This window comes from Chenopodium album, chromosome 6 (assembly GCF_948465745.1).
Source record: "Chenopodium album chromosome 6, dcCheAlbu1.1, whole genome shotgun sequence".
NCBI lineage: Eukaryota > Viridiplantae > Streptophyta > Magnoliopsida > Caryophyllales > Amaranthaceae > Chenopodium > Chenopodium album.
The window spans coordinates 6,308,473-6,366,639 of NC_137839.1; the positions used below are offsets into that span (position 1 = coordinate 6,308,473).

Here is a 58,167-nt window from a genome sequence, read left to right on the forward strand (position 1 = left end):
AACCATTGTGTTTACTCTTATACTTTTACCCAATCTCAACCCCACAATTTCTCTCTTTCTCTCTCTAATTTAAATCAACCCCACCAAGGACAAATATTAAAAGCAAAAAGTAGATTATTTTAATCTATAACCCAATGTTGATAACCAGGTTATTTGTTGTAACCTGATTACTACAATTTTTCCACAAAATTTTCTCTCTCCTCATTTTTTAATTATTTTTTCACTTTCTCTCTCATGATAACCAAGTAATGTGGTTATCCACTGGGTGCGTTTTAGCATAACTCGAAAGGAGTAACAAATTGACGGAAATTAGAAATATAAAAGATCTATCATGACTTTTAATTGGTAAGGAGAAGGGTCCTAATGGGCCATAACTTGAAACCAAATAAAAAATAATAAAAAAAAAGACCTGAGATTGACTAGTGGTGGAAAGTAGGGCCAACCATGGGTACTGTTGGGTTCAGCAAATAGTCCGGTCGTCTCAAACATGACGAAACGAATCCCATTCTTACTTTGATTTCGAAAGCATCACTTTCTCTCTCTACAACACTTTCTCTCTCTAGTCTCTACAACCTCAATTTTGGATGAGCACATTTCTCAGATTTTATACTCAGTCATGGGCGATTATTCTCTAACTGCTGATGATTTTTCCCCAGAAATTGAGTCGGGGATCACTTTAATTCCCCCTATTCCGAAGGCAGACCCCAGGATTATAGCTCGAAAGTATGCTCCTACTCTTTTTATAATTCTACTCGTACTTGCTTTAAGTTTTCATCAAATACTTCATTTGATTTTTATTTTTTATTTTTATTTTGATGTTCTGATTTTATTATGATCGTCATTGTCATACCATTTATTTATTTGTTTGTTAACGTTGGATTTTGATAAAGGGTTTGCTTAGTGTGTAAGATTATTGTAGATATCTGTCATTTTCAATTATAATTGTTTCAGTTTATTGGGATACCTTGCATTTCTGGGTATGATGCTGTCAAATTGTTGAAGTGATGTCATCATACTTTTTTTTTTTTTTGGCAGGTATCAGTTAGAATTGGCAAGAAAAGCTTTGGATGAAAATGTGATTGTGGTTTTAGAGACTGGTTGTGGGAAGACCCTTATTGCTATTCTATTAATGTGTGATATGGCTGACCTTATAAGAAAGCCTCAAAACAATGTCTGTATTTTCTTGGCTCCTACTGTCGTATTAGTTCATCAGGTTTTTCCATTTTCCATTCTCTGTCTCTTCCTGTCGACTTGGATTCTACTAACTCCGTTACATATTATTTGCAACGATTTGACATAAAATAGAGAGGTAGAGAGGAAAAATGTCTAATTGTTGCAAATAATATGTAATGGAGGTAGTAAGATTTTTTTTTTTTAATGTATTGTTTTGTGATTACGTGTCATGTGCTTCTTCTTGCAGCAAGCTAGGGTTATTCAACACTTCACTGATTTCAAGGTTGGAACCTACTGTGGTGATGATGCCAAACATTTGAAGACTCATATCGGCTGGGAAAGAGAGCTCGAGCAATATGAGGTTTCCCTTTATCATTTAAGTCTGTAGTGTTTGTTTGTTAGATTAACTTTTTGATACAATGTGGCCTTTTAAAAGTGAAAGATTATGTTGAATTACTATACAGTTACACTGATGGTTGAAGTTGAGGATGTGGCGTCTGAATTATATTCAATATATAGAGTTTAAAATGGTTTGAGAAATCAAAATGGGCGTGGTTTGGTCTGATAACAGCAAACCTTCTGATAAAAGATTATTCATGTTTAGCCAAGCCATTAGACAGGACACCCTGGAATCAGCTTGGCTAAGGTGTTGACTTAACATTTACCTTTGTCAATGAAGAATTTCTGTGAACTGTCTGATAGATAATGGATTCCTTGCACTTCTACTGCATTATTTGTATTGACTCCATAAAGACTACTATACAAGTGATCTCTTATTGGGTGCAGGTTCTTTAATTGTATTGACTCCATAAAGACTACTATAAAAGTTATCTCTTATTGGGTGCAGGTTCTTGTTATGACTCCACAAGTTTTGCTACGTAATCTATGCCATTGCTTCATCAGGATGGAGTCAGTTGCTCTCTTAATATTTGATGAGTGTCATTACGCGCAACTTGAGAGTAATCATCCCTACGCAGAGATTATGAAGGTAAAGGTCTAGTCTATGTTTATTTTATGCCATTTTTGAAGGTATAGAGATTTTGACATCTTTGCATACACAAATTGTAGGTCTTTTACGATACGAAGGTTAATAAAGTTCCGCGCATTTTTGGCATGACTGCATCTCCTATATGTGGGAAAGGTAATTGAGTTTCATGTATTTGTTCTTTCTTCTCTCTTCTACCGTCGTCCATTTCTGCGGAATATAACTTCTAATTTTCCTTCGTTTAATATTTATATTTAACAAGTTAGTATCTTTAAGAGTTACCAAAAAATGGTCTATACTTGCTGGATTATTGCGACTTTGCAGGATTTAAAGATTGTGTTAGGTCATTTGAATGTGCTATTTGTTTAGAATTTTAATTATATTTTTTAATTGCAATAACGCTGCTAATTATGATTGACATCAACAATGCCTTTACATGTACACACTGTCTTCAGACAAGGTGGTGTTAGTGACAGATTCTTCTCTTGTTCTCCATGCTGGACTCTTACTATTAAATTGTACTTCCTTCTGACCAGATATTCTACATTAGGAACAAAATAAGTTAATGTGCTTGCTTTCAGGATATTTTGTTCGTTGTAGACGTTTAGTGTTATATGAAAGTAAATGCTTGCCAGTTGTCATTTATTTTTGGCCATTTTAATCAAACCTTTTGATTTTCCATTTCAGGGGCCTCTATCAATAGTCTTCAAGCTTTACTTCATGCTAAGGTGGGTGTTAGACTGTTTAGAACTTGCAAGCATATGCATATATAATGCATCATGCGACAATTATAGAATCTATTATCTACTTATAAATAAACTAACCATAACACATTGATTTGATTCTTCAGCAGTGTTGATGTACAACTTGTGTTTCACTTGGTAGATACACACCCATGCTTGTTTGGTGTGCATTCTAGCACACTATATTATATGCATGTGTACATATACCTCACATACAAGGATGTATTTATCTATGTGTGTGCATGCATGTATTAATTTGTGTAATGTGTTTTGTGTGTTAGTATGCATCTTTCATTGGGCTCCATAAACATCATTTCTTCCTTGTGTCAGGTTTATACTGTTAATGACAAGAGAGAACTGGAAACAGTTGTTGTATCTCCTGTGGTTGAAGTGTATCACTATAGCTCAAGCGAAATAATGTCGAGCGCTCAAAAGAAGTGTTTGGATAAACTGGAGGAGGTTAAACGTCAGGTATCATTGTATTGCACACCATCTTTATACTGTTTTTTGATTTAGCTTTTAGTATTAAAATGTTAGTTGTTATGGGCCTTATGGTTTGCAAGTAGTGTACATCTATGCTTTCCAGGACTGGAGATGATCTGGCTAGAGTACAGAACACCAAGAAACTTCTGCAAAAACTTCATAACAACATGGTGTTTTCATTAACCAGCCTCGGTCTTTGGGGAGCATTGCAAGTAAGTCTCATATTTCTTGCGGTAAAGCATTACAATGGAAATCCAGGTTCTTTTCAATAAGTAATAGATGTTTTGCTATGCAATTTGTGGTAGTATGAAGGCATGATATAAATAGTACATATACCAACATTAAGCTCATGATATAAATAGTACATATACCAACACTAAGCTCATGTATAATCTTTGCTCTATTTTCAAACATATATAATAATGCAAGCGTTATATACATCTAAACTCCAAACTAAATTATCCATGTGGGACTCCCTAATTTGCAAAATAAAATGATCCAAGTAACATAAACATTACAAGCCCATTTTATTTTGTCAGTGTGGGAAACAAACAAATAAGTATAATGTTGACATCATCAAAAGTACACCTACATTATAAATCAACACAAACTTCTCTAATCTTTCTATGTGGGATTGCTCCTACATATGTTGTTAGAAGACTACCTTGTGAAATATTACAACAAATATTTCGTTGGTTGCTTGTTAATATTAATCAGTATCACCTATTGAATACACACAACAACAACAACAACAACAACAAACGCACACATGCACACACACAACAAACGCGCGCGCGCACGCACACACGTACACAAGATGGTTGCCTTAATGAGGTGAACTCGTGACCTTCATGTACTATTTATGTCAATGTTATTAAAATCATAAGAAATCACACTTGTTTTTTATTGTACTTTGGAAAAAAAAAATAGTGATTTTATTTCAGATGTGATATTCTTCATATATGCATATTTCTGGTTGTTTCTTCAGGCATGTCACATCCTTCTGAATGGTGGTGTCTGGGAGAGAGATGAGCTGATAGATGCAAAAGGAAACTCCAGTGATGACTTATTACAAAATGAGTATCTTGCTCAGACTGCATGTCTTCTAGACGCAGAGTGTATGGGAGGTATGAAGCATTGTGCAGCATATTAGCGTTGTTAATACTAACGACTTTGCTCTAAACTTACTAATTTAATGTCTTGTTTAAGGCTTAATATCTCTAACAAGAAAATTTCTGTTTGTGCTACCATTTCTTACATGTTCAGCATTATAATTGGCGAGCATTTTATACTTAAATATCTTAATTTAGCAGAAGCCACTGAAGGAACGGCTGACATGTTTTGTAACAAGCTTCTAAGGGAGCCATTTTTCTCGCAAAAGGTTTTGCGTCTTGTTGGAATCTTGTCAAATTTCAGGTTCGTATTTGAGCACTTAGGCTTGGGATTGTGCTGGACATTGATGCTAAGTTGTGGTTGTTTGAAATTGAATTTTATTCTCCGTCCTTTTTTTTTTTCATGCTCTAGAATCTTTCAAGAGATCTTTCATTTATGGGATAAATAGCTGACTATATCCCATAACAAATCACTTAAGAAAATTTGTGGATATTGATATTGTTCAGTTGTTCTAGCCACATGCACCACCGGATCGTGATGAAAGAATTTTGTCGTTTTTTCTTCTCCTTCGCCCTTTCAATGCCCACTAATTGAAATCCTCTACAGCCCCCCCCCCCCCCCCCAAAAAAAAAAAAAAAAAAAAAAAAAAAAAAAACAACTCAAGACTACCCCATCACCCATACACATCAAAAGTCTTCCAAATACGATTTCCACCAATTACAACAAGAAAGAGGTGAATACATATTGTGTTGGGCCTGCTGGCCTAGGCTATTATTGTCATTTTTATTTTATTTTCTGTCATTTCAAAATTTCCAACACCTATAAAATCCCCCCTCACTTTTTCCGTCCTCAAACCTACAAATACCTAATATACCTTGCTAAATTATCCAGTTCTGATGAGCCATTGTAATTTGTCGTAATTGTTAGATCCGCTGACAGTTTATCTGTTTATGAGACTCACTGAAATAAGTGGCCTGGATAAGTTCAGTGAAAATGACATTTTATGTTGCCTATTCTTGGGTTTTGATTTGGAGTTTGTTGCAGACATTTAGAGCTTTTGGAAAGAGAAAATTATCGCATTAAATTGCTTGGATCAAAGCTAATATAGAAAGCTTTGATTGTTGTTATCATTGTCACAGCTTACAGATTTAGTAATACCTATTATGAGTGGGAATTATTAAAATTAAAGTTGTCTGGGTTTTTTTTTTTTATTTATTTCGTTGGTGACTAAGTGGAGATTCATAGTTTGTATGCTTCCAGTTAGCTGGTCTCTCTATTACTTTAGATTCATTTGTGTACATCTACACCTTCCAATCCCCTTTGTATGTCAGAGTCCACATTTCATGACTGTTGTTTTCATGTTTTCTTGTGTTGCTCAAAGCTAAGCTGGTTTGCTTTCCTTTTCAGGTCAAGGCCTGATATGAAATGTATAATATTTGTGAATAGGATTATCATTGCCAGATCTTTGGCATATATCCTTGGACAAATTAAGATCTTATCTGCTTGGAAGTGTGATTACTTGGTTGGAGTCCACTCAAAGCGTATGTCCAGAAAAACCATGTATAATATTTTAGAAGAATTTCGGTCTGGAAAGGTAATTTCTTGCTGTGATACTTTGTATTCATCTGTTTCCCAAGATAAACTTGAATCTAGCTCTTTTGTGTTGGAGAGCATTTATGTTTCCTGGGAGAATCTTAGCAAGTTTTTGATGTTGACTTTAATTATTTCCCTCTCGTGTCTGCCTTTAATCTTTGTGCTTGTGCATGTGTGCGTGTGTGTGCACATGTGTGCGTGCTTGCAACGTTGTGTAGATTATGCATGGTACGGAATCAAGATATTGTTTTGTAAGCAATTAGCACATTGCTATTGTATCACTTTTGGATGACTTGAACATTATGATTAGAATGATTGGAATTGCACTGCATTACCAACAGAACCCATCTCCTGTTGTTTAAATGAATGTAGGTGTACTGATCAAATATTTTTTCAAAACTTGTTGCAGAACCCATCTTCTTCCTTTTGGACACTTATAACTAATAGTTGTATCTATATCCTTTATCTTTATAGAAGAAATGAAATTTACTCCTTGCTTATTGGTGATGTCCAAACTCTGGTTAATAATGTGATTTGGCAGCTGAATCTGTTGGTTGCTACTAAAGTTGGTGAAGAAGGACTTGATATACAGACATGCTGTCTTGTAATACGGTTTGATCTTCCTGAAACTCTGGCAAGCTTTATACAATCCAGAGGTCGTGCACGAATGCCTCAATCAGAATATATTTTTTTGGTCGACAGGTTGTTTCCTGAGCTTACAAGTGCTATGATATAGTATGATTTTGTGTGTTCTTATGTAAGATCGAATACATTTTTATATCATTGCAGTGAAAGCGAGAGAGAAATAAATCTGATGGACAGTTTTAGGAAAGATGAGAATCTCATGAACATGAATATTAGAGACAGAAAACCCAACGGAGTTATTGCCAATAACAAAGAAGAGATATATTCAGTGGATTCAACTGGTGCTACCATTAGTACTCAAACTGGCGTTTCATTGCTCTACCATTATTGCTCTAAATTGCCACATGATGAGTATGTGCTTTCTATGTTTCTAATGACTTTTCCAGTTTTAGTCAATGAAGTAACTGATATATCACATATTTAACTCTGTGCAGATACTTTTCCCCTATGCCAGATTTCTATAATGTTGATGATACGGAAGGAATCATATGCCACATTATTCTTCCTTCTAACGCTCCTATTAATCACATAGTGAGTGCACCTCAATCTTCAAAAGAAGCAGCTAAGAAAGATGCTTGTCTAAGGGCATGTGAAGAATTGCATCAAGTTGGTGCCTTAACTGAGTATCTGTTGCCAGAACAAGATGATGTGAGGGAAAGCCATGATGTTTCTGATTCTGAGAGCACTGAAGGTATAATATTGTCATTTATCAACTGTGATTGCTTCCATGCCTATTGAATATGAATTTGGTAGTGTTTGATTGATTATTTGCAGATGAGGATTCACCTTATGAGCTACAGGAGATGGTAATTCCTGCTGCATTGAAGGAGCCTTGGTCTGATCAGGACAACCTTGTTTGTCTGTACTCCTACTTTATAAGGTTTAAACCTAAACCACACGATAGAAAGTATAAAGACTTCGGACTTTTTATAAAATCACCTCTGCCTCTTGAGGCTGAGCAAATGAAGATTGATCTTCATCTTGCCCATGGTAGATCTGTGTTGACTGATCTGATTCCCTTTGGAGTTGCAGAATTTAGCAAAGAAGAGGTACTTATATCATCATCACATTTCATGGCAGTTTAAAATATCAATTTTTGTTTCTTATGTGAGATTGCTGGAATACTTCATCTTCCCTTTTTTTTTTTTTTTTTTTTTTTTTGAACCCAGATGCTGCAGGCTCTGAATTTTCAGGAAATGTGCCTGAAGATCATCCTTGATAGGTCTGAATTCATGTGTGGTCATGTTCCCCTTGAGAAAAATAAAGTTAATGAATCGAGTTCATCCGTCTTCTATCTGTTGCTCCCTGTCATTTCTCGACAATATGACAGCTCAATATCTGTGGATTGGATGACCATTAGGAGGTGTTTGTCATCGCCAATATTCGCGACTCCCGATCAATTATCGGATACCTGTATTTCTCTGGATAGTCATTTGCAGCTTGCTGATGGGCCTGCCAGTGTGAATGATATCCTAAATAGCTTAATATATGTTGACCACAGAAAGTCATTCTTCTTTGTTTCTAAAATTCTTCCTGACAAGAATGGCCATAGTCTTGTCAACAGTTCTACAAGCCATGTAGATCACCTGAGTGAAAAGTATGTATTAACCTTCTTTGTCTCATTTGATATAATTCACCATTAAGTTTTATGTTGTTTCTGAAAAAAATGCTATTTCTTCTTGGTTTTCCCATTAGCTATCCAGCTGTTTCTTGATTGATAAAACAATGAGTTATGTAGATGGGAGAAACTCTTTTGCTATAACAATGCTTTTTAAGAAACTATAGTCCTTATTTTGAGTTGCAGTAACCACATGCTGTTTTAAGTCATATGAAGCAACATATTTTTTTTATCCTCCATCTTGTGATTTTGGTCAAATGTGTTTTCATCTTTTTTCCACCCTCCAAAATTTCTAGTAGGAAGGAAAGTATATCTTGCTATGGAAGAAAATAGTGAAGAATATAAGAATGAATTGGAATCCTGAAATATCAGAGATTAAGAGGTACTAGATATACTCCTTCCATTCCTTAGAAAGTGTCTTTAAGGCTATGCACACGGACAGTTATCATGTTGGTATCAAAACTGTCACATAATAATTTAGTTCTTGTTTTGTGATTCTTTAATGATCAGTTATAGCACATTGGTGTTGAGTGATAGATAAAATTGTGTTGGAAAAGTTAGGAAAATGGAACCGTGTAGAAAGTGCTAATGGGCTTATAACCAATGGGCCTGCTAAAGAAAAATGAGAAGTTTGTCACTCAATCTAAAGAATTTCCCTTTTTTTTTTAGTAATTATCTTTGGAACTTCTTTCCTTTTGTATGGACTTTGGCCATGCCGTATAATGGATTTGTTTCTGGATCTCAAATTTTGTAAGGCCTTTTTCTTAGTACTGATTCATGCATTTTCTGTACCAGGTTTGAAATCAATCTAACTCACCCTGGACAACCTCTACTACAAGCTAAACAGCTTTTTTGCCTACACAATTTGTTGCATGACCGCTCAACGGGGAATTCAGGTACTGCCTCTTGCCCTCTTTTGCTTACACATATTTCACATGTTTTTTTTTTAAAAAAAAAATTTGTTTTGGAAAATATTATTGCTATGAATTCTCTTCAATATTAGAAATAAGAAAGATTATGAGAATGAATTATAGAATATTAGGGCAGAATTCATTAATTGGAATCTAGAGGGTTTAGGCTAAGTCGGAGTAAGACTGAATATTTGGTTTGCCGCTTTAGTATACAGAGGGGGACAAGCAATGATGGAGTGAATTTGGATGGAAAGGATTTGACCATGAGTGAGTGTTTTAAACATCTTGGGTTAATCATCCAGAAGAATGGCGACAATGACGTGGCCCATAGGATTAAGTGAGGGTGGCTTAAAGGGAGAGTGACCATAGGAGTGTTATGTGAACAAAACATTCCTTTACAATTTAGGGGAAATTCTATAGGACTGCCTTAAGACCAGTGTTGCTTTATGGTACATTGGTACATAATATTTGGCTTTTAAGAAGGATTACATAAAAAACATAGAGGTTATGAAAATGCGCTTGTTAAGATGGATGTGCGGGAACACTCTAAGTGATAGAATCAGAATTGATGTTATTCGCAAGAAAGTGGGTGTTGTAGGCATTGTAGACAAACTAAGAGAAATTCGCCCGCATTGGTTCGGGCATATGAGATATAGACCTCATGGTGCACCGAAGCGAAAAGTGGAAGAGTGGGATCATGGAGAGTTAAAACGAGGTAGAGGGAGATCGAAAATGACTTGGTTAGGAGTTATGAAGGATATGAAGCAAATGGATTTGCATGAGGATGAGGTTTTGATCCAAAAGGATGGAGGAGGAAATTTTTTGTGGATGACTATGCTGAATAATCACTTTTGGTTCATGTAACCGTTTCCGCTCATGGGATTAAGGATTTGATTGATTGATTGAGGGCAAAATTTGTAGATGATTACATTGATTACAACAATTTAATGACAATTGCTTCGACATAACAGATGCTCTCCTTTTAGTTTTTCTCACTTAATTTTTGAATGCCCCCCTTGTACGGCTTTCCTTTTTACTCTTCCTCTACCCTTCAACTCTAACAAAATGACTATTCAAGGCCCTCGCTACCCTTGTGATCAACTTTCTGCATCAATTACCTCCTTGCCCTTCCTACTCTTTGTAACATGTGTTGGCATGGGAAGGGGATTCACCTTAATTCTTTGCAGTTCTCTTATTGAAATTGTGCATTTTTGTTTGACTGCTGAATAGGAAATTGTCATGGAAGAAGTAGCATATCATTATCCATAATGAGATCTAAAGATTCCAAATTGTTATTCATTCTAAAGCACAAAAATTGCTTAGCAACAATTTCTTCATGGACCTTAGTTGCATCGCAATATGCTCAACAATTTATTAGAAGCAATAGTTTAGATTGTATAATGTATCATGTAAAAATCCAATCATTTTTCTCAAAACCCTCAACCCCTTTCCCAACATTATTAAGGGTGTTGGGTGGGTTCCTGTATAAGATCCTAAACTTTTTTTTTTTTTTTTTTTTTTTTTTTTTTGCAAAGGTAGTTTTAAATAAAATGCATTATTGAGAGAAATCTAGCACGCTTGATGAAGATTTAAGATTTACCCCCCCCCCCCCCCAAAAAAAAAAAAGAAAAAAAGAAAAGAAATTTGTGATTATATCTATTTTTTTTAGAATAAAAAAATATGGGATTCAAATTTAGTGGGAAAAAATTGGTCAAGAAGAATGTGGCTAGGATTGTAGGATAGCTGATGGCAGTCCCAACCACAAAGCAATCTATCATCATTTCTTTGTATTTTAGTCAATCCAAGATTGAAATACTTTAGTTGTAAGTTGTATCGTGTGCGTGTGTGTGCGTGCGTGCGTGTGCGTGTGCATGTGTGCGTGCGTATGTGTGTGTTTTTTATAAAATCCCTCATTTTTTTTATTAGCTTTTGAAACTTAATATTTTCATTAATATGTATAAAAAAACATAATCATGTGAGAAATTGTTACATACATCTCAATTTGTAGTTTTATAAAATCAAGTTTTTATATTTTTTGTTTATACATAATTGGAGATATTGATAGTCAAAGCTAAGTTTTGAAGACCGTGTAAAGTCAAAACGAGAACACCAAAAAGAGACAGAGGGAGTAGTTTTTGAATAAAAATACATTATTGAGAGGAAAATTAACACGCTTGATGAAGATTTGAGATGTTGCCCCCCCAATAATGTGATTATACCTATTTATTTTTACAAATTTGTAATGCAAATTTAGCTCCCTATTCTGTGTTCTCTACATTAGAAATTTAGGTAGAGATAAAGACAAATGTAATATGAAGCTCATATATGTTAAAATTTACTTTTGCTCTCTTTGCTTGGGGTTTGTGGCTATTGATTGCTGTAATTGAAATCCCTGTTGAAATTGTGAAACTTTTTCCATGGCCAAACTGAAGGAGTTTAATTTTAAATCCAGCAAGTTATTTCATGTTTCACTGTCACTATGATACAGAGTTACTCAATTAGGGCTGTTTACTTCAGTTTATAGCTTACTGAGATTATAACTTCTCCTTGGTCATTATCAGAGTCACATGAACTAGACGAGTACTTCTTCGAATTGCCTCCTGAGCTATGTGAACTAAAGATAATTGGCTTCTCTAAGGACATTGGGAGTTCATTGTCTCTGTTGCCATCTGTCATGCATCGCCTGGAAAGCTTTCTTGTAGCACTTGAATTGAAAGATATGTTGTCAAAGTCATTTCCCGAGGGAGTGGTGGTTACTGCTGAACGTGTAAGGCCACTTTTATGGATGGATTATGAAGTTTCAATTCTATGATTTTGTTTAATTAAATGACTGCTTTTCTCAACTTGAAGATGAGATGCATTTTGGTATAAACTTAGACATGGTGACGTTATGCTTTACTTCCCAGGTTTTTGAAGCATTGACTACAGAAAGATGCCATGAGGGCTTTTCTCTTGAGAGGCTTGAAGTTCTTGGTGATTCTTTTCTCAAGTTTGCAGTGGGGAGACACCTATTTCTTAAGCATGAAGCTTTTGACGAAGGGCAGTTGACTAGGAGGCGTTCAAATTTAGTGAACAATTCAAATTTATGCAAGTTGGCTATTAAGAACAAATTACAGGTTAATAGCTGGATTCTTGGATTTCTGTTTTCCTGAATTATTGATAAATTTGGGTTTCTTTTAATATTATGATTTAAAGAGTTTCATGTATTTGTTTAGGGAGCTCTCTTGTATACTCTCTTTGATTGCCATGCTTTTTTTATAGCCCTTTATGAAAACTAATCAAACACTCCATTTCTTAGCCTTGGAGTAGTTGATGTTGGTTGAATTACATGCATGAAATTTAATGAAACACTCTATCACTCACCCTTTGTGTAGATCATGTTGATTGAACCATGTGTATCTCTTGTGTCTTATCTTTGTGACTATTTTCTTAAATTTTTTTTGTTCATATATCGTTGTCTAAGTTCTGCGTATATAAGCACCGAAACTTGTGCATAAAGTTCTTACATTCATTTCTTTCTAGTTTGATTCTAGTTATCTACAACAATTAAAAAGCTATGAAAGTTTTATAAATACCTTTTTTTTTCTTCTGCTTGCTATTGCATTTTTATCCTTCTTTTCAAAAGATATTAAACAATTGCAAAGCTAGTTTTCAAAAGATATTAAACAATTGCAAAGCTAGCATGTGAAACGCTTACACTGCTTTACTAGCTGCTGTTCATGGATTCACACTTTAATTTGGTCTTGGTGTGCTTAAGCTTCAGAGAAATAAATGTTCTATGCCAAATTTTGTGCTTGTCAAGTTGACTTATGAGGAAGAGAGGAAAATACACTTAAGAATGGAGGGAGGAATTGAGCTGAGAGAATGGGTAGGTAAATAGAGATTCTTAAAAGTCAGAAGATGCTAATTTTAATTTTTCTGATCCATTCCTCCCTGAAGAGAAACAAGTTTTTGCTGAAAATTCATATTTCTACAAGGGATTTTTTCCAGATAAAATTGATGTGTGAATCCTTGTGAAACATGTAAATCAATCACCTATTTTAGAATAATGCCTAAATATAACCCTTGTGTGGGTCATTTCTCCTGTTAATTTCTAGGGCTAATCCCTCCAATTCATTTGACCCTTTATGTCTGTTATTGAGTTGCATACCATCTCTATGATATTATTATACATCAATACATGACCAGCTTGTCCCCTAATGCTCACTTTCCTATTTCATGTCATACCTGAAATGTTTCTTAAATATTTGTTTTTGTAGCTTCCAGTGTGAAGTTAATGGATTCATATTTGTTTGATTTGGCTATGCATGGTGCTCAATTACTGCAACCACCCCAAATAATTTCTGTCCTTTTTCTGTTATTATGTTCATGGAAGCATTTCTCCCTTACTGTTTAACTTGCAAGATCATTGTTATATCTGATGGACAACAGTCCATAAATTGATGTTTAAGATGATAGATGGATCCTCTTTATATTCTTTCCATTAGAAGAATTCTTTGTTTTGTTGCTGAGTCTGCCATTTAAATAAAATTGATATCTGAATTTGTTTATCAGTCATAAAAATGAATATCTAACTATATTGCAGTACTTCCATACTTTAGGGATTCATACGTGATCAAGAATTCGATCCTAGCCAGTTTTATGCTTTAGGTCGGACTTGCTCTGTCATATGTACCAAGCAGACGGAAAGTTCAATTCATTGCGTCTCTGAAGATAGAATTCTGGTAGATAATCGTCAAGTTAGATGCAGTAAGAATCATCAATGGTTAACCAAGAAAACAATTGCAGATGTAGTTGAGGCATTAATTGGAGCCTACATAGTTGACAGTGGCTTTAAATCGGCAATTGCGTTTCTCGGATGGTTTGGTATACATATTGAATTTGAAATTTCTCAAGTATGTCATGCTTGGACGGCAAGCTCCAGGTTTATGTCACTTGCAGACCGTATTAGTATTTCTGAAATTGAAAGTGTTTTGGGTCATCATTTTGTTCACAGAGGCTTAGGTCTGCAAGCATTTGTACATCCATCATATAATAAGCATGGAGGAGGTTGTTACCAGGTAACTGGACTGAAATGCTGCGAAATTTTGAATATATGATTTTTTATTTATGAATATTCTCGTTTGCATAACTTATTGGGTATTTATTTCTGATGGCTAACAGAGATTGGAGTTTCTTGGTGATGCTGTGCTGGATTATTTGATCACATCCTATTTGTACTCTGTGTTCCCTGACCTAAAACCTGGCCAGTTGACTGATTTGAGAGCATCCCTTGTGAATAATGACTCATTTGCCAAAGCAGCAGCTAATGCATTGTACAAATTCATTCTATGTGAGAATAGCAACCTGAGTAATGCTATTAATAAATATTTGGACTTTATCAGAAAGCCAGCTTCAGAAAGAAATGTACTTGAGGAACCATCATGCCCAAAGGTCATTGCTCAAACCCTTTCCTCTTAGATATTATGATTTTTAAGCTTTATAGATACAAAGTTTTTTTATTATTAGTTTTATTTTTTTTAAAAAAAAAATAAATCATGCATCATTGTCTAATATTCTAAGTACGCTTTACTACCTTTAATGCCCTTTTCTTCATCCTACAGGCTCTGGGAGACTTGGTTGAGTCTTGTTTTGGGGCTGTTCTTCTTGATTCAGGGTTTGACTTAGATCATGTGTGGAAGTTGATGCACTCGTTTATGAATCCTATCATGAAATATGCTAATCTGCACTTTATTCCTACTCGAGAGCTGAAGGAGCTATGCCAGTATCATGGCTTGAATTTAGAATATGTTATTTCAAAAAGAAATAGAAGTTTCATGGTTGAGGCAATAGTGAAAGGAAAAAGTTTTCATGTCGCTGAATCTGCAATGTATCGCAATACTAAAGGAGCTAAGAGAATGGCTGCACGGAAAGCTATTGAAAAACTGAAGGTGACAATCTTCTTATATGGGTGATTCCACCTTTTCTACGATGCAGATTTGCTGGCCATTATTCCTGTAATAATAAAATTAAAAAAAATTACAAATTAAAAATTACAAAAAAAAAAAAAAAAAAAAAAAATAATTTCTGACTTGGCTGTTGTTATTGTTAGTTGATGTATTCCGTTCTAATATTAGCACAACCCCTATGCTGTCTCCAGAATCTGGAACATGATGAATTCATTACCGGTGCCATTAAAAAATTATCTTATTGAAAGCTTATATTACTCTGTACTTATGATGACACTGCTTAGAAGAATATCTATGGTTTGGGCCTCCCATCCTTGTAAACTCCTCTTTTGCTTGTTTATGTTCCTGAAGGAATATTCTTCTGAAAATGTCTGAACTCGTCAAAGTTCCAATGGTTATTATCTGAGTATAAATGAATCTGTATTTACTCTGCTTTCGTCTACTGTTGAGTAACAAGCTGACATTTCCATATCTGCAGGCTCAGGGTTGTCGTCTGAAGACATCATTGGAGGAGGTCCTAAAAACGCTGCGCAAAATGGAACCCAGGCTGGTTGGATATGATGAGATGCCGCTGTCGCTAGTGTCTTCCAGCGATCTGCCCAATGTTGGAAATTTGTGCTTGGAGGATCATTCTCATACTTCTGTGAATCCAGAACTCACTTTCAGAAACTTGTCTTTGAATGATTGTCCTATCCTCAATGACAGTGCAAGTCCAGAGCCCAATGTATACGAAATGCCAACAATTGTCTCTAGTTCCCAGAAAAAATCCACCATAGCACCCGTTTCTTCGTACAAGAGACGGCAGCATAGTCAAGACACTGGGGGTGAAAATTGTAGCATTGACTCAGATGTGCATGGTACTGTTAAGCTGCATTAATGAATTTTCAGTATTGCTATATGCGCTGTAAAAAAAGCTGAACCTTAGATGTGTGCAAATTTCAGGTAGCCTGGGAAAAGCAACTGCAAAATCGCGATTGAATGAGATTTGCGTTAGAAACTGCTGGAAACCCCCTCTTTATGAGTGCTGTAAAGAGGAAGGACCAAGCCATTTGAAATTGTAAGTTGTATTTACCACATGTGCACCCCACTCCCTCTTTCCAAAGAAACCTCAGATGTCTTCATGCTTTGTTTTCCTGTACAATGTAAAGATGGTGTGAGATCTCGGCTTTTGCTCTAGTACTCCGTAGTAAAGTGCTTTGCATCTGACGAGTCTCCCCTTGTTTCCTTCCTATCTGGGAAGGGCGTGAAATTGATGCTCTATTCTGTAGTTATTGAAGTTGTTTCTGAAGCTTTCTTGTGTTGCTTTATTTGGTTAAATAATTTGATTTTATTTGCAAAAAAAAAAAAAAAAAAAATGCTTAAATTTTGCAGTCTTTGAAAACCACTTGTGTCATTACCTCAATTATTTGTATCTAAGCTATTTTGTCCCCAAAACCTTGCATGCATGGCTTGGCTACAGAGTGTAACTCAGTTACATGACATTGTCTAGTTGAGGTTTGAGGCTCTATTATTGCTTTTAGAGAAGAAACCCTTCAAAATAAAAACTGGTTTTCATTTCTGATGATGTGAAGATAGTTAAAGAAAGGTGTTTTTGTGGTTAGTTTCCTGTTTTCCTGAATCTGCCATTATGCAGGTTCACTTTCAAGGTAATGGTGGTAATCGAGGAAGCAGAAGATGTGATATTGGAGTGCTTTGGCCAACCTCAAGCAAAAAAGAAAGCTGCTGCAGAAGAAGCAGCAGAAGGTGCGCTTTGGTTGTTGAAGAAGGAAGGTTACATCAGATAAGAGCCACAAATCATGACTTCATGTGTAATTGTGTATATACTATATACTACTACGTAATATTATAATGTGACACAAGGAGGGAATGAGGACCTATGAAGATTATGATAGTAGGCCTTAAGTCCGTTGGGCCTTAGAGTAGGCTATAGGAGGCCCAAATTTGACTAGTAAATAAATAAAATGTATTAATTGTGGTAGGTAGTAGTTTTTGGAAGGGGCAAAAGGCAGTTAACTAATTTTTTGGACTGTTATTACAAAACTAAGCTGCTTATGTATCTAAAGACCTTTAAGCCTGAAGATATGGGCCAATTTTGTATGTAAATTAGTCAATTTTAAGGCATTTGCCTCCTTCCGTCTGTTTTATTGGATGGTGTATATATTTGAGCAAAAAGAATGCATATTCACTAGTCATTTATTTTGACTTTAAAGGATGCATCTCTCCCATATTTTCCCAAATGTGGAGAATAGTTCTTTCAAGAATAGATTGTGTTTTCCTTTTAAAAGAAAGGTTTGCTATATATTCCTTCAATTCATAATAAATAATTTTTCTTGTGAGAAAATACAGGAAAATTATTTTTAATATAGGTTTTAATTTGAAAATTATTTTTTCTAAAGGTTTTTTTTCCGCTAAAACAAACAAACCCTAAATAGGATTATATTAAAAAAATAATAATAATAATAACATAGGGAGAAGAACATAAAAGCACGGTTGAATATAAAAAGTGAGTTATAACATAAGTTGTAGAGAGTATGCGGTAAGTTGTAGCACGTATTTAGGGCCTGTTTTGATTGACTGAACTAAGAAGTGAACTGAACTGAATTGATTGGAGCTGAATTGAACTGAAAATAAGTTGAAGAGAACAAACCCTTAATTTGATTATGGTTGTTATGTGAATTTGGAGTTAGGGTAGTAAAAGGTATTGGATCCTTGGTTTGGGTCCTGAAAGAAGAACCTCGGTTGGGCTAAATTAGGGTGTTGGGAGTTGGATACGGTGAGCGGGGAGAGTTTTCCCGCCAAAAAAGCCCGCCAAAAAGAGCAAAACCCCTTTTATACTCATTCATTCATTCATCTATTCTCATTTCCTTTGAAACCAATCAGTTCCGCCACCATTTCACTGAATCGTTAGAGAGAGAAAGAAGAGAGAGAGAGAATGTCAGGGTGGGATGAAGGAGCAGTGTATTACAGCGACCAGGCGCAGTTCCCCTCCGGTCGTGTCGGCGACAACAGCTCCGACAGTCGACACTCTGTTCTCCTTAAATTCAAGGAGTTCATCAGAAGCTTCGAGACCAAATCTAATGTCTTCCCTTATCGTCAGAGCCTCGTCCAAAATCCTACTTCACTCATCGTTAACCTTGAGCACCTCGACTCCTTTGATCCCGATCTACCCTCTCTCCTCCGTTCTGCTCCCGCCGACTACCTCCCTCTGGTTAGTTACTTACTTTTCTTCCTTCATTGTTCATTCATAATTACATTAATTAATTACATGTATGTTTCATAATTACATTACAATTTTTTATTCAATTTCATTCAGTTTGAGACGGCGGCGTCGGAGGTGCTGGCCAGTTTGAAGTCCAAAGTGGCCGGTGAGACCGGAGAAATGGAGGAGCCTTTCACCGAGGATGTTCAGATTCTCCTTACATCCAATGAGGATTCCATATCTATACGCTCTCTTGGTGTATGTTTGAATCTTTTCTAGGGTTTTGCCTTTTAATTTCAATTTCAATTTGGATTTCATTTAATTGATTAATCGACCATACAGGCTCAATACATTTCCAAAATGGTTAAGATATCAGGGATTACCATAGCAGCTTCTAGAACTAAAGCTAAGGCTACGTATGTCACTTTGCTTTGTAAAAACTGTAAAAATGTCAAGCTCGTTCCTTGCCGTCCTGGTCTTGGCGGCGCTATCATTCCCAGATCTTGTGACCATATTCCTCAGGTCCTTTTTTTTTTTCTTTTCTTTTTGTGGTTGATATCATCATCACCGGTAGCAACATTTTAACGATGTTTTTATTACGCAAAAATACAATACAGCCTGGTGAAGAACCTTGCCCTCTTGATCCTTGGCTTGTGGTTCCGGATAGAAGTAGATATGTTGATCAGCAGACCCTTAAACTCCAAGAGAATCCTGAGGTGAATGTTTCTCATTTTGTTTCATCAACATCTACCACATTCATGGATTCTTGTTCATTTAAATTAATATATAAATATTATTGTTAGGACGTTCCAACTGGAGAGCTGCCTAGAAACATGCTTCTTTCCGTCGATAGACATCTTGTTCAAACTATTGTTCCTGGCTCTAGACTCACTGTCATTGGAATTTACAGCATCTTTCAAGCTGCCAATGCATCTACCGCGTATTTACCCTTTACCTTACCCATTATATTACCATTGCAATCGCATACTTATCACTGTTGTTTCTCATTCGTTGTTGCTTCTTGTACAGTCATAAGGGAGCAGTTGCTATTAGACAACCTTACATCAGAGTTGTAGGGATAGAGGAAGCCAATGAGGCCAGCAACACTCGAGGTCAAGCTGCTTTCACAGCTGATGAGGTGTGTTTCTCTTTTATGTTAACACACCTTCTTTATCTATTCTTTATATGTTCAGGAGTCATGTTTCATATATGCTTTCGTCGCAGATTGAAGAATTCAAAAGGTTTGCTGCTCAGCCTAAAACATATGAAACTATATGCTCTAAGATTGCTCCTTCTATCTTTGGCCATGTTGATGTCAAGAAGGCCGTGGCTAGTCTTTTGTTTGGTGGATCACGCAAGGTACAATCTCTTGTCTTGCTAATCATCTTGTGATTTCCCTTTAATTCATAGAAATATATGTGATTTACTTTTTTTTTTGTGGATGCAGTCTTTGCCGGATGGTGTGAAGCTTAGAGGTGACATTAATGTGCTGCTATTGGGGGATCCTTCTACCGCCAAATCACAGGTAGTTTTCTCTGCACATTTCATGTTCCTTAGCAGTCTAATGTTTAATTCTCAACCCTATATTCTTATTGTTTCTTTTAAATCAATAGGAAACTCACTGGCTAGTATAGCAGCTACATGACAGCCCATTTTACCTTAACTCAATAAACTTTTAACATAATCACTTTTTCTCAATGAAGTTTCTCAAGTTTGTCGAGAAGACAGCACCTGTAGCTGTTTATACGTCGGGTAAAGGATCTTCGGCTGCTGGACTTACAGCTTCTGTGATTCGAGATAGTGGTTCAGTAAGTTCTCAACTTCTTTAGTCATAAATGTTTTCATTTTTTTTCCTGTCATATCTAAGACCTAACTGGCATTCCACTGAAATACTTGGCTCATTTTTCTCAGTTTCATCTCTTAATTCCGATCAATCTTGTTTATGTGCAGCGTGAGTTTTATCTGGAAGGTGGTGCCATGGTATTGGCTGATGGAGGTGTTGTCTGCATTGATGAGTTTGACAAGATGCGAGCAGAGGACAGGTTAAGTGGAGTTTAGTTGGTTTAATTATTTTTTGAAACGACCACAGATTGGTGTAATAATTCGTTTTGCATATATTTCATAATTGCTGATTTGCAATCTTGCTCGTACAGGGTTGCTATTCATGAAGCTATGGAGCAGCAGACGATCTCCATTGCTAAAGCAGGTATAACAACTGTTCTTAATTCGAGAACCTCTGTGCTTGCAGCTGCCAATCCTCCATCAGGGCGTTATGATGATCTTAAGGTTTGTAGCTTCTGTTATCTTTTCTGTAAGTATGTTCATCAGTTTTTTTTTTTTTTTTTTGGTTTATGCTCCATACAACAATGTTTGTTTTAGCAGTAAATGCTAATAGCAAGAATCCCCCTTTCTTCCAGACTGCGCAGGATAACATTGATCTGCAGACAACTATTCTTTCTAGGTTTGACCTGATCTTCATTGTCAAAGATATCAGGATGTATAGCCAAGATAAGGTATACATACTGCATAAGCTAAAGAACTTTTCAGCATTTTTTCACTATGTTATGAGTATAATAAGTGCTCAATTTTCATTCTCTGTGTTTGGTTTAGAACCTGGTTAGTTGGATTCATATGCACCAAGATGTATATGATGCTTTCTTTCCCATTTGTTCTTCACAAAATAAGCACCCTATTGGTTTTTTTTATTATTCATGTATTTTGTTTCAGGAAATTGCTAAACATATCACAAATCTACATGCAACTGCTGGTTCGACTAGGGAGGAATCTAAAGTTTCAAAAGAGGAGAATTGGTTAAAGAGGTATTTGTGTATATTAACAGGACCATACACTTCCTTGGTGCTACATTTGTGAATGCTACATTGGTATTAATTGCATGTGCTTCACTGTATACAGATACATACACTATTGTAGATCTAATTGCCACCCCCGTCTGTCAGAATCAGCTGCAAAGAAGTTACAAACTGAATATGTTAGCATCCGACAGGTATTGAAGCTTCCAAAACCACTTGCCTATTTGTATTGTTGAGAAGTTAGGAATAATTTCAGTCGATATTTTTTGATTGTTAAAGTGGGATAATAGGTATTTGAAAGATAAGGTGTCATATACTCTTAGAATCTGATGGTTATGAATTTATGATAGATTTTGGTTGTATGTCTAATGATTCATATTCTGGCTCTCGTGTAGGATATGAGACAAAAAGCAAATGAAAGTGGTGAGGCATCTGCAATACCGATTACTGTGAGGCAACTTGAGGCTATAGTTAGATTAAGCGAAGCCCTTGCAAAGATGAGATTGTAAGTGCTTATATTTAGCTCTAATACTTGGACTTTGTTATGGTTTGCGTGCAAAGTTTTTGTACGTTTGAAAGCTGCTTGAGACTGGTGATCTGCTAGTCACCACTCTGAGCTAGCTGTAAATCATTATAACTTGTGGGATGGGAGGGTGGATTGTTGCAAGGCAGCAACTGAGGGAAGTCTATGTTTATGGCTTTTCCTTCCAAATGAAAACATTTATGCCTAGTGTGGCAACACTATTCTTTCTATGTCATCATGGTGTTGGCTTACTAAATGTTTGTATACCCTGGTTACAGGTCTGATGTTGCCACGGATGAGCATGTAAAGGAGGCAATACGGCTGTTCAATGTTGCCACCATGGACGCAGCTAGTTCTGGAATTAATCAGCAAGTAAATCTTACTGCTGAAATGGCAAATGAGATTAAGGTCTGTCTTGAAGAATTCTTGTATTTTGATCAGGTTATCTTTTAGTTTTATTTTTGTCAAGCCTTTTTTTTTTTTTTTTTTTTTGGTGAACAGCAAGCAGAAGTACAGATAAAGAGAAGAATTGGCATTGGTAGCCACATCTCAGAAAGACGTTTAATTGATGACTTGAGCAGGATGGGGTTGAATGAATCCATTGTAAGTGCAAAGGATGATATTCCAAATTATATTCTATTTTGCTTTCTGCAATCGTATAAAACATGAAAATTTGGCTGGTACATTCTCAGTAAAAAAAAATAAAGCTGTCCTAATAGATGGTGATAACAGATTCTGTATACAACAACATGTGTATTATAAAAAAAATCCTATCCTGAACAGGGGTTGATGAATTCAAGTATAAATTTGTTTGATCTCCTTTAGATTTAGAATGTTATGAGTGACTTATGAATCATGTGTGTGTTTCCACATGTAGCGACATTAACATATTATTGACTTTGCAGGTGAGAAGAGCTCTACTGATAATGCACCAAAGGGATGAAGTTGAGTACAAGAGAGAAAGACGTGTGATTGTTCGTAAAGCTTGAGGGGTCTATGGCCTATGGAATCATTCCTGATTGCCAATTTGTTAAGTCAGTGTCATCTCCAAACTCATCTGGGCCTTGCAAATTGTATATTTCCATCAGATCAATGAGATGTTCTTTGGGACAAAATACTTGGTGGTCTTGGACTCAGTTATGGACTTATGGGTGACTAGCAACCAATTTGCATGATATAAGCAATTATGTAACTTAGAAGTTAGGATTTTATTTGTGTTTATCTATGATTGTTCATGGTTGGCAGTTAACAGCTTACTTCTCTTACCATGTAGCAGTAGTCTCTGTTTCTTCCTAAGTTTCAATTACATAATGAGTATAGTTAATAGTATACCTGTAAGTCTGCAACTACACAGTCCAACAAGCTGAGCAGCTCAACTAAAGCTTTATCTCTCTGTAAGGCAATTTTAGGCACTGAAATGACATAGGGGCTCCAAAAGCCAATTATTATAGTCTTTGGATATACGACTTGGTACTCCTATAGTCCTATGGATTATATAATCACATCTGTCTAACAAAAGGTAACATGTTGTCGAAAATGTTATTGAGATTTGATTATATACTCTGTAATTAGTAAAAAGCAGGAGGGCTAATTTGTATGAAGTTCATTGGACTAATAGGAGTATAATAATGAATGAAGGTTGTAAATATAATGAGGGGCATTTGGTTTACATAATTAAGGTATAAGGTATGGTTAGAATGGTTTAAACCCATACTTTATGTTTGTTTTATGATTTTAAGAGTTTCAAATCCATACCTCAAATCCCCAAGGTATGGGGTTTAGAAACCTTGGGGGGAGGTGAGTTTGGCTCATTCCCATACTTTTAGCCTTTAGGTATCAAATAAAAGAAAAAAAATTGTATTCTATAAGCATACTAAACATATGGTATTAAGAATCAAGTTTCAAACCCATACCACTATGGTTTCATTCATGATTTCAACCCCATATCAATTTGCGAACCAAACGCCCCCTAAAGGAATTGAAACACTCTGTATGTAATATAACAAGACAAGGATAAGATGAAAAAACTGTAAATTATTCTTTTTTTCTTAGTATTTTTATTTTATTTTTTTGTGGCTGGCCACACTTGTATGAGAATCGAGTATTCTTAATCAAGTATTCTCTATTATATTGACCGAGTAACCCTACAACACTAATGAAATAATCCCTATAAATCTATAACGCTAATAAAGTAACGCATATAAAAAACTTTTTTTAAAAACAAAAAACACATATTTAAATGCAAATTATTACAGAGCAACTAAAATGTCATTTGATAAATATGATTTCTATATGAAGGTTATAAAACGGGGGCTGCTCTTTTTCTTGTAGTCATAGTTCGTATTAGTAATACTCGGATAACAGGTAAGCATTGGTGTGGATAGACTAGTATGATCCTAAAGACCAGTGGCTTAATAAAGTAAAGAAGAGGAGCAGAGGAAGTGGGAGATGATAAAAACTCCAATTCAGCAATGCATCTCTGAGTCTCGGCGACCAACTCATCCAAATACTAGTCATCTCAGGTCTCTTGGAATCTAATTTATCCAATTAATATTTTTACGTTGAGCTTTGTATTTTAATTTATTGATTAATTGGAGAATTTGTTTGTAAATTGTAATAGGTGCGCTGTTCTTGGTGCCGGCTTTGCTGGGTTGTCAGTGGCGTGGCATTTGCTATTCGTAATTCATCTCTCTTTGTCTTTCCAATTAACTAATCAATTAATTAAATTAGGGTTTTGGTTATTGGGGATTGATTAATGAATTGATTTTGAATGTTGTATTAACTAAACAATTGGCAGCACAGCCCCAAAGAATTGAAAGTGAAAGTTGACATTTTTGATGATGTTGGCATTGCTGGCGGCGCTTCTGGAGTTGCTGGAGGCCTCGTTCACCCCTATTCTCCTAAAGGTAATCAGCTACAATTATTGTCGAAGTATATAATAATACTAATAATATTCATTCTCATATTTCTCATCATCTACCAGTCAAGCCTCTTTGGAGGGCTGATGAATGCTGGACAGAGTTTTTGAATCTTCTTAATGTTGCTGAAGCCGCCGCAGCTGCAGCTTCTACCGATGACTTCATTGTCAGGAGAACGTCTGTCTTTTTTCCTTTCACTCTTTATTTACAACTTTATGAATATGCTTACTATCACTTACATTACAACTCTCAAATCTTATGCTATAAGTTTTACTTGCTACCACTTAGGGCCTGTTCTCATTTACTGAAGTAGGGTGAAGTGAACTGGATATTTTATTAGAGAAGGAAATTAGGAACAGAAGTGAACTGAACTGAAAATAAGTTCAAGAGAACATGCCCTTTCATTACATCTCTCGACTCGAATCTAATGCTATAAGTTTTACTTACTACTACTTACATTACAACTCTCAAATCTAATGCTATAAGTTTTCCTGACTACCACTTACATTACAACTCTCGAATATCTAATGCTATAAGTTTTACTTCAGGGGCATATTGAGGCCACCTGTTAATCACAAGATATTGGATGTCATGCACCAGGTTATACTTCATTTTCACGACCATAATCCGTCTCATCTCCTCACGTTATAACTCTGGCTTCTTATTTGCAGAATGCTCTCAATAGTCTACCAACTTGTCCAATACAGACCCTTGATGGAACTTCTGCAAGGGACCTTATACCAAACTTATGTACCCCTTTAAACACAGCCTTCTTTATGCCTCTAGCTGTCAATCTTAATCCCCACAACTATCTTAAGGTGTGCTACTGCTAATCATCTTATTACTTTTTCCCTGTGTTGAATTTTTTTCATTTCATTATGTTCTTTGTGCCAGGCACTTTTTCTCGCAACTCAACATTTGGTCAACAAGATCTCGTCAACAGGCTTCCCTACCAAGGAAATTACTTTGCATAACAAACTTGTAGCTTCACTAAGTCAACTGGGAGGTTATTTCTTATACTATCTTTACACAAGTGATGGAGTGCTTTCTCCTCACCTGACTGGATGCTGTTTGTTTATCCAGATGAATATGATTCGGTCATAGTTTGTCTCGGTGCTAGAGTTGACATGCTGCCTGAGCTATCTGGAAAGCTTCCTTTAAGGACATGCAGAGGCATTGTTGCACACCTTCAGTCGCATGATTCCTTGTGGTAAGAGTTTAACAAGTTTCAATTTCAAGTATTCTTTGACAGTAGGATACTCATTGTATTGCGATTGATTAAAAAAAAAAAGTGACTTATAAACTGTTAGTAGTGTTGTAGGCCATGTTTTACCTCTTAATCTATGAGTTTATGGAGGGATAGGAGATGGAAATGATGCTATCCATGATGAGGAGCCTCATAATAATCCAATAGAGGATGAAAAAGAGAATATACCACTTGAAGATAAACCATTGAATATGAACCTTTTGAATAGAATGAAGAAATGTTAAAGGAAGCACAGCTACAAAACCAAAGTGAAATTGAAGAATAGACTGATTATGAAGTCATCAATCTGCCTCAAAGAAAAAATGCAGCAACAAAGAACCCAGTGATGTTCCTATATGGAGACTTCTTACAGTTGTATGATTTGGTGGAGTAAAAGACTAATGGAGACCTTCGCTATCCTATCAATTAATTACATTTTTTGTTTTGTAATTTTAGCACTAGTCAAGTGGGATTGTGGGAATATAATAACATTGGATGGTAGGAGGTGCCCTTGAGTGAATGTTTTATATACCTTAGGTCGATAGACTTTGTTAAATATAGTATGCATAACTACGTTTAAATACCAATTACTGATGGAGGAACTAAACATTTCAAACTGGATTTTCAAGCAGAAAATTTAATATTGTATCTTTTTTTTTTTTCCTGCTAGGATAAAATTCTGTGACTGATCTTTGTTTGTTAGAGTATGAGGTCCTTATGTAGATCAAATAAAAAAGACAAAAAGAAACTTGAGAAAAAGAGGGAAGAACAAAGGTATTTTTCTGTAAAGCATGACCAAGCAAAAGAGATTATCTCACGACGAAACAAGCTATAGTAGAGTGGCTGATCTCATTTTATCCCTTTAGTGCTGTACAACAAGAACAGCAACAACAAAGCCACCCAAAATGATCCCTTTTAGTGTTGTAGAGAATTGAAAATTCTAATTTGTATGATTTCAATTAATAATGATGGATTAGAAACTGTGGATACCAGTAATTTACAAGGGGAATCGGGTAGAAAGCTGTAGTCATTTTGAGGAAATACATGTTGATCAGGCTGATTTACAGCTTGTGCAAATTAGGGGTCAATTTCGTCTTTTTCAGTCATATTAGTAAGGGTAGTCTTGTCAGCTTGTGCAAACATTGATAGTCAATGTCGCTACCTTCCGTCATGAGGAATCATTCAGAGAATGTCATCACTTTCCCTAATTCGAAACCCTTATCTGAAACCCAAACCCAGAAACCACTTCTTCCTCCACGGCACCACCGCCTATGGATGTTCAAAATGCCGCCTTGAATGAAAGGCTTTCCCTAAGAGGTTGATATGACCCTAATTTACACTCTTTTCTAGTAGGGTATCTTTTGTTTCTCCGCGAAGCGGCCATTGTTGATGAAGAAGAGGAGGACTACGGGACGAAGAGGAAGACGACAGGACGAAGAGGAAGGCTTTTGTGGGTTTGATCGGCGGAAGGCGGAAGGATAGTGGTGGCTGTGATGGGTTTTGGATGGTGGTCGATGTGATGGTGGTGGACCAGATGGTGGCTATGGTGGTGCTGCCGGTGGAAGATTATTTGAGAAGATTAATTCTCTATTTCAATTCTAAGAGCTGGTGGAAGATTGGAGAAGATGAACAATTTTCTATTTTAGCTTTTAGGAATTCAAAATACACGTTAGTATACTAACGTCCTTAAAAATCTCCGTCACATTACAACAATCTAAAATTAATTTGCCTGGCAAGGGGGGCCCACAAAAACAACTGATTGACAATATTTCGTTGATCAGGCTGATTGCCTGGGGCGCCCTCAGTCATTTTTTCAATTATGAATACAAAGATGATCTAGATAAAATTTATATTGGAAATTTAAAGGTTTTCCCTTGTCCTTGAAGCATCCCACACTTTTTTTTCCAAATAAAGTGTCTAAATTCATCTATTTCAAAATATTGCTAAATTTTTCAGTTTGTTGTTGAAGTTGTAACAGGATTACGCATGTGGACACGTGCGTATCAAATGTTCATCTCCTTTTTTTTCATCATTTCCAAAGTGATGCCTTATCTCTCTTTTTCTTTGGTGGGACGGGGGGTTATGAAGTTATGGTTATGCTTTATTCTGTAATGCAGTGAAGAATATTGTGAAGATAGTCCTTCGATCCTGTCAGATGCTTGGCTTGCTGTTCAGGGGCCTAAAAGGCTACTTTTAGGGTCAACATGGGATTGGGAATCAAGAAATTTCTCTTCTATTGTCTCCTCCGAGGAAGCCTCTGGTACTCTGCAACAACTTTTACCTAAGGCAAGTATGGTTTATCCGCAAATAACCAAGTGGACTTTAACAGGAGCACAGGCAGGTGTCAGGGCAATGCCACCTTTAACTCCGCAAGGATCATTTCCACTTTTAGGTTCCATAGATGATCTTGTAGGGGGAGATTGTTCTTCTAAGTATTGGTTGATTGGAGGTCTTGGTGCCAGAGGATTACTTTACCATGGCTGGCTTGGAAAGTTGACTGCACAAGCTGTGCTTTCCTCTGGTGAAGGTGTGTTACCTCCTGAACTAACCTCATGGAAGAAGATGAAAAGCAAGTGACTTCAGTTTATTTAGTCATTGATGAATACTCATGTAGCTGTCATAAACCTGCCTTTCAATTTTAATTTAATTGTTAAGTAAAGTTATACATGGAATTTCTTGTTATGTCTAGTGTTAATTTAGTTCCACAACTTGATCCTCCATTCATGTATTTGCTTTGTAATGAAATTGTGCTTAGACAGTATTTTTTTGTAAATAATGATATTCGAAGAAAATTTTCATCTGACTTGCTCATTCTTTATTTATTTTTCATTCTCTCCACTTTCCCTAAATTTTCTGGAGTATTACAAGGAATGGGATGTCTCTTGTTTATTGCTTAAAATTATAATTGTCTTAATAGTGTACTATTGTCATTTCTCTGCGTTAAAATGAGGTCGTGTTGTACAATAAGCTTTTGATGCAGGATGCTTTTAACCCTTGTTCTATGGAAGAATTTTATGTTCCCATTGTGCATCCAAGTATTTTGTCCATCAAAACTAGACTCCTGGTATGAAGTGTACTGAGATATAATTACCGATGACTGAGGGAATTTTTTTTGTTACAATCTCAAACTGGGGCATACAACATTTACAAAATATTCCGGCAAAAAGCCTTCAAGTACTTCATTGTTAGTGAACTGTTAAAATCAAGCTGAGGGCCAGTGCCACCACTAAGGAGAGACATAAACTGGTGGTGCTCCTCCCACTTTCACTCTTCTTCTGATCTGCAGGTGCAGGAGCTGCTGGGTTTTCCTCCTTAGAAACTGGTGGAAGAGGTGGGTCTACGATGCTGGCTACCTCAAGAGCCGGAGCTGGTGCTCCTGATGGAGGAAGTGCTTGTGGTGCAGCTATTTCAAGCAAAGCCCCTGGTTCCACTGGACTTATCGGGTATTCTAGGTTTGTATTTCTTGGATCTGAGCATGGGCTTCCTTCAAGTTTTGCAAGATAAATGTATAAATCTTCTGAAGTGGTGGTAATAAAATTTTGGGACTTTTTAAATTAGGAACTGACAAAATTAGGGAAAGAGGGACAGGAGTTAGAAGACTTACTCAAATAAGCATTGGCTGTAGCCGGGTAGTCAGTCACTACTGCATCAACTTTGAGGGCCTCGATAAGGGTGGCTAGCTCTACCAAAGGATCGGCAAAAAAGTCAAATGCCAAGGTGGTGTACTCATTGTATAGAGGGGAGACATATACAGAGATATTTGCTGCATGCATTTCCTCGACGACTTTGGTGAAGTTACTAAGGAAAAAGGCTATGCTTTTGAAAATGCTGGGCCTCCGGACATCAACAGCATCTGCGTATTTCTTGATTTCATCCACCGATGGCTTTGGGGCATCACCTATTATGTCCATGATATCATAGACTCTTTGGTATGATGGGAAATCCTTAAACTTTGCCAGCACCGAGGTATCATCTGATTGGATCATAACTTGCTGGGTCGATTGCTTGTCAAATGTGGCGTTGCTCAAGGCAGTGGTGACAGCACCTACTATGTCTAGACCTTTCTTTGAGGCTAGGTAGGGTGCATTCTGGTTTCAAACAGCAAAAACATTGATGAATACAGTTCAGAGACTACTTGTCAATATTTTTCTCTCAGAAATTTAACAATAGTTGAAATTAAGATGCGCCAGTAAGATTTTGTCTCACCTGTATGTTGATTAGAACTCCAGTAACTGCTTTAGCCTTGGCAAAGTCAAGAAACTCAGCTAGGGTTAAGAATTTGCCCTTGTTCTTATTTGCTGGATTTCTTGGCAAGCCTCCCATATCTTGTGACAGTGGGCTCGTCAGTTGTGCTGAAATGATAACAATATTCCTTTATTCAGTGCTAGTGTTTATTCAAACATATTCCAGACAGAAAAAAAAAAAAAAAAAAAAAAAAAAAAAAAAAAAAAAAAAAAAAAAAACTGTATTTTAGAATTTGGAAAGTACAATGAGAAGTTTACGTTTTAAGCTTTGGATCTCGCTCCAAGTGAGATCAAATGAAAATATTCCTTTCATGGGTTGGATTTCAGGGATGTTGGAGGATCGAGACATGAAGGTACTGATGGCAGTGGTATCGCCCAAAAGGTCAGCTGAATTGAGGCAGAATGCTACACCATCCTTCGACATTTGGACTGAACAGTCAATTATATCAGCCCCATCCATGACCGCCTTCTCATATGCAAGATCAGTGCATCCTGCATAGTCTCCGCTAGCACCATTGTGACTTATTATTAGAGAGTGCCCTGAAAAAACAGAAACCAAAATCCAACTTAAAATCCTGCCTCCACTTGGTACAGCTTCAAAAGAGAGAGGAACCAACTATGGGATTCTCACCTTTCTTAGGCTTGCTAGCATTTTTGTTGTGTGCTAAGCACGCTGCAAAGGAATAACAACTTTAGAGGAGAGCAACAAGAATAGAACTATAAGCTCAATTTTCAGTATAAATCAAATCAAGTACTGGTAACATGTCAGATATCACATACCAATTGCTTCAGATGCTGTAGGAGCGAAGTCTGTGAGCACACCATCAACGGAAAACTGACCGTTATCAATAAACTGCAAGTACTCAGCTGTTGGGTCATAGCTGTAATTATAACTGCCAGGGGAATCATTGGCGAACCCAGAAGCATATACTTCAAGGCCTTGTTTGTGAGCATCAGTCACAAGAGTAGAAGGTGGCATAAGATACATTTCCTTGTTAACTGGCCATATATATGTTTTGGGGACCAGAATGCCAGAAGCAAATGGCTTTATAGCCGCGAGGTTTTTCACTATCTCACCATATGCCTGGTTGGTTGTAGGCTCAATTGCTTCAGGTTCTAGAAACCTCAAAACAAGTTTGGTCCGGACTTTGTCCACTTTAGCTCCTATACTTTTCAAGAAGCCAATTTCAGGAGAAGATATGTAATTGATTCCTGCAAATCTCAAATCCTGAAGGTATAATGCTGGGCTGATTTTGTGCTGGTTGTAGAACAGGTCATACTGCCAAAACAAGGCATAAAATATAGTCAATTCACTTGATGCATTCTCAGTTTCTCACTATTTTGCTTTCTTTTCTTTGGTTCTTTCAATCAGATGGAACAATTGATCCACAATAAATGTGATAGTGCTTTTTGCGCTAACCTGAACATTTAGCCAGACTCTTGGAGGTGGTTTGCTAATAGAGGTCACATCTTCGACTAGGAGTAGTTCTTGACCATCAAAAGCATTGGGTCTAGTCAGTACATTCTGGACAGCTGCAAGATACAAAGAAAGAAACAATATGGTTTGTGGAGTCAACTGAGATACTTTGCAGCAAAAAAAACACTCCAAAAATCAGAATCAACAGAGAAAAATAAACAAGTATCATGTGAATGACTTACAGGTTAAATTAGGTAAAAGCTGATCTGCAAAATAATCAATAGCAAACCATCCACGAATATCTTTTCCGTTAACATTGTATGTTTTTTGGCCTTTCGGGAAGAGGTTGGCTATATTGGTAGAATTGTCAAGATTTAACACTGTTTGGCAGAAGCCTACGCCATCCTTGGTAAGTTGCAGATCACAATAGTAAATGGAATCAGGTAAGCTCACTTGTGACACAAAGTCATATGCATATCGACTCGAATCAGGAAACAATCCTGAAAACCCTCCCCTTGCTATCACAGCAGGCTGTTTACCTACACCCCATACATAATATTAGAATAGAATTATTCATTCTGCCTGCATTTTTATAGATGACAAACATTCAAAGACATATATACCAGTTATTGTCAACCATGTAGGGGGGGCTGGATTTCTAGGAAGCTTCTGTGCTGTGATTAACTCAATCAAGAGGAATGCTACCACAAAATACTTAATCATTTTTATTGATTCTCTTGATTGATTTCGCTCCCTGTGAGCGTTCCCAAAATAACTACATTTTAAACCGAGTTAGCCATAAATCATATACACAACACACACACAAAAATAAGCACAAAAATAAACTCTATAAACCAAAATTACCGTTTTTCTGTTCTTCAGTGCAACAAGGAAGAATATCTACAGCCAAGCCTGAAACAGCAATCATACATTTTTTATTACTAACATAATTTCTCTGTTGCTTTTATTGCCTTTTTTTTTTTACACAGATGATAAACCATAAAATCTGATCCTGCTGTAATTTTCTAAGAATATCATGAAACCCGATCCTGCTGTAATTCTAAAAAAAACTGTCCCACATTTGTCCTTCACAAAGTCATATGCAATGCTTGAATGCATGATAAAATCCTTACAGTTTGATGTTATATTAATTGTTGCTTGGAAATTATTTGTCGCGCATATAAACTAGCGTACATGGATGTATGTTATTGTAAATCTCTGAATACCCAAGCATAAAACGAAAAACATGGAAGGAAAAGCTGAAGAAGAAAGCAAGATTTAAATGAAAAGGGATGGAAAAAGAATGTAGACTTACAATACAAAAGAAGAAAGCTAGCTCGAAAAACACGTTCCTTGTCGAGTTTCAACCAAGAAGATGATAAAGGAATGTTAACGGAGCACAATAGCCAACGATGAGGAGGTCTTACATACAAATGCAATGCCAATAATTTTAATTATTTATTTATTTATTTATTTATTTTTCGCAGGAGAATTTAGGTGGTTAGTTTTTAATAACTCCCACGCATTAAAATCTTCTTGGCGTTAATTGATATAGCAGCTTCATAGAGGGATGCAGCATTTACTAATTTAAAAATAAAATAAAATGTGATTACTATTTAAACAAAGATGACAGGGTTTCAAATTCTATTGTTACCACTAGTCCTTATATCTTAATTTGTCTTTATTTATTGACCCTCCACCTTTTAATTAGCGTGTTAATTTCGCAGGAATTGCAATGTTGATACAGCTCAATACTCCCGACCCCCCCCCCCCCCTCTCCTAGGCTTTTTAACAAATTACGAAGTATAAAACAGTGGCTCTATTTCTATTATTCTATAGTTCCTAATTATAAGGATAGTTTATTTTATTTACTTATTTCATTCTCTTAAAATAAGTGAATGACATTGTATCATTTGTATGTTTATACTTCCTTCGGTTCTTATTACTTGTAACAAAAAAATAATTTATGTCTCATAAATAATACCTCTTTGTTGCGAGTAATAAGAACCGGAGGTAGTATATACTTTTATGCCAGGCTTTCAGTAATAAGTAGCTATTCCAAGGCTGATTTTAGAGATTTCCGAGGACAAAATAATATATTAGGGGGTTTGGGGCTCTATAAATTAAATTATACGATGTATGTATTTTTTTTTTTTTAAATGTTGGTGAATACATAATTCTTTTTAGGAAAAATTGGTTTAAATAATCCCATCTTATCAATTTTCTTTAAATAATTCTAGCTTTTTATTATTTTGAAATAATTCCAACTTATATATGTATCTTCCTTTGCACTGTTGCTTTTGTGAAAATAAGGTGAATATAACACATCATAAATTTATAAGTGGCAAACATTATTGCCCTAGGGGGCGATTCGAGAAATTAAACTCCATCCAAAGCTTTGGCATTGTGTTTTGTTTCCAGTTTTCTGTTTTTTTGAAACCAAAACCCAAAACCAGGAAACAAGAAAAAGGAGTTTCCACTTTTAAGTTGTCAGTTTTTAAAATTATCATGATTTTGATAAGTTTGACTAATTTTTTATTTATTATACTATATCATATGAGTTTGGAAAACAAAAAACTACCATGATGCTAAACAAACTCATTGTTTAGTGAGGGAAGTGTGGTTAGAAGGAGAAGTGTGTCAACGACAATAAATATAGACAACGGTAAAAATCCGATCTGGGTAGTCTGTAACAACATTTTACCTTTTAAAGGTATTTTCTTACAATTTTCTTTATTGGGTAAGTTCTCAAAACTTTTAGATTTAATTGTGTAGTTTTTAACAAAAAAAAGAAAAAAAAAATCAAATTAAAAAAATGTAGACTATTTGGAAATACACAATAAAAGGATTCTAACGAAATCTCACATGAGTATGTTTTTTCTCAACAATAAATCACAAAATTTAGTCAAAATCAAGTTTGTAAATTGTCATCTAATTTAGAATGGATAAAGTAGTTCATACTTATGCACTACTTCAATACATTGTACATGTGAATTTGGAACCGGATCTAAATATTCTGGACCCAAATCTAATCGGCTTCAGGGTCCAGGTTGTTTGTTTTAAACCGGCCACCAAGTTTAGCTGACCTCTAATAGCCAATGTTGGAAATCGGTGGTATGGGCTCATTAGATATAGAGGAGTGTTGGATTTCAGATAGGTCAAATAAGCTACAAGAATATCTGACGGGCCTTGATTCCAAATGATATCAGGCCCAATAAAGCCGAAAATGTTCAAATGCACACGATTGATTATGTTGTAAACTGTATTAAAGATCGAGGGGAGGTTATGCTTATTGCTTAAGTATCATGAGGTCCAATACGTTAACTTCTCTCGACTCTAGGAAACAGTGTTTGTATGGAGTGTATAAGGCAGGTCAGCAACATTGTAGTTTGAACGTCACAATAACTGTAAGTGGACCATCTCAACCAAAAACTTAAACTGATAGTTAAGGCGCATGAATATGTTTTATACTCTATCAGTAACCAAGCTAAGAACAAGAGAAGAACACACAAGACACCATTTACAAATAGACATGAGAAGATAATTGAGACAAATGATAAATATACAGTACAAATAGAGCACTCCATTTACAAGCAGCACTACTATAAGACACTAAGCAAACAGAAATCAATCCAGTAGTTGTAAGAAAAAACAGATGCAGGACTGGAGACATACAAAGCTAGGCTAAATACAGGACATCATTTGTTGTATTTTATTTATTTGCCAAAGATGGATTTAAACCACCAAACGCCTTTGGTGTCCTCGGGAGCATCATCAACTTCCGGCGGAGGGTCAGCTTGTGGAGTCTTGTGGAGTTTGCTAACATCATACCCTTCGTCAGTGGCCTTCTGCACCAGCTGGTTGTATATCTCCTCATCCATATGAGGTGTCCGGCAAAGAATCTATTGTAATCAACTCAATAATCAGCTAGCTAATCAAATCCCTTAAACAATACAACAGCTGTAATTATTTCCAACACCAACTTATTCATAAGGTGATATACAAACAAACACTAAACAGTCAATCAGTTAATTGCTCCCCCATCCCACACTAAAGTGCATGTTTTCCTAATTTGGAGAATCAAAATGATGTTCTTGTTTCTACTTTTGGATTATATGTAGAAACCATTATACTCTATTATTTATTTTTATTTTTTTACTTTATTGTACGGGTACTTCCTAATTTATCTTAAATTTTACACATGTGTTATACCTTTTTCCACTCTCTTTAATTTTTTTGTCTATAATTGTATTTTTCATCTTAATTAATGTTTTTTTATTGACTTTCTCCCCCTAATTCTTAAATACCGTGAAAAAACACAGACAGAAACTATAATACGAGACGGAGAGAGCAATATACTTGATCTAAAAGCTGGTTCTCGCTTGAATCAAGTAATTTGGTGGTAAAAATCAGAAATCAAACAGCCCAAGTGATTCATAATTCAATGTTTTTACAAGAAACCAGTATTTGAAATTAAAAAACACTAGGGAGTAAGGAATATTTGGTATTTGCAATTAAAAAAAATCAAACTAGGGAATTAGAAATAGAAAGAAGAAAGGTGTACCCAGAGATATCGGCGAGAAGGCTGGCCAATCAAGGCATACTGATAATCATCATCGAGGAAGAGAATCCAGTAGTCTCCAACAACAGGGATGATGGGAAGGAAAGGGGGCACATAGAATTTAACCTTGAGCTTAGCCTCATCGGACTTGGGGTCGGCTTTGTAGGCGGAACCCTCGATAAAACTCCTCTTGCCACCACTCCAGGTTTCGTTGAGAACGTGGACGGTGGATCCGTCAGGGTTGAGCTTGTAAGTGGCTCTGGTGTTGACGCCGTCTTTAGGCTGAAACCTTGACGGAAAAGATGCTATTTCATACCACCTTCCCATGTATCGCTCCAGATCCACCCCTTTCACCACTTCCATCTCCTTCTTAGTAGCGCTACTACTACCCATCTCCTCCTTAATTCTTTCTTGCTTTCTTTCTTTGTCAATTTAATTAATTTGGGAAATACTATGTTATTGTTTTGATAAATGTTGGGGAATTGATTTTCCTTACTATATAACCTTGTGATTGAGTTTTGATAACGATAGTATTACGTACGTGGCTAACTTCCCACCTTACATATGGATATTTTTTCTAGGCTTTTCTATTTCAGGGACCACACCCCTAACCCCGCGTTGTTTTCTTTGTCCTCCTTCTGTTTTACATTACACCAGCCCCTTGTTTCTCACTTAATCATGTCTTCTATTTCAAATTACGGAGTACTCAATTCCTTTCTTCTCACACTACTTCACGTCGGCTCTCATTTATGTTCCACAAATCACAATATCCCAACTCCATATAGCTTTAGGGTCTGTTTTCATTGACTGAACTCAGCTGAACTGAACTGAAATAAATATTTTATAAGAGAAGGAAATTAGGAGCTGAACTGAACTGAACTGAAATAAATATTTTATAAGAGAAGGAAATTAGGAGTTGAACTGAACTGAACTGAGTTAAACTGAACTAAATTTCAACGTAAGAGAACAGACCCTTATTGGAACGTTTGGTATGAGGGGTAGGGATAAGGAGAATAAAAGTGTGAGACAAGAATGGGAATTAGTAGGTGGAATAAGGATAAAATGATGTTATCCTTTGTTTGGTTCAAATTAAGAATTATATGGGATAAGCAAGAAATTTATTTAACTACCCTTATTCATATTTCTCCTCTTTCATCTTCCTTTTTTTCATTAAGACTAAAAATGTATGCTATTCAAAAAAAAAAATAAAAAAAAATAAAAATATATTTTGGCTTGTTAATTTTATCCTCATCCCTTATACCACCTCTCCCGAATTATTATTTTGGAGGGATAACTTGCATTTTTATCCGGTACGGACTATAGAGTATTCAATCAACACCAATGCTCCTCTCTAATTTACATATATACTTAAAAGTCATATTAGTAATTTTCCCTTAATTATTTTTTCCATCCGTTTCATAATATTAGTCTCATATATTATTTTGAAAAAGATCTATCCATGTTAAATATGTTTTATTTATAACTTAATTTTATTGTAATTAAATGGTTGGGAATTGATAACATGACTCTAAATAAGGAAATCTCTACCTTTAATTATGCATTATGACTTATGTTTTCCCATAAAAAAAAAAAAATCAAATAACTTAAAGCTTGTTTGACATTGTTTTTTATTTTCAGTTTTTAATTTTTTATATAGTGTTTTACCCCCATTCCTTATCGTAATTGGTAGTGTTTTTAACTCTTTAGGGCCACTTTTATTACTAATTGTTGTTTTCTAGTTTTGGTTGAGTTTTGCAGGGAATTGCACAGTTGGAGCATTTTCCCGAAATTTTATAAAGTGACTATGAGCATTGGAGGAGCACGACCGATATACCGAGGCAATTGGACCGAGTAGTCAAGCCCCAAGGAGGAAATCCGGATTGGGCCGAATGATCGGGGCCCAATCGAAGTTCAAAGCTTGCCCAAAGTGGGCTAGAGTGCCTAAGATGGCCTTGTCCGGCCGAGAGGGTCTCGCTCGAAGGCGCGCCCGGCCGGGCAGGGCGAAAGAAGCAAGACGCCCGATCTCGCGCCCGACCGGGCGCGACTGCGCGAGAGAAGACCTGATAAAGAAGAGATGCGTTCGACCAGGCGGTGTAGCGCCCAACTGGGCGCGTGTCTTTGGAAGTTAATTAAGCTCGATTTTAGTTCGTTTAAGTTTAGGATTTTCGAGTTTAATATAAATACGATTTTGTTAAGTAATTTGAGTACCTTTTTCTCTTAGCTTTCTCTCTCTACTTAGTTTTCCGATTAGTTTTCTCTCATTGTTTCTCTCTCTACAACCTTGTGCTTAATACAATTCATTATTTCTGTTAATTTTGATAATGATTTCTTCTCTATTTTTTCAGTAATTTAATTTCTTTATTTCATCATGTCTTGTTTAATTGCTTTGATTAGTTTAGATTTAATTATGCGTTAGTAGTTTTCTTTCAAGGGTTTATGGGGATCCATAAATAATATGAAGGGGTAATTTATTATTGTTGATTGTCAATGCTTGATTAATTTCATATTGATTGATATAATGCTATGCAATTAGATTAGGCCTAGTTTAATTGTATGAGTTATGCAATATTTATTCAAGATTCGAGAGATGAGAATTGATGTTTAGGCTTAGTTTCAATAGGCGGATTAATTTATAAATGGTTAAGTCGAGATTCGAGAGATGAGATTTAATATCGGTAAATTAACTCTGTGATTGTAATACGTAGTGAAAGCCGTTTATGATATGATTAATTGATGCATTGATGATTGATTATTGTGTTTTACCCTGGAATATTATTTATTGGTGAACTTATGCCCTAGACTTTTATTAATTGATTTCTCTCTATTTTTATCTCCCTTAGGTTAGTTCCTTATATCTATAATTTAGCTACTTTATAATTTAGATTATATTAATTAATTAGGAATAGGAAGTCTCGTTTCCCTGTGGTTCGACCCTTCTTCCCCATCTGCATAGTTAGTGAAGTCTAGGAACTATTTTTGATTTGGTGATACGACTTTAGCCTGTCTGTACAATTGCAATGAGAGACATGACACATAATTTTAGAAAAATTATAAATACTAATATGAAGCATAATTGGAAGGGATATACTTCTCCCTCTATTCTTAGAAAAATTTTAGATACTATAAAACATATTCATGTGGGATCTTGTTTGAATCGCTTTAATAATATATAGTTTGTAAATATCCACTTTTTATAATTTTACAATGTTAATAATTAGAGATATTAATCATTCAAAACATGTGTTGGTAAGCGTGAGGCTGAAACCTCCAAAATTTCTCAAAAACCGTGGATATTAGCCATCAATTTTGGAATTTTTTGACTTTTTTTCACCTGGAGATAAAAACTGCCGAAATGTTTACCATGGTCCCTAATACCCTCTGGGATCACAATTGGCTGGGTAGAACCATCCAATTTTCCTTTAAACGACCAATTTACGGGTTTACAACTTGCACCCATTAACTCAAGCTTACCACAAACATTTATGACAACATATAATGATCATATATGAATCCAAACGGCATTATATAACCCCGAGATGTATTTCCTAAAATCTCAACGCTTTTCGACACCGGGCCCCAAAACATTTGAAATTTCTCAAAAAGCGTGGATATTAGCCTTCAATTTTGGAATTTTTTGACTTTTTTCGCCTGGATATAAAAATTGCCGAAATATTTACCACGGTCCCAAATACCCTCCGGGAGTCTAATTGGGTGGGTGGAACCATCCAATTTTCCTTTAAACGACCAATTTACCGGTTTACAACTTACACCGATTTCATTAATTCAAGCCTACCACGAACATTTATAACAACAAATAATGATCATATATGTTTCCAAACAAAATTATATGGCCACGAGATGTATTCCCTAGAATTTAAAAACTTTTCGACACCGGGCCCCGAAGACTCCAAAAATTCTAAAAAAGCGTGGATATAGCCTTCAATTTTTGAATTTTTTCGCCCGAAAATAAAAATTGCCGAAATGTTTACCATGTTCTCTAGGAGTCCAATTGAGTGGGTGGAACCATCCAATTTGCCTTTAAACGACCAATTTACCTGTTTACATACAACCTGCGCTGATTTCATTAATTCAAGCCTACCACAAACATTTATGAGAACATATAATGATCATATATGGTTCCAAACGGTATTAAATGACCCCGAGATTTATCTCCTAAAATCTCAAGCCTTTTCGACACCGGGCCTTAAAATGTCTAAAATTTCTCAAAAAATGTGGATATTAGCCTTCAATTTTGGAATTTTTTGACTTTTTTTGCCTGGAAATAAAAATTGTTGAAATGTTTACTATGGTCCCTAATACCCTTCGAGAGTCCAATTGGGAGGGTGGAACCACCCAAATTGCCTTTAAACGGCCAATTTACCGGTTTTCAACTTGCACCTATTTCATTAACTCAAGCCTACCACGAACATTTATGTTAACAAATAAAGATCATATATGGTTCCAAACGACATTTTATGACCCCGAGATGTATTCCCTAGAATTTCAAGACTTTCAAATACCGGGCCCTAAAGACTCCAAATTTCTCAAAAAGCGTGGATATTCGCCTTCAATTTTTTAATTTTTTGACTTTTTTCGCCCGGAAATAAAAATTGTTAAAATGTTTACATGGTCCATAATACCCTCCAGGAGTCTAATTGGGTAGGTGGGACCATCCAATTTGCCTTTTAACGACCAATTTACCGATTTACAACTTGCACCGATTTCATTAATTCAAGCCTACCACGAACATTTCTGACAACATATAATGCTCATATATGGTTCCAAACGACATTATATGACCCCGAGATGTATCCCCTAAAATCTTAAGGCTTTTCGACAACAAGCCCCGAAACCTTTAAAATTTCTCAAAAAGCGTGGATATTAGCCTTTAATTTTGGAATTTTTTTACTTTTTTTTTTCGCTCGGAAATAAAAATTGACGAAATATTTACCATGGTCCCTAATACCCTCTAGGATTCCCATTGGGTTGGTGGAACCATTCAATTTGTCTTTAAACGATAAATTTAACAATTTACAACTTGCACCGATTTCATTAAATCAAGCCTACCACGAACATTTATGACAATATATAATTATCATATATGGTTCGGCATTATATGACACCAAGATGTATTCACTGGAATTTTATGTAAAACCCTAGAAATTCCTTTATTTTAAAATACCTGTTTTGCCCTGTATAAAACTTTAAATAGGAATATCTAAGACATTACCGCCACCGTGAAAACGGTTAAGGCAAATATCAAAGATACACAGCGGAAGACTAATTTTAAAAACCTTTCCAAAACAAACCAACTTGAAAAGCTAACCAAACGAAAGTAAAGTTAAAACCAAAATGAGCGAAGTAAATTGAAAATCAACCTACAAGTTGGAACCATTAAAGGCCCTTATTAAAAACCAAACCAAATCCAAACTTGATATTAGCTCCACATATAAATATTAGCATAAATAATTAAAGCAGAAACACATTGTAACTAATATAAACTAGCATGATTCGCTCTTCACTCGTGCCCCATCATGAATATGCCTCAATACCTGAAAAGTTTATCTCTACTTGTTTCCACTACTCTCCATTAAAAATGGGTCATCATAGGGCCAAGGTAAAGACATGACCAAAAACACAAATACACACAATCAGCAAAGCTGAGTACATAAGCGTAAAATAGCCACACTAACATGTTTTCACCTATCAACACACACTTACCTCATTGCACCTGTTCACAAATACCAATCAACACAATACAATGACTAGACCCTAATTAATTCATTTTGCATTGATTACGCATCGAACGGGTTTCCACCTATTAACCTCCCCCAAATAAATTTGAGGTTAACTGGCACGGGAGCTAACCGTGCCAGCGACAAACCACACAAAGGTGGCGGAATTCGTGTGCATAATAAATAATAAAAAGGAATATACAACGTCCTGTACTCCATTGGAAGTTATGGTTAAATATAAAACCCCATAACCCCCCCACCCCATTGTTCATACTCAAGGTATATACGTTCCAAGAGTTTTGGTGCGTAATCTCTTTCACTTTACGTTATTTACATATTATTAGACTTGGCGATGACTCTCAAAGCATAATAAGTCAATCAACAATAATTATTCAATCAAACAAACATACCAATTTAATTCTTGAATAATTAGTGACCTCATATTATTTATCGTTGAACCCTTTTTAATTCTACCTCAGTGTCAAAGACACCTTAAACGCATAATGCGCCAAAAATCCTATCCCTCGGTGTTAAAAACACCTTAAGTGCACAAAGGCACCAACATACAATTTATTCCTTGTGTACATAGACACTTATATAGCCCCTTCCTCATGCTTAAAGCATCAATAAAAAATATTTGAACCATAATAAAATTCCTTTCAATATTCCAAACATAATTAAACATGTAGTTTAACTAATCATGCCTTCTAACATGCCATAAATAAAAATGTGGTTCAAACACAACATGCCCAAAATATAATTTTCCAATCCATAAACCATCACAAATAATTCATGCTTCACCATTCAATCACAAACATCATAAATTCACAATTCCATACATAAACCTTAGCATGATACTACTTGTAATTAATTGAAATCAAACCTAGCATGATTCTACATCACCAAAATATGCTAAGTACGCGAACGTACCTCAAATAAGCTCTTAAAATAACCGAGTACTCTACAACAATTCTCGAACCAAGTCTCCTACATAAAGGGACAATCATACTATATTAATTACCCTTGTATACACAATTTCCAGCAACTTAAACTCACTTTAAATAACTTATAATAATCTTAAAATTATTTAAAAACCCTAATTAAACTCCTATTTAATGGATAATCACACCCTTTTATTAAAAATCACAATTATACTACTTTAAATAAAATTCCAACATTTTAAACTAATCAAAAATCCTTTAAAACTTCATCAAAATACATCTTTATACTTAAATTATCCATAGAAACATTAAATTATCTCTTACCCTTTTTAAACTCAAAGATAAAATTTAAAGCATAAAAAAAAAACTTCGTTAAAAAACAAAAACTGCCCGAAAATCATATTTAGAGGCTGAAATTGGCCACGAGAGGGTGGTGCTCACCACCAAAGGTGGTGAATCTTTCTTAAAACGTTGTTTCCACTCGAAAAACACTACTTTTTTTTTAATCAAAATAGGAGGAGTTTAGAACCTGATCGGGATTAAAACGAGATTAATATTAACGAACGGAAATCTAATTATTAAAACATGAATTTGCGTGTTCAAAATAAATCTGGAATTAAGTTAAACTCATAAGTAGTTGTAATCACCAAAATTTCAAAACATCATTATTATAAAAGCCCTAAATCAATTATTCATTAAAACCCTAAAAATCAACACTTTAATAATTAAAACCCTAACTTTTAATACTTCATAAAATCTGAAAATTAAACACTTTATAATCTAAAATTTACAACCTTTAATCATCAAAACATAATTGTAGAACATACTAATCATGTTTAAACAATTTAAAATCAAAACCCCAAAGTATATATTATAGGAGTAATTATTAAAACAAAATAAAAGAGGAGAGAGAAGGGAAGAACCACCGTGGTGGTGGCCGGCCAGCCGGGCGGCTGCTGGCCGGCGACGGCAGAACGACGATGGGGTTGGCGGGCCCGGCAGGTGGTGGTCGGTGTGATGATGTGGTTGAACTTTGGGTGGGTTTATGTCACCCAAAACCCACGTAAATGCAAGAAGAAAAGAAAGAATAAGAAAAGGAAAAAGGAAAAGAAGAAAGAAAGAATAAAAATAAAAAGAAAATAGCTTACCTTGACCATTTGACCTTTTTGGGTGGTAAAATTTTGGGGATAAGTAGAGTATTTATAGTGTAGAGTAGGTTAGGGTAGGTTTGGGCTTCATAAAAATAATGGACTTAAATGATGAAGTAGGTGGCCCAAAAGTAAAAATAAGATGATTGAGTTCAATAAAGATGGACTACGTTTGGATTGAATGCTTATTGACCCAAATATAAATACTTGTTTTATTTATAATTCAATAATTAAAATAGTTTGACCCAAAATATATTTTATAATTAAATAAATAATTTATAAAATACATTAAAAATACGGGGTATTACATTTTAAGACTTTTCGACACCGAGTCTTGAAACCTTCAAAATTTCGCAAAATGCTTGGATATCAAGTTTGGAATTTTTAGACTTTTTTCGCTCGTAAATAAAAATTGCCAAAATATTTACCGTGGTCCCTAATACCCTCCAAGAGTCCAATTGGCTAGGTGGAACCATCCAGTTTGCCTTTAAACGACCAATTTACCGGTTTACAACTTGCACCGATTTCATTAACTTAAGCCTACCACGAACATTTAAGACAACTTATTGTAATACCCGTGAATTTTGTATCTTATAAAGTATAAAAATCAGATATTATTTCGTATCTTTTATTTTATATCCTATTATTTGATATAGGTTTAAAACCCTATTTTAATTGAAATAGGATTCTATATTTTTAAGGGTATATAAACTGTTATAATTTTACCCTATTAAGTTTTTGATACAAAAATATTCTGCAACCGTTTTGATTTATGTTTCTGTCTGGATCCGATAACCCGAGAACCCGAATCCGAGATCCTGATACTCCTATCGGCAAGCTGAGAACCTACACAACTGAGCAGAAGTCAGCTAACCCCGGGGTGTTCCGGGGATAACCACTCCGATGATAAAGTTAGAATGTGTTTTAGAGAAGGTAAGTAAGAGAGAGAAAGTAGAGAGAGAGAGAGAGAATAATTAATGCCTACCATAAATGAGGTTTAACTTACTATTTATAATGAATAATAAGACAGGTGGCTACAAAGCATGCATAGCCTTTTTCGCCAAGTGTCACACTATTGTTGCCACGCGTCAAGTACTGACAGGCCGATATGTCTGCCTTTTGGAACATATCAGCCTTTTTATCAGCTGAACTAGATTAAGGCCCATATTACAAAAGATGTCAGCCCGTTTCACATATCTTCCCATACAACTAGCCCCCCAAGTGAGGGCGTTCGGCTATTTAGACGACGTTCTCACTGTTAGCAGTTTAAATTATGATATGTTCAGGCTTTCATTTCTTGCACTTTGTCGAGCACTTTAAAGAGATTATGAACTGGAATATCTAGGATGTTATTTTCAAAATTTTAACTGAGAATGTTATTATGTTCTTCTGGTATGTATATAATAAAAAACTCTGTTTTTTCCCCCCAAGTGACCTTGTATGCATATAGCAGACAAGGTCTACTTTAATAAATATTGGGAGCAGAAAAAACTCCGTTTTCCCCCTCAAGTGACCTTGTATGCATATAGCAGACAAGGTCTACTTTAATAAATATTGGGAGCAGAAAAAACTCCGTTTTCCCCTTCCTTGTATGCTTATGGCAGACAAGGTCTACTTTAATAAATATTGGGAGCAGAAAAAACTCCGTTTTCCCCCCCAAGTGACCTTGTCTGCATATAGCAGACAAGGTCTACTTTAATAAATATTGGGAGCAGAAAAAACTCCGTTTTTCCCCCCAAGTGACCTTGTATGCATATAGCAGACAAGGTCTACTTTAATAAATATTGGGAGCAGAAAAAACTCCGTTTTCCCCCCTAAGTGACCTTGTATGCTTATGGCAGACAAGGTCTACTTTAATAAATATTGGGAGCAGAAAAAACTTCGTTTTCCCCCTCAAGTGACCTTGTATGCATATAGCAGACAAGGTTGACTTGAATACATATTGGGAGCAGAAAAAACTCTATTTTCCCCCCCAAGTGACCTTGTATGCATATAGCAGACAAGGTCTACTTTAATAAATATTGGGAGCAGAAAAAACTCCGTTTTCCCTCCCAAGTGACCTTGTATGCTTATAGCAGACAAGGTCTACTTTAATAAATATTGGGAGCAGAAAAAACTCCGTTTTCCCCCCCAAGTGACCTTGTATGCTTATAGCAGACAAGGTCTAAATTTGGGGAGAGACCTTATACTGACTTGTTGAGTGGTTCAGTTTTATAGAATATCGCCGGAATCTATTAAGTGGAAGTTGAGGGGTTACATTTTATTGGGCGGGAAAATGTGGGTTTTGAGACACGTGTTCTTTATCCCGCCGTTCCTTTTTAAACTGTTACTTTCATTTCGTCCGTTGGATCTCTGAACCGCCTTTCACTTCAATCGTCTCCTCAACTTCCCCCTTTTTGAATCAAAAATGCACTCTCTCTTTTTTTTATTTAGTTTTACCCTTTCTTCTTCCCTAAATATTCTTACTGAGCGATCATCCTTCAGTTTTTATCAGTGACTTGTTAACGAATTTTCAGTGTCTTTTAGTATTCTTCCTCTTTGTGCCAGTAATACAGAACATCCTTTTCGTCGTTTGTCGCTTTTTCGTCTCTCCCGCATTCACCATTCACCAAAGGTATTCTCAAACTCTAATTTTTATTTTGCATGTTATTTTTGCTTGCTCGATTTTCGGGATATTATTAATCTTAGGTTATAAAAAATGTCTGAAAATAGCAAAGAGGAAGATTTGCCTAACCTTAGCAATGCTAGGCGTCGTTTAATTAGACAGTCTTTAGGCAAAGATGTCGGTAAGGATCAGGGTAATTCATCATCTTTATCCGACAACATTGACCACCCTTTCGAACCCCTAGCCTCTGAGGAGCAAAGGCGTGCTTACATTCTCCATAAGGTTATTGCTATTTGTGAACAGTACATAAATCCAAACAACCCTAATATCCCTGCCGATACCGAAATTCTGGACGTTGAGCCTGTTAGTGTTCGTTATCATTCACGCAGCTTTGCTGAGGATCAGCATTTTGACCAGTACGGCTCTAACGTTGGCAATATAGGTGTAAGCACTATGCCGAGAGTAAAGCGTACCAGTTACCAGCCTGATGTTGCTGCTGCTGAGGAAGCTGAGTCCAGTAGAAAACCCGGTCAGACTCAAGTTGTAAGCTCTTCTGAATCGGGTGATAAGGAAGTTCCTTCAAGCCCACAAGCGGATCAATCGTCACCTGTGCATGAATCCGCCGTTAACTCTGTTGAAGGTGATGGTGAGACTGAAGCTGATAGTGACAACACCGAAAGCAGGGACAATGTTATTGACTTAACCGCTGAGGTTATCCAGGAGGAGAGTCTGGACGAAGGGTACAATTCCGAGACAGACGACGCAGAATTCCGACAACCTCTCGTCCTGGCTAATGACGACAAAGTAGCTAAGGCAAAGGTAAATGAAACCTTTAGGAAGACGGCACTTGGAAAAGATTATTGCCGTAAAGCCAAAAATTTTTACAACCTTCCAGATGAGTATGAATTGGCTATTCCTCCGTCTGGATCTTCAGTCCTGGACTGTCCGGCAGGTTGCGTTGCCGTTTACGCAAAGCATTTTGATTTCGGACTTTGCCTTCCTCTCCATCCTTTTATTGCTAAAATCTTAAAGGCTTGGAACGTTTGCTTAGTGCAGTTAACTCCACCCACTATCCGTGCCGTTATTGCAACGGTGTGGGTTATGTTGTATAGAAATTATCCATTGACCCTTAATGCATTTAGACGATTGATCACCTTAAAAAGAGATGGTCAGTCAGAAGGGTGGTGGTCCTTGTATACCCAACCTCGTAAATACACTGTCCACCCTAAGTTATCAAGCTGTAAAGGCTGGCAAGGCAAGTTTTTCTTCATGTCCGTTCTTGATGATTTTCCACTCAGGAGAACATTTTTCCAACCTCACCCACGGTTTGATTCTATTCCCGAGAGAGATCTCGGTAAACATGAGCGCAGGGCGGTTAACCATTTTGATATTTTGGAATCTGATAATGGTGACGGTAAAGTCCGTCTAACCCCCAAGGCGTGGGTGCCGAATGTGAGTTATATTCTCGGCAACGCACCTCTATCACGCGCCGGTCTCTGCTGGACTGACCACCATGGTATTAATTTATTTATATCTAATACCTTCGCATTTTCACTCTCTTTTTATTTCGGAACTACCGTTGTATTCTTCTTTTATCTAGTTTAACATTTTTATTCACCAATATTTTAGGTATCGACAAGTTGGATAACAAACAACTTGGGTTGTCTGCTGACGGCAACAGAGTTATCAGACGTTGCCCCAAAGCCTCCAAACCTTCTTATGACACCCTTGCTACTTATTGTAGCCGCGCTCCTACCATTAGTGCTAAAAGAAGGGTTGAAAAAATGGCTGACGACAACGCAAAGAGAAGAAAATTATCCTATCTTGCAAATCGGCGCGGTGGCGGTGTTAGAGTTAACAGCCCCAGGCGATCTGGTGGTGCTACTACCAAAACAAACCAGGCCGAGGACAAGGGATTGCCCCCTTCCCCAAAGATTCAGGTCAAAACGGTGGTTCAAAGTACTGAACCATTCGTCAAAAGGGTGACGGATGGGGTGGAGATTGAGGATCTTACCAACACACCCGAAACTCCTCCCGCTCAGCCCCCACTACCGGTCAACTAATAACTCAATCTATTCCTACTGCCGCTGGTGGTTCTGATACCAGCGTTCCAGGTCTCGTTTATCGGGACAGGCAATGGATTGAACGCCCTAACGGGAGATTTCCTGAAGAGGTTCTTAAAGGGTTTACTGCCCCCGCTGGTCATTCTGAAGATCGATGGCAACCCACTATTGACGCATGCCGAAATGAGTCAATGATCACAGATGACCCAATGCAAGGTAGGACTCTTGGATATCGGCTGTTGAGTAACCTTACCCTTCCAATGGATAGGCCTGCTGGTGCTATCGGTCCCCTTGCCGCCCTACATATGCATAATATGATGAAGGTATGTATCATAATCATTGCGTTTGTTACTTTTGTTTATATATACTCATCATTTTCACTTGTACATTTCGTATTATTTTTATTTCTCATTACACGTTTATTAATACAATTCTAACTTGCACCTATCTTGCCCTTATTTAGGCTGTTATGTCTGGTACTGAGCTCGTAGAGATGTATCAGTATTACCAAGAGAAACATCATCAATCCTCTACTAGTCAGAATGCACTGAAAACGGCCTTAGATAACGCTGACAAGGCCTTAAAGAAACTGAAGGAAATTAAGGCAAAAGATGACCTTGAGATGGCTGCTCTTAGGACCAAAGCTAATAAAGTCAAATGTCTTGAGATGGAGATTCAACAGCTTAAGACTAAAATTGCTGAGAAAAATCAGGCCATCGAACGCCTCCCTACCCTTGAGAAGGATCTCAATGATGCTAAGGTTTGCATTAGCAACCTTGAAAACAAAGTTCGAGGGTTGGAGGCCGATAAACTTGCAGTCCGACAGAGAGCAGTTAGTCGTTACCTGGCTTCCCGGGAATTCTGCAGTCGGCTTCAAGATCGTTTTGACGGTGGATGGACTGCAGCGCAAAGGTGTATTGTCCATGCCGCCGGTTGGAAGAAAGAAGATTGGGCTAAAGTTGAAAAGGCTTTTAATGAGGAAGCTTTCAAGATCCCTTCAGGTTTTGAAGAGCAACAGTTTTCGGACGAAGATCTTTTCAATCTGGAGCCCATCGGTGACGACGACATCAAGGATCCCAGCATACTGAACTCCCCAACTCTCGAAGATACACAAGCTTGAAAGGGCGGGCAGTCATCACCGACATCTTCCTGTGGTTCTAGAATAATTGGGCCTTATCAGCTATAGCCTAACATATGTAACTTTCTACTTTTGTTCAGAACTGTTTTTGACAATGCTGTTTTATCGGCATATACCCTTTTTGTGGTGATGCCTGTCGATTGTCATCTTTAATTATTATGAACACTCGTTTGCACCTTTAACTATTATGCTATGTTAGTTATTCATGTCTTACTATCTTTGTTAAAAAGATTCTTGTTTGAATTTCAACAAAAAGGCTGTTTTTTTGCAAAATTCTACTCATATCAATTTCTTCTTTAGTAAGCACGTATCCTTAGCGGCCGTTGACTGCCGCATTCGTACTGTGCTTTTAGCCTATCTCATTTCTTACTATCTTGCCCCTGCCCCCTTGTGCATATAATTACTCAAGTATATGCATAAGGGAAAGATGATGTTGCTAGTTCAGAGTACAATATCGGTCACCTACTGATTTATTTTTAGCCAGTCAGGTACCCTCTTGGCGATCAGTTGGTTATGCATTCCATGGCATATACCTAAACCGATTTTGTCGGTATTATAATTTGAACCAAGCAACAACCTCGTGAATTAACGACTATAACTGATCAGGTTATAAGTACATTAATCTCACGGAAGTGGCTTTTAGTTGTCCATCCCACTTAACGGTGATCTGTTTAGTGGAGGATGCCTATTTCATACACATGTTTTCCGAATATTATTTTATTCATGACGGTTTTCCCTGAGACAATCAGTCTATTTGTTTACAAAAAGATTTTACATATAATATTTTTTTAACACTGCTGTATTCCATACATTTTTCAATGGTTTCCCATCCATCGTTTCTAAATAATAGGAACCTTGCATCACCATATCTTTAATTCGATACGGTCCTTCCCAGTTGGCCGTCAACTTTCCATTTTCATTTCCTTTTCCAGTCGCCGCTGTCCTCCGCAACACTAAGTCTCCCGTACACAAAGGGCGATATGCTACTCGCTTGTTATAAGCTCTTGACATTCTTTCTTTAAATGCGGCTGAGTTGATTGCAGCCTTTTCTCGTATTTCTGGTAGAAAATCTTACTGCTGACGTAACAACAAGTCGTTTTGATCTTCACAAAAATGCTGGATTCTGAATGTCGGCAAACTTACTTCTGCTGGTATCACAGCTTCTGTTCCAAATACTAATGTAAAAGGTGACTCCCCTGTCGATTCCTTTACTGTCGTTCTGTTTGCCCAAAGTATTTCTGGTACCAAGTCAGCCCACAAACCCTTTGCATCCTCAATCTTCTTTTTTATTGCCGTAATGATCTGTTTATTGGCTGCTTCAGCCTGTCCGTTCGACTGTGGATGGCAGACTGCCGCATATGCAAACTTAACTTTGAATCTTGCCAAAAGCTCCTTGACCGGCTTGCAATCAAATTGTGAGCCATGATAAAAAACCATCGCCATCGGTAACCCGAATCTAGTAAAAAAATTTTCCAGATAAACTTTTTCACCTCTGACGCTGATATCTTTGCTACCGGTTCCGCTTCTATCCATTTAGTGAAGTAATCAACTCCCACGATCAAGAACTTTCTTCCTCCTGTTGCCGATGGGAATGCTCCTACAATATCCATCCCCCATTGAGCGAAAGGGACCGGATTAAGTATTGGCGTTAGGTCATTAGGTGGTAAGTTGATTGCAGGTGCAAACTTCTGGCATTTTTCACATTTTTTCACATAGCTGAATGCATCTTCATTCATGGTTGGCTAGTAATACCCCCTTCTCATAGCCTCTCGTGACAAAGCTCTTGCCCCAAGATGATTGCCACAAGCGCCTTCATGTATCTCCTCTATCAGCCTGGCAGATTCAAAGTCCGTTATGCACCTTTGCAATGGCAATGAAAATCCTCTCTTGTATAATTGACCTTGGTGCATAATAAACCATACGCTATCTTTTTGTAACTTCTTTGCCTCCCCTTTATCAAGCGGTAATGCCCCATACAAGAGATATGCCAAAATTTTGTCGAACCACTGAGTGCCATTACTTATACATAGCACCTTCTGTGACTCTTCATGTATACTCTTTTGTTTTAAGACCTCGACCATGACAGTTCTTTCTAGGTCATTAAAGCTTGAACTCGCTAATCTCGCCAATGCATCAGCCTGTGAATTCTGTATTCTTAGTATCAACCTTATTTCAAAATACTGCAGCTTTGTGCCGTTAACTTCTTCATCTTCTCAAGATACTTTATCATTGCTGGTTCTCTTGTTTCATATTCTCCGGTATATTGACTGGAGACTAGTTGAGAATCAGTCGTTAGAACCAGCCGTTTTGCTTCTGCAGCTATTGACAATTGAACCCCAGCTATTGCAGCTTCATATTCAGCCTCATTATTAGTGGCCTTGAACTTGAACTTTATTGCATATTCGAAAACCTTTTCATCTGGGGTCGTTATGACTATTCCTGCCCCTGAACCAGTTGATGTTATAGATCTATCCACTGAAACCTGCCACATCATAAGCTGGTAATAAATACCGCATGTATAAAAGCAATTTTTATATCTTAAACATTATATTTAACAGAAAAACCATAAATCATTTATATATCACGAATGCTTAAACTCTAAACCATAGAAACCTGCCAGGTGCCCAGTTCCTCCTCTTCATCAGTATATGATGTTTCCACAATGAAATCAGATAGAGCCTGTGCCTTTATTGAAACTCTGGGTTTGTAGTTTATTTCGTATTCTGACAACTCTACTGCCCATGTTAGCAATCGGCCCGATGTGTCCATCCTCCACAACGATTTCTCCAATGGATGGTTCGTTAAGACATCTATTGGATGAGCATCAAAATACGGCCTCAACTTTCTTGCCGCCATTACCACTGCCAATGCCATTTTTTCAATCATTGGATATCTACGCTCTGCCGCATTTAGCACATGACTGACAAAATATATCGGAATCTGCTGCCTTTTCCTTTCAACTAGCAACACAGCTGCAGTGGTTTTTGGAGAAGCTGAGATGTAAAGTTGTAACAATTCACCCCTCTCCGGTCTTGCTACTGTCGGGAGTGATCTCAGATGATTCCTTACTACCTCCAACGCATCGCTCTGCTCTTTTCCCCCATTCAAATGTTTTATTCTTTCGCAAAACCATAAAGAATGGTAAGGCCTTATCAGCCGACTTGCTTATAAACCGGGTTAACCCTGCCATTCTCCCAGTTAACCTTTGTATATCCCGAATAGTCTTTGGCTGCTTCATTTCCAACACTGCATTCACCTTATCAGGATTCGCATCAATTCCCCGTTCACTGACCATGAAGCCCAGAAACTTCTCGGACCGAACTCTGAACACACACTTTTCAGGATTCAACTTCATCTGATATCTTCGCAGTGTCTCAAATGTTTCTCTTAAGTCTGCTATGTGGTCTTCTTTTTTCTTACTCTTCACAATCGTATCATCCACATACACCTCCACATTCCGCCCCTTTTGCTTTTTAAAGATTTTATCCACCAACTTCTGATATGTTGCTCCCGCATTTTTTAACCCAAACGGCATTGCTTTGTAACAATACACTCCAGCATCCGTTATAAAGGCTGTCTTGGCTCTATCAGCGCAATGGAGGCTGACCTAATGATATCCCGAAAATGCATCTAAAAAGCTTAACATTGCATGGCCAGAAGTAGAATCTACCAGCCTATCTATACGGGGTAGTGGATAGCAGTCCTTTGGGCAAGCTTTATTTAAGTCGGTGAAGTCTACACACATTCGCCACTTCCCAGTCGGTTTCCTTACCATCACAACATTCGCTAACCACTCCAGATAAGTACACGGTTCAATGAACCCTGCCGCCAAGAGTTTGTTGACCTCTGCTTGTATAGCCTCTATCTTCTCGGTTGAGAAATTACGCTTCTTTTGCCTTATTGGCCTGAACTTCCTGTCCACATTCAGCCTATGCTCCATCACTCCTGGATGTATTCCCGACATTTCACTTGCCGAGAATGCAAAAACATCTGCATTCTCACGCAACAGACTTATTAAATGACACCTCATATCCACATCCATATCCGCCCCAACCTTGACCGTTCGACTTGAATCCCCTGGCTGTAACTCAACCTGCACTGTTTCTCTACCTGGCAACGGCCTTGGAACCTCCTACGGCCATGTATCATAATTTCTCATTGCTAAATCTTGCACTGTCGGCTCTTGTTCTTTTCTTGGATTAGTCGGTATCGAACTATTTTCAACCGTTTGTTTCAGAGCCGTTACATAACAGGACTTTGCCATCACTTGGCCCCCATGAACCTTTTCAATTGCCCCCAAATTTGATACGTAAGCTATGGTGAGATGATAAGTTGACACTACTGCTTACACATCATGGATTATCGGTCTACCGATAATTGCATTGTACGCCGACGATACCTCAACCACTAAAAACTCTGCCATCATATCTCTCGCCTTCATTACATCACCTAATCTGACAGGTAGTACTATACTTCCTTCTGGCCTCACTGTCGATCCATTGAACCCAATGACAGGATAAGATACTGGTGTCAAATATTGCCTTCCTATCTTCATCTCAGTAAAAGCCTTCATAAACAACACATTTGCTAAGCTACCTCCGTCAACCAGAACCCTTTTGACGTCGGCTCCGTTGATCTTTGTTATGAGAACTAGAGGATCATCATGCGGGAAAACAATTCCTCTTGCATCTTCCTTTGTAAATACCACATCAGGAATCGAAGTAGGCCGAGGGCGGCTATCCACATCCAGGGCATATATCAGATGACGGTGCTCTTATAAGTGTTTTTTAGCACCACTGATCGTTCCTTCGTGAACCGGTCCCCCTGTGGATAACGGTGGCATTCCTCCATCCCCCTGCCGTACTATTGTCCCTTGCGGCCTTTCCGGCCTTGCTTCTAATTGCTGCCTTTCAATCTGGCGGGGTTGCTGTTGACCTCCTCCTGCGTTTAACCGATATTGAGCTAAGTGCCCCTTTCTTATTAACTCCTCAATGTTATCCTTCAATTGTGTACAATCTTCAGTGTAATGACCCACATCTATGTGAAACATACAATACTTTTTAACGTCCCTTGGTCTGGCCTTCATAGGAATCGGCCTTGTCCACCCTTCTCTGTTCTGATTCACCGAGAAGATCGCCGCTCTAGGCGTATTCAGCGGTGTATATGAACTGTACCGCATCGGCGGTTTTGTAGCCCTAACTTCCTGCCGACTTCCCCCTCCTCTTCTTTGGGTCGAGGTTCTCGGCCTTCCACTTCCTGAAGCTGCACTCTCAAACTGGAATTGACCCTTACCAGTGGTCACACTCTTGTTACTTGTTTTCATTAGTTCCTCGCTCTTGATGTAATCATGAGCCTTGTTGAAGGCAGCTGCTAGCGTCGAGAAATTCTTTCGTGTTAGATACCGCTTGAACTCAGAATCATTCAAGCCATTCATAAGAGCCATTACCGCTATCTCTTGTTGTAACTTTGGGATTGTGTTTGCCTCGTTGTTGAACTGCCTGATATAATCCCTCAAAGACTCATCTGCCCTTTGCTCTACTGCCATCAACTCCCCTGATGTTCTCTGTCGCACACTGTTGCTAACATACTTCCCGATAAACATCTCAGTCAACCTGTCGAAACTATCCACCACCCCATTCTCCAGATTGTTGAACCAATCAGCTGCAGCCCCAATTAATGTAGTCGGAAAGACCTTACACCATACAGCATCTGAATTTGTATAAAGCATCATATGCCCCTCATATGACGTTATAAACCTACCCGGGTCTCCTCTTCCGTCGTACCTACATGTCGGCATCTTGATCTTCTCCATCGGCTGATCCAAGATGCTTTGCGCAAATGGCGACGCTCTTAATTGCACCACAGTTCGCGGTACCTGCCCTTGAACCTGGGAACCCCTCTGCTGATAGGTTCTTGTGATAACAGTACGACTTGATGATTGCCCCTCTGTGTGACGCGGTGTGGCATGCGTCCTTACTGGCGTTTCTTCCCGGTGGTGCCTTGGTGAACTTGTTACTCGATTGGATTGTTCACCATGATTAACTAGCGGCACCCCCCTTCAGCCTGAGCCATTTCGGCATCTTTTCTCTTTTTGCTCATTGCAGCCATTACTCTTGCTGCTACCTGCAATTCTTGTGACGTAAACTCTGTCATGGGATCTACTATTGTTCCTCCTTGCCTTTCTGGAGTTAACAGCATGTGGAACTGGTTTTCCTCCAACGTATGTGTTTCATCTTCTATCTCAATTTCTGGCTGCGTTGTGATTGGTCGATTTACTGTTTTGCTTATTATCAGTGTTGCATTGTTTCCGGCCATAATTATTGTTACTTTTATGTGTTTGGTTCTTAGGCGATAGAAGTAATCACTGGTCCCCTCCTTCTAGCGCCAAATTGTTTATGTCTGGATCCGATAACCCGAGAACCTGAATCCGAGATCCTGATACTCCTATCGGCAAGTTGAGAACCTACACAACTGAGCAGAAGTCAGCTAACCCCGGGGTGTTCCGGGGATAACCACTCCGATGATAAAGTTAGAATGTGTTTTAGAGAAGGTAAGTAAGAGAGAGAAAGTAGAGAGAGAGAGAGAGAATAATTAATGCCTGCCATAAATGAGGTTTAACTTACTATTTATAATGAATAATAAGACAAGTGGCTACAAAGCATGCATAGCCTTTTTCGCCAAGTGTCACACTATTGTTGCCACGCGTCAAGTACTGACAGGCCGATATGTCTGCCTTGTGGAACATATCAGCCTTTTTACCAGCTGAACTAGATTAAGGCCCATATTACAAAAGATGTCAACCCGTTTCACATATCTTCCCATACAATTTATAATTCCTAGTTTTTTTTTCTCTTCTTTCTCTTTACTCCAATTTGTTCGTGGCTTTATAGTTGCAGCCTACTATTAATCTTAGCATTAGAATAAGCATTTATCTTCATGATCATTAATTGGTCAAAACCACTTTATTTTTATTCCAAAGTTTTGAGTGATGCATTCAAAGTTTTGAGTGATGCGTGTAATTGTGATCAGTTGCTATTGCAGAGTACTCATGTGCATGTAATTGCGGCATTTCCCCCTTCTATTAGATCTATTTATTTACGAAAGGTAATCACACGGAACTTATTTTGGAGTCGTTTGTATTATATTTCTTATTATTATATATGAATTGTATGATTTATTATTTGTAATCTTGTACATGTATATAATTGATTATTATATGGTATTATATGATTTGAATGGTATTGAATATTGTATTACTTTTGTTGTACTGTATTTTATGATTTAATTTTCGAATTGATTATTGTGTTATTCGTGTTAGGGTTTTTAATGTTGTTATTTTAGGGAGTATTGTTATATTGAGGTTTTAGGGTTACTAATGCAGAGTATTATTTTGGGTTGAGATTTGATTACATTTGGATAACTAGTATGATTGCCCTATAAGAGTTGAGATATACTACGATTGAATCGAGTTTGAATTATTATACTATTTGGGAACATGTGCCAATATTGAGAATTTATTATCATGTGAAAGATTACTTGATCGATGTATGAGATCAAAAGGTTGAAATTATTATTTTGTTATTGGTTTGAGGCTCGGCGTTATAGACCTAGTCCTTGGTATGTTGGTAATGAGGTAATGATCATGAGTTAAGAATGAGGTACAATCTTTATTTATTTTTCTATGGTCCCCTACAGTCGAAATTGACCCGTATGTGGTCTGGTTCAAGGTGTTTTCTAGTTATTGGGAGTATTCAAGTTTTTATACTAGTTGGTTTTATTCGAATTACCCATGTCAAAGGCTAGGTATAGAACAATGAGCATGGCACACTTATGGGATAGAGAGTTGAGTAAAGATTTGTTTTATTATTCGAGGTTGGGTTTGATAAAGGTTATTTTCAGAGTACAATGTGTAATGTAGATTCGAACTACATTGTTTAATTGATATATTAATGTTAATTATTATATTATACTCTATATTCTGATATGTGGTGATTACTCAGCTTTTGCTGACGTGTGTGTTTGTTTGTTTTGTTGTGCTATTTGTGTTTGCGGCCATGTCTTTTTCTTATGGTGGCCCTGCGACGATCTATTCTGGAATTTGTCCTTAATGGTGAGCAGTCAAGTTTGTCTAAACAGGTTAATCAAGTGATCGTAGCTAAAGGAGTTCAAGTGTTTCGATTAGTATGCTGTCATGAGTTTGTAATGTTGTATAAATAGCTAACCTAGATTTATTCGGTTGTAATTATTGGGATTTTTGTAAGCCTTAACACTTGACAGGTTGTTGAGTGTGGCGACAATACCTCCGATTTAGGTGTATGCTTCCGCAATTTTATTTAAAGGTTGTTTATTTTTCCTTTAATTCTTGTTTATTATCAGTCAGTAAATCGGGGGTGTTACACTTATAATG

The 58,167-nt window shown here is 36.9% G+C and overlaps 7 protein-coding genes across 9 annotated transcripts; 3 read left to right on the forward strand and 4 right to left on the reverse strand.

Moving 5' to 3' along the window:
* Nucleotides 1–441: 441 nt before the first annotated feature.
* LOC145635748 (dicer-like protein 4) lies at nt 442–17,421 on the forward strand. 3 transcript variants are annotated; one of them, XM_081687093.1, is made up of 25 exons: nt 442–723; nt 1,036–1,213; nt 1,421–1,534; nt 2,021–2,161; nt 2,242–2,314; nt 2,846–2,886; nt 3,232–3,372; nt 3,468–3,596; nt 4,373–4,511; nt 4,698–4,800; nt 5,905–6,091; nt 6,632–6,792; nt 6,880–7,086; nt 7,170–7,426; nt 7,510–7,784; nt 7,905–8,332; nt 9,149–9,249; nt 11,826–12,031; nt 12,171–12,380; nt 13,866–14,324; nt 14,428–14,697; nt 14,868–15,194; nt 15,691–16,069; nt 16,155–16,269; nt 16,846–17,421. In XM_081687093.1, exons 1-25 carry the CDS (start codon nt 617–619, stop codon nt 16,994–16,996), a joined length of 4,899 nt encoding a protein of 1,632 aa, XP_081543219.1. In that variant the 5' UTR covers nt 442–616; the 3' UTR covers nt 16,997–17,421. The 3 variants fall into 3 exon arrangements, with proteins under 3 accessions (XP_081543219.1, XP_081543220.1, XP_081543221.1); XM_081687094.1 differs by lacking the exons at nt 442–723; nt 1,036–1,213; nt 1,421–1,534; nt 2,021–2,161; nt 2,846–2,886 and having other exon boundaries at nt 2,265–2,314; XM_081687095.1 differs by lacking the exons at nt 442–723; nt 1,036–1,213; nt 1,421–1,534; ... (1 more) ...; nt 2,242–2,314; nt 2,846–2,886 and having other exon boundaries at nt 3,244–3,372; nt 3,488–3,596.
* A 670-nt stretch (nt 17,422–18,091) lies between these two features.
* On the forward strand, nt 18,092–23,073 carry LOC145635749 (DNA replication licensing factor MCM5-like). The gene is made up of 18 exons (XM_081687096.1): nt 18,092–18,420; nt 18,526–18,669; nt 18,754–18,933; nt 19,029–19,127; nt 19,215–19,351; nt 19,441–19,549; nt 19,636–19,770; nt 19,859–19,936; nt 20,115–20,219; nt 20,362–20,453; nt 20,565–20,697; nt 20,829–20,924; nt 21,139–21,230; nt 21,325–21,415; nt 21,617–21,726; nt 22,023–22,152; nt 22,246–22,347; nt 22,650–23,073. The coding sequence occupies exons 1-18, from the start codon at nt 18,145–18,147 to the stop codon at nt 22,731–22,733; spliced, it is 2,193 nt and encodes a 730-aa protein (XP_081543222.1). The 5' UTR covers nt 18,092–18,144; the 3' UTR covers nt 22,734–23,073.
* Nucleotides 23,074–23,540: 467 nt separating this feature from the next.
* Nucleotides 23,541–28,711, forward strand: LOC145635751 (uncharacterized). Its single transcript, XM_081687098.1, has 9 exons — nt 23,541–24,266; nt 24,365–24,422; nt 24,542–24,650; nt 24,728–24,839; nt 25,211–25,262; nt 25,334–25,480; nt 25,557–25,668; nt 25,746–25,872; nt 28,026–28,711. Exons 1-9 carry the CDS (start codon nt 24,193–24,195, stop codon nt 28,483–28,485), a joined length of 1,251 nt encoding a protein of 416 aa, XP_081543224.1. The 5' UTR covers nt 23,541–24,192; the 3' UTR covers nt 28,486–28,711.
* A 68-nt stretch (nt 28,712–28,779) lies between these two features.
* On the reverse strand, nt 28,780–32,292 carry LOC145635750 (glycerophosphodiester phosphodiesterase GDPDL7-like). Its single transcript, XM_081687097.1, has 9 exons — nt 32,193–32,292; nt 31,812–32,108; nt 31,573–31,685; nt 30,933–31,431; nt 30,784–30,825; nt 30,411–30,692; nt 30,115–30,260; nt 29,513–29,996; nt 28,780–29,392 (listed from the first exon to the last, which is right to left on the reverse strand). Exons 1-9 carry the CDS (start codon nt 32,290–32,292, stop codon nt 29,094–29,096), a joined length of 2,262 nt encoding a protein of 753 aa, XP_081543223.1. The 3' UTR covers nt 28,780–29,093.
* A 2,810-nt stretch (nt 32,293–35,102) lies between these two features.
* On the reverse strand, nt 35,103–36,605 carry LOC145635752 (temperature-induced lipocalin-1-like). The gene is made up of 2 exons (XM_081687099.1): nt 36,134–36,605; nt 35,103–35,471 (listed from the first exon to the last, which is right to left on the reverse strand). Exons 1-2 carry the CDS (start codon nt 36,521–36,523, stop codon nt 35,286–35,288), a joined length of 576 nt encoding a protein of 191 aa, XP_081543225.1. The 5' UTR covers nt 36,524–36,605; the 3' UTR covers nt 35,103–35,285.
* Nucleotides 36,606–51,502: 14,897 nt separating this feature from the next.
* LOC145636583 (uncharacterized) lies at nt 51,503–52,634 on the reverse strand. The gene is made up of 3 exons (XM_081688161.1): nt 52,374–52,634; nt 52,060–52,242; nt 51,503–51,907 (listed from the first exon to the last, which is right to left on the reverse strand). Exons 1-3 carry the CDS (start codon nt 52,632–52,634, stop codon nt 51,503–51,505), a joined length of 849 nt encoding a protein of 282 aa, XP_081544287.1.
* A 142-nt stretch (nt 52,635–52,776) lies between these two features.
* LOC145636585 (uncharacterized) lies at nt 52,777–55,572 on the reverse strand. The gene is made up of 4 exons (XM_081688162.1): nt 54,596–55,572; nt 54,160–54,496; nt 53,533–53,892; nt 52,777–53,367 (listed from the first exon to the last, which is right to left on the reverse strand). The coding sequence occupies exons 1-4, from the start codon at nt 55,570–55,572 to the stop codon at nt 52,777–52,779; spliced, it is 2,265 nt and encodes a 754-aa protein (XP_081544288.1).
* Nucleotides 55,573–58,167: the final 2,595 nt, after the last annotated feature.

Excerpts from the sequence above, each read along its gene's own strand:
- LOC145635748 (XM_081687093.1), top strand. The coding sequence starts at position 617 with ATGGGCGATTATTCTCTAACTGCTGATGATTTTTCCCCAGAAATTGAG. Across the intron at positions 1,214-1,420 it reads CTGTCGTATTAGTTCATCAG|CAAGCTAGGGTTATTCAACA; the intron begins GTTTTTCCATTT and ends TTCTTCTTGCAG. Across the intron at positions 3,597-4,372 it reads GTCTTTGGGGAGCATTGCAA|GCATGTCACATCCTTCTGAA; the intron begins GTAAGTCTCATA and ends TTGTTTCTTCAG.
- LOC145635749 (XM_081687096.1), top strand. The coding sequence starts at position 18,145 with ATGTCAGGGTGGGATGAAGGAGCAGTGTATTACAGCGACCAGGCGCAG. Across the intron at positions 20,454-20,564 it reads AAGATGCGAGCAGAGGACAG|GGTTGCTATTCATGAAGCTA; the intron begins GTTAAGTGGAGT and ends TTGCTCGTACAG. Across the intron at positions 20,925-21,138 it reads GGATGTATAGCCAAGATAAG|GAAATTGCTAAACATATCAC; the intron begins GTATACATACTG and ends ATTTTGTTTCAG.
- LOC145635751 (XM_081687098.1), top strand. The coding sequence starts at position 24,193 with ATGATAAAAACTCCAATTCAGCAATGCATCTCTGAGTCTCGGCGACCA. Across the intron at positions 24,423-24,541 it reads TGGCGTGGCATTTGCTATTC|CACAGCCCCAAAGAATTGAA; the intron begins GTAATTCATCTC and ends AACAATTGGCAG. Across the intron at positions 24,840-25,210 it reads GACTTCATTGTCAGGAGAAC|GGGCATATTGAGGCCACCTG; the intron begins GTCTGTCTTTTT and ends GTTTTACTTCAG.
- LOC145635750 (XM_081687097.1), bottom strand. The coding sequence starts at position 32,292 with ATGATTAAGTATTTTGTGGTAGCATTCCTCTTGATTGAGTTAATCACA. Across the intron at positions 32,109-32,192 it reads TACATGGTTGACAATAACTG|GTAAACAGCCTGCTGTGATA; the intron begins GTATATATGTCT and ends TATGGGGTGTAG. Across the intron at positions 29,997-30,114 it reads GAGTTCTAATCAACATACAG|AATGCACCCTACCTAGCCTC; the intron begins GTGAGACAAAAT and ends GTTTGAAACCAG.
- LOC145635752 (XM_081687099.1), bottom strand. The coding sequence starts at position 36,523 with ATGGGTAGTAGTAGCGCTACTAAGAAGGAGATGGAAGTGGTGAAAGGG. Across the intron at positions 35,472-36,133 it reads CTTCTCGCCGATATCTCTGG|ATTCTTTGCCGGACACCTCA; the intron begins GTACACCTTTCT and ends TGATTACAATAG.
- LOC145636583 (XM_081688161.1), bottom strand. The coding sequence starts at position 52,634 with ATGGCATTGGCAGTGGTAATGGCGGCAAGAAAGTTGAGGCCGTATTTT. Across the intron at positions 52,243-52,373 it reads AGGAACTGGGCACCTGGCAG|GTTTCAGTGGATAGATCTAT; the intron begins GTTTCTATGGTT and ends ATGATGTGGCAG. Across the intron at positions 51,908-52,059 it reads CTGCAGAAGCAAAACGGCTG|AATTCACAGGCTGATGCATT; the intron begins GTTCTAACGACT and ends CTAAGAATACAG.
- LOC145636585 (XM_081688162.1), bottom strand. The coding sequence starts at position 55,572 with ATGGAGAAGATCAAGATGCCGACATGTAGGTACGACGGAAGAGGAGAC. Across the intron at positions 54,497-54,595 it reads GGGGATGGAGGAATGCCACC|CCGCCCTCGGCCTACTTCGA; the intron begins GTTATCCACAGG and ends GGATGTGGATAG. Across the intron at positions 53,893-54,159 it reads CAGAGTTTTTAGTGGTTGAG|GAGGTTCCAAGGCCGTTGCC; the intron begins GTATCGTCGGCG and ends ACATGGCCGTAG.